General features: G+C 39.7%; 1 long non-coding RNA gene across 3 annotated transcripts; it reads right to left on the reverse strand.

Annotated features, from left to right (window-relative positions):
- Positions 1-1,186: 1,186 nt before the first annotated feature.
- LOC114014473 (uncharacterized) lies at positions 1,187-49,689 on the reverse strand. 3 transcript variants are annotated; one of them, XR_008731547.1, is made up of 8 exons: positions 45,005-49,689; positions 44,519-44,558; positions 22,175-22,262; positions 21,992-22,095; positions 19,573-19,758; positions 6,901-6,957; positions 5,259-5,408; positions 1,187-4,520 (listed from the first exon to the last, which is right to left on the reverse strand). It is a non-coding gene; the product is annotated as an uncharacterized LOC114014473 (long non-coding RNA). The 3 variants fall into 3 exon arrangements; XR_003557963.2 differs by lacking the exon at positions 21,992-22,095; XR_003557964.2 differs by lacking the exons at positions 1,187-4,520; positions 5,259-5,408; positions 6,901-6,957; positions 21,992-22,095 and adding an exon at positions 17,570-17,706 and having other exon boundaries at positions 45,005-49,682.
- Between the last annotated feature and the right edge of the window lie 22,400 nt (positions 49,690-72,089).

The following is a 72,089-nucleotide window of genomic DNA, read 5'->3' on the forward strand; positions in this document are numbered from 1 at the left end:
GTTTAAGAAGTGATGAAAAAGCAAGAAAAAAAGTAATCACTCACCACCAGCAGACCAATACCCATCCAGTCCCTAAGCAACAGCTACCCAGTTTTTACTGCATTATATGCTGTGGGATATCCATTTGGCAAGTTTGGGTCAGCTGTCCTGGCTGTGCCCCCCGCCAGCCTTTTGCTTACCCCCAATCTACTCTCTGAGGGGGAAAAGAGAAGCAAAGAAAGCCTCAATGCTGTCCAAGGACTGCTCAGCAATAGCTAAAACATCAGTGTGTTAGCAGTGTTGTCTTGGTCACGAGTCTAAACCACAGCACTGTATGGGCTGTCATGAAGCAAATTAGCCAAATTTTCCACCCGCAGCCAAACCCAGTACATGCTGAATCAGCTCAGACCACTTTCACAGTCCTCTTGATTCCCATGCCTCTACATCTGTCTTCTTTCACAGAACCAGACGCATAAACACTCAGAACCTTCAAGCTTAGGAACTTCAGCTCATGAACTTGAGATCTTAGTAACCAGAGCTCTACTGCTGCAAAACACTACACAATCATTATTTGATTACAAAATGATTGACAGCAGTTGCAGCCTAAGAATGGCGGCACAAAGCAATCAGTGCAGGCTCCAGACAAAATTCTCACCCCAGTCCAGTTCCTTTAGTGGCATTTGCTTGTTGGCCCTGGGCAAGCTACATCTGGATTAGGCCTACAAGTGTTCTCTGACTTCATAAATAATAAGCTCACTTTCAGCTCTTGCCAAACAAAAGAACCAGGAAGACTGAAGTTAACATTAATTCTGGCATGGATCTGCAGAAGGAACTTGACCTTTCAACTTAGCAAACTTGCCTGCATTCCAGTACCTTTTTATAGATGTAACACAGCCTGAATCCCATCTGATGCTACTCTCCTGTTCAAGCCAATTTGAATTTTTCAAGTAGGATTTCCTGCTACATGCTGCCATATATTTCAAGATATATTGAGGATGTTCTCATCATTCATTGTGCACTGTCATCAGTAAAACCAAATCTTTCTAGGCAAACAATTGTTGTCTATATTATAGTACATATTGATGAAATACATTATTTAGAAAATTAAATGGGCAATGAAACAATAAATAGATCTTTTCCAGAATGAGATATTTTCTATAGGCAAGATTATTCTATCTTTATTTAACTCAGCAACAAATCTCCAAGACAAAAATTTGCAATTTTATTTGATTACTATATCTTATAATACCTCAGTGAAGACTTTTTTCTGCATTACTTATAGGATGTGGCTATAGACATAAGGTATGATGCAAAAAACACCCTCTGTGAGATGATATGCTCCTAGCCAGGTGAAGTTTAGTTGAAGTATATTGCTTTTTTCTGACTACAGAAGCAAGCTTAAACAAGCTTTCCTGAGCATGGCTACATACTAAGCCTTGACCCACTCCCCTGCCCCTCTGGTTGCATTTCCATACCAGGTGGCCAGTTCTCTCCTGTGTTGTACCCTTTTCAAAGTGAATACCAGATGAGATACATCCAGTCATGACAGCGCCCAGCTTGCAGAGGTGTTCATGAGAAGAGCATATAGTTCCTTCTACACTTCTCATCCTGAAGCATGACACAGAGCTGACCATGCAGCCACCCTGCCTAGGGCCCAATTCTCCACTCCATGTGTCATGGTTGTGCAATGGGAATCAATGAAGTCACACAGCCAGAAAATTGGTGAAACAGACTGATCCTCCCTTCCTGAGGGGCTTCAGTTCACTGGTGGGAGAAACAATCCTTTGTCAATGTGGCTCCACTTATGCCAATTAAAAGTATTGCTTTTGACTTCGAGGGAGTCTAGTCATGTTTGTGTACTGTTCGGAACATGCTCTGAAGACTCTTCAAAAGAAAGGCAGAGGTAGAGGTAAAAAACCTGTACACACTAATGATGTAAGGTATTTAAACAAAGTTAGTAATATTCTTTCAATTTTATGACAAAAGGTATTCAAACGTTCTAATGCAAAGCAGCAAGTTTATGATCAATAAAAATTTGTAAATGGCTATAGTTAATCCTCTACACCTGACAGAAATAAGAAGATCCTTCATGGATGTAAATTTAATCTAGGGTTGACAATTTACACAAGGTAAACTAAGTTGTGTGCAAATTTACACACTTTTTTAGAAAACTCCATAATTTTTTAAATTTTAGAAAAATTCACCTGAAACAGAAGATGACGTGCAGTGAACTGCAGTCTACCAGCAGATAGTGGGTCACAGTGAGATGATGGCTAGTGATTTACACAGGAAACTTCACTTACAGTCTCACCGAACAGTCATTATTGATGTCTGCTAAATAAAGGACAGGTTAATAACATGATACACTCTAGGCAAGATGGTAACCTCTCCCTCCAGTCAAAGTTGTTTTCAAGGTTTTCACACTGATGTAATCAAAAAGTTAATAAACTGTGGGCTAATATTTTCATGCAAAATAGGAAATGCCATAATAACATGAATAAAGAAATGGATTATAAATATTGCTTTTTGCCCTCTTGCCTTAAAATAGAGAAGATCAGGCATGTAAATCTAAACTAGGGGCTCAGTTAACTGAGGAACACAGCATAGGAGTAACATTAAAAATACACAGCGTGTTTCACCCTTAAAAAAAGAAAAGTGAATTCCAATATTTTGCAACAAAAATAAAAACGAGAAGAGAGGTGGATGTAGAATGAGATTAAGCTTTGGATTATGAAAGTGTGTAAGAAACTAGACAATAGGTAAGGCACATACTGCTTTTTTATAGCGAATAAAGGAGAGAATTAAGGGGGAAAAAAAGCAGTGTTTTTCATTATGTCATTATTTCAGATTCTGAAATAGTCCTGCTAAAAGAAAGATAGTGGGTTGTTGGGGTTTTTTTTCTTCTAAAAAAAAAAAAAACGTTACAGTAATATTGTAACCCTTTCAAGCATGGAAATGGCTAATAAGTATGTGTGCTAACTCTGCCAAGAAAACTTTCTGTGATTTCCAAGAACAATTTCACTAGCAGTTTTTAAATGAACCTGGGTGCTACAGCATTCTTGTTCTGAAGAGGAATCCTTCTTCATTAGGCTCCACTCTAACTTTACAAAGTATTAGTGTATACTTTTGTACTTTTTCTGTGTATTAAACAAGATTTTAAAGTTTTAAGAGTATAAAGAACACTGTGTGTGTTTTTTTACAGACACCTCATTCAAAAAATGTTATCTAAAAAGATCTCTCCTGGCTGAAATCATCAGACTATCATTTTTCAAAGGTACCTAAGGTTGGGAAGATTACTTCAATAGAAACTGATTGTTCAGATGCTTGCCTGCCTAAGTTTTATCCCCTATGAGCCGTGTCCAGCCTGAAGCAAAGTTAAGCCTAAGATAAAAATTTTGACAAATTAAAATTGCTTTTGAACAGGAGGTGATTTTTTTAAGTGTATATATATTTTGCAAGCACTCAACATATTGCAGAAATGATCAGAAACAAACATTTAGCAGCTATAATCATTAACCACAGCAATTTGTTCACACTTTTCAGGAGGACAGAGCACAAAGTATCTGCTGAGCAATACAAGTAGTTTACAACAAGCATGCTGAAAATACACTAGAGTGCAATACTCGTGGAGAGCAGCCACATCCACTTACGCAAACCAGCATGTACTACTGCTAGATTATATTTTTTTCTTTGTAGGACACTGGTGTGCATGGCAGCACATATTCATTGGGGTACCAAATGCCCTCTGCCTCCCCTGACCTGAACACCAGTGGCACCCAGTCCCCATCCTGGAGGAGAGTTCAGTGCCAGTCTGAGTGCCTAGTGAATTACTGGCTTCATCTAACGAAGCACAGCCGCCTCACATTCTGTTTATAGATGCATCATGGTGATGCATACACCTTGCCAAAGGGAGAATTATACAGTAACACTCTTTACGGTTAAAGAAACTTAGCAGAATATATAGGTCTTACAGCAAGTTGGGCTGCTATTTCCTTGTGATTCTTCCACTAACTGATTTAACTAAAAATAATGGGGTTTTACTAAAAATAAGGTGTTATTAAATCAGATATAGTGTGGCTCTTTAAATACATCTTTATGCATCTCTCTCTATTCAGCTCCAAAAATGAAAGAATAGATTTTGAATAATTTTAAGAAATACAGTTACATAAGAGAGCTTTTCAAGTCTGTCACGCAGGAAGGATTACAAACAGGCTGTGGATGAGCTTGCTCGGTAACCTCTCACCCTTGTGCACCACCCCAGGGAGCCAGTCATCATTATAACTGCTGTCCTCCTTTGAGCATGCAGGCAGATCAGGGCTAGCACACCACAGGGAGTATTCTGTGACCGTTGAACTCAAAATGTTTTGGTCAGACATGAAAGAGGTGAAATGGATGAAAACCAGTCTGATCTCCTCAGCATCCACAGGGAGACCAAGGAGCTGCATACTGTCGATGAACAGGCAATACAGATGCTGTCGTGAAACTGCACAGGTGTCAGCACAATCTCAACTTGATTTTTTTTATGCGTCCATCAACCGTATCTGGAAAAGAAAAAGCAGAGATGCGATGAGCTAATTAAGTCATATTTGCCTTCACATTTTGTCAGAGCAAAGAGGACAGTCCACTTTCACTCTTGATCCTACCCAATTAACTGAGAGGGTGACAGGCTGCGTAGGATTCAGTGTCAGTTTTGACAAGGCCAAAAGGATTCAAATTTCTCTTCATTGGCACTGAGCACAAGTTGGCTCAGTGGTTGTCATTCCTAACAAGTTGTTAGGAATGCTGAAAAAGTACCAAAAACCTGATGAAGCCCATTGTTCCTGCACGGAAATGGACCCTTGTCAAAGCTGGAGCTTTTTCACGAGTGCAGATTCCAACCAAGTTCATGGGAAGAGAATCACCGTGCACTGACTCTTAAACACATTAAAATCTAAACTTTCCAATACAATCCACAGAACTCCTGAAAGCCCTTTCTAACTCCACTGTGGAACAAAAACAGATTTAAAACCTATGGAAGCGTTCAGAGCATGAACTGTTGCAAATCTGCCCAACACTTTAAACTCCGTGCAGTGGTTCCAGCTTTTGGAAAAGTATATTCATCCCAACTTCCTTCCACTACAGTAACTTTTATTTCAAAGATTTTCACAGAACATCCCTCTTTATTTCCCTTTACACAAAGCATTTCTATTCAAAACACTGATTAACACTGTCCTTTTAAACAATAAAGCACCACTCTACCTTGAAGCAGTTGCGCTTTATCTTGTAGACCAGTCACCCACCTCGTTCTTTGAGTTTCTTTGCTCTGAGGCAGTTTCAGGCTGAAGTACTTGGATAAAAGACTGCCCGAGTATAATGATGCTACCGCAATAAATGGTAGGCAGGCATTATCATCACCTGAGCACTAGCACTGCAGCAAGCACCATGCAACACTGTAAGGGGGAGACCAGGGTGCAGGAGACTATTGCATGAACTGAAGTTTTGAATGCTTACTATGGCATTCCTATGTATGTGTTTCCACATGGCAACACATGGCAGTGTTTCCAAGAGTAGACACACTTTATTAATGTGCTGTTACATGCATTTTTTTACTCTCTTTCTCCCCAAGCATCCTCACAATCAGTTATCACTTGCACCATCCTAGGGGCATAGCCTAGTGCTGACTCAGCAGGAATTAGTCTTGATTGCCCCACTGTACATCACCTAGGTTAGTTTTCCCTTAAAAGGCTCCCACTTAGATCCTGCTGTTTTCTAGTTCAGCTTAGATCCTGCTGGTTTATAACTCAAATGCAGCACACAGAAGGGTCTGGTTTTACTTCAGGATGTGTTTTACAGAACCGTACTTAAAACCACCATTCACTTTTATTGAAGTCATTCACGCTGTAAGTTACAGTCTGCCTGAGTGAAAAAGAGCACATCTTTACAGTGCTGAAATACAAAATCTTTTTCAATGCAGTAACAAAAAGAAGTGTTGTTCCACAATAAAGACTTAGTATTTAAATGTTTGGGGGGTTGGAGGGTTGTTTATATTTACATTGAGAGGGAAAAAAAGAGAGTACATCACTTTTCTAAGGTTCAGTACACATGGGGTATTTCGTACAACTTACGTATTACTCCAGCATTCTGCACACAAAAGAATGTTAACCAACAGTACACATGAGGAAGAATCCTTCACTTGGAGAGCGGAGGATTTGCTTTGCTCAAATTCTTTTTACAGGCACTAGGCACTGGTATCTAGTTTCAAGGATTGCCTTCACTAAAGGGAGTTAGAAGCTGTGAAAAAATCCAGTGGGCTATTATCACATTTCATCTTGTGCTCTTCACATTTAGCGTTTTAGCCAACCTGTTCAAGATCTTAGACATGCAGGTCAGCTCAACGTTTACCAAGGCCTGCAAAAGCAAGGTACTGGCTCTGCCTTGCTGGTCATCCAGGCATGGCTGGTCCACAAAGCTGAGTTACAGCTGGCCCTGGGAAACCCACTGCATCTTGCTGTGCTTCTAATGCCATCTAATTCTCTGCCAAGAAAAAGCCAGCTGAGGGAAATCTAAATGCCTTCTGCTATTTCTGGCACAGGGAAGGACTGCAAGGCATTGTTGCACCCATCTGCATTTTCAGTATTGAACAGCGTGTTATTTATTCTGTGTCAAGCATCAGATTTCCCCATGTGAAAGGCAGAAATATGTGCATAGCCACAGAGGCCGTTTTAGATTAAGGAAGGTAAAACAAAATCACAGTAAGAACTCCGAGAGGAATCATTGTAGGTCACATCTCTTACAGTTGTCTACAATGAGCTGATCACAGAGTGGCTGCCTGTCTGCTGACAGCACGATAGTTACCATGGAAAATTTTATAAAAATGAAGACACAAAACAGTTACAGTAACACTGATAAACCATCAGTCCCTTACCTATACATTATACCTACCTATGGCACACTGAAGTACTTGATAAAGGCACTGCCACAGCCAGAAAGATTTTCTACCTGAAATAAAGTATGAATTAATAGAATTCATGAGATGTGATGCAAGCATCAAGGTGCATCTAGCATTGACATTGCTTTTGCTAACTCATATCAATTCATCAAATTCTTGACTGTATTTCAGCTCCCAGTAATTTCTGAGTGACTGGGTGGGTATAAGCTTCTCAGTTTTATAACCTTAACATATTTTGCAAAACTTTTTTTTCCAAAATCCTAAACCTCTATCCGAAGCATTGATACAGGGGCACTTACATTAAATTAGTCTTCCTAGTCTCCAGTTAGTAGATCATACTCTGTGGGTTTCAAATTAAACATGCAATATCTATTCTACATTCCTGTCTAGGAAACTAGAAAGAAATCCTTGGAGACTTTAAATACCCAATATCCTACTTGAATCCAAAGGAGCTGATACTTGACACCTCTACATGTCTAGAGATCATATACGTGCAATGCATGTTTTATGCATATGCATGTGTGCACATACTGAACAAATGTATGCAGTAAATAAGTCAGCTAAATGCACAACCTATATAAAGAAGTATATTTTGTTGCTCCTTTCCACTTATTAAGCCATATTCATGAAACTCCAGAGCCTAAAAAGAGCTAGTCTGGCCCTCATGCAGAGACGGATGAGCCAAAATCCATTCAACCACTTCAACCTTCTGTCACTTCTCCCTTCATTGGCATTGACACATAAACAGGGAGGATGCATCCAAGAAAAAGTGGCTTATTACTAATTGCACCATCTTCATTAATACTGAATTATCAAGAACCAACAATGCAAAAGACATCAAGAGCTCATCAGAATGTGCATATAAGTATTTGGTCCAATATTCAACATGACTATACTAGCAGACTCTGCTTCAACAGCACAAACTGAAGAAAGAGTCGTTTATCAGCTGTTAACCAGGAACAAAAGGGAAATAGCCTTAATTTCCCAAACACTCAGAGCTAGTTACATCACTCCTGTGCCCTTCAGTTATTTAGGCATCACTCCAGAATGAGAAATCCTCACCACGGTACAAAGATATCTGGCTGTAAACAGAATCATCTATGGCACTTACGTTTGTAGAAAGGTCCTAACAACAAAAAGACAGATAAGGAGAAGTTTTTATCAGAGGCATCCAGGACTTAGGGGAAATCTCTCTGTAAGGACCACAGGTACTTCAAACTCAGGAGAAAGAAATCTAGACACGAAATACCAAAACAAATTGGAAGGCACCTTTTTGCTCAAGCTTCATTTGTAACTGTTTATAAATGTCTAAATAGAAATTTGACCTCAGTTAGAGTTACATAGTGAAGTTACATTAAAGAGCCCACAACCCAACATGGATTTAAGCAAAACCAACAGTTGTGGATTGTTTTCACAGGGGCAACAGATCAGGATAAAACAAGGTGGTATTCCAGCGACTGCCATGGCCTACCACCTCTGAGGTGGGTTCCCATGCAGCAACTGGTGTGCACAGAGAGCGCTTCAGAGTCTGCAAAGGATCACTTTTTCTGTGAGGCAGGGCTTGCTTCAGGAAGGGCAAACTGCCAAGCTCCTCACCCATGTACTGATTAAGGGGCTAACACTCTCCATCTCTGAGCAAAGCTTTATGTTTTTAGCAATGCATTTCTGCAAACAGAACAAATTTGTTGAGAACATCCTGAATCTCTTTTGTACTTTCCACCTTTTCCAGCTTCTCCAGGAGACCAGGGAAGTCAGCGCTGGAGCTCTGGCAGAACATACATTATTAGAAGTAGCATGTACAACTGTGACCAGTCACAATGAACCAGATGAGTAAACATCCAATTAAACACACTATTCTTCATCCAAGTTTAATTCTACAACTGTATCAAAACAGAATCAGCTGCTCCTGAAACAGAAATTAAAAGCTTTCCCAGAGTCATGAACAGATTTTTGGCTTTCAGACCTTTTGACCTTTCTTCCACATTTACTGAACAATATATTTTAATGCCACTGAGTGAGAAGCCTCACTGAGCACTTCTTGCATGGAAATGAGATCCCAGATGGTATCCTGCTGTTCTTTGGGTAATACTTTTGTCTGAGCTACCATCAGTAATAATTAGAAATTAATAGGCAAAGGCACATATTGTCCTGAGAAACCTATCACCCTATTTTTAATCTTGTAATTAAAGGTCGAACACTTTCCATCATGAAAAAGCATATGCTTTCTAGGAAATATTCCAGTCATTAATGTATCTTTTCATTCATTTATGGCCAGCAGTATACTAATTAAAGTCAGCATGGAATTGGGAGATGACCTAGTAGATTTCTTTCTTCTTTTCACTTACTTAATCTCTGATGGTGATATTTTGTACTGTTAAGATGTAAATACAGATACATTAATAAAACCATTTCCTAAAATCTCTTTTTACTGGGTCTGCCTGGGATGGAGTTAACCTTCTTCACAGCAGTCTGCAGAGTGCTCTGCTTTACCTTTGTGGCTAAAGCAGTGTTGGTAACAGACCAGTTTTCACTGTTGCTGAGCAGTTCTCACACAGCACCGAGGCTTTCCCTCCAACCTCACACACACGGAGGCCGGCTGGCTGGGGGTGGGCAAGAGGCTTGGGGGGGACGCAGCTGGGATGGCTGACTCCAGCTGACCAAAGGGATATTCCATACCATAAGACACTATGCTCAGAAATAAAAGCTCAGAGAAATGGGCAGAACACAGGGATGTTTGTTATGGCATTTGTCTTCCCAAGAAATCATTACGCATATTTGAGAGGGGAATGAGGGAGAGGTAGGGCAGGTGTTTTGGTGCTGTCTGGGGTCAACCCACCACACTGCTCTTTGTAAGTATTTTCTGTAGTCGACTATCTCCCTTGCTTCCTGTGCATTTCATTCACTGATCTAGCAAGAACAATTCCCTGCATAGCTTCTCCAGTTGAAAACAGGCCACCTCCAATTCCAAGCTGATCTTGGTAACAAAGGTAACTTACCAAAACCTCAGAACAAAACCCAAGCAAATAATCTGAAACAAGGAGTTAATTTGATTTGATACATACATATAGATAAAATGCTTTCCAAATATTGAGCTTTGAGGGTTTATTTTACAACAAATAATAATGAGAAAAATAATTTATTTCTATTGAGGGCACCAATATCACCCTCCAGTTTTGGTGCAAGCTGATCAACTTCTCTTACTGATTATAAACTGATCAATATTTAGAATAGTATAAAGAACTACTGTACAGTTTCAGGAAACTGTTCTTTTATATAGACAAGGCTTTTGCAGTACAACTGCTTAATATTCCAGAAGACCCATGCAGCAATAATTCTGTTTAAACAATTACATAAATGAGGCCCCAGCTCCAACAGACCCCACTACACTGGGAAACAAAGCTTCTCTGGTGATAAGTCTGCTTCTGCCCTACATCCCCATGGCCAGGGACACCACCCTTCTTTACTGATAAGGCACCAAGGTAACTAGGTGAGATCTTGAGTCCCAGTGGCCACCTTACTCTTCTGACCCTGCAAATTTGATAGGCAGAGTGTAAGGAAGGAGTCACCGATTTCCATGCATATACAAGCAAACACAGAGGGAAGAGAACACTCTGCCCATACCTAAGCAGAATGCACCAACTATTGAGTTAACACTAATTGAAGGCAAGTCTTAAAATGCTTTGAAATCCCAGGCCTTCCACCTTTATACCTGCAAGTAACCTGTTATCTCCCAGTTCCACACACCAACCTTAAAACCAGTTAAAAACTAATACCTGTATTTCAATAGCTAAAGATCCTTACAGGAAGAGATAGGCATTATTGCAAAGTGCTCATGGAAAAGAAATAAGTGGGTTTCAAACTATTTAAACAGCAAACATGCAACTATTGTTGAGAAAAACTGATGACATGAGCAATGTTAATTTGAAAGTGATGTTCCTTTGAAGTGAGGTATCAGAAAAGGAGTTGCGGGGAAAAAAATAAAATAAAAAATAATAAAAAAAAAAAGGCAAGATCATTCTCATTTGGTCAGTCTCTGCCATCATGTCTCAGTTTTCCTGCTTTATACCTCAAGTCTCAAGGCCTAAACCAAAATTAACAAAACCTATTTAATGTGTCCCTATCAAAGACTGTAGAACAGCTACAGAAATACTTGTGAATAGCATTGCACTTTATTGTTGACTATTGGTATGTAGCATGCCATGCTAAATCCAACACGTATGAACAATAAAGTGAATTCAATTTCCATGCAAAAAAGCTATTAATTATGCTGACTACAAACTGGGGTGGGGGGGGGGGTGGGGGGGTGTAGCAAGGAATGAGAATCAATTAAAAGCATGGTTACTTGATTATATGCACAGGTTTAACTGCAGACACAAACAAAAGTACTCTTCAAAGTCAGGAGTACAAAAGGCTTCCATGAATACTTTGGACCCTTTCTTTTAGTGGCCAGTAACAATGAAAAGCAACACTAACTGCCTGGGTACATATACAATATAAAGTAACAACTATGGACATTAATATTTCAAGAGCAAAGAAAAAGTTTCCAGTATCTCTTTACAAGCAAAGAACGCAGAAAATTAAAGTGACAAAGATCTTCACATAACTGGACTGTATTGCATTTGACGGCAACAACTTCCACCTTTACTATATCGTCACCACTTCTCAGAAGCAAAGAGAACAGTGGCACCCTAACACGCTATATATGGGACACAGACAAATAACATACACTTGTCTTTTACATCCATTTATTGCTGCAGTAATGTGAGGGAGGACACCACAAAAAATAATGCTGCAAGATCTCCAGGAAAAAATGAATAATGGCATAAGAAAGGTCATTCACAGCATATCATTTATATAACAGCATATAATAAAAAACAGAGGTATTCCTAGAGCCTCCAAACACCACCAGTTCAGGCATTGCAGAAGTGCATAGCTAGACTGGTTCAGCTGGTAAATGGTGGAAAGGGAATATTAGCACCTATATGGCCTCTTCCCAATCAAAGAGCTTCTCCATCCTAAAAAAAAAATTGGAAAAATAGTCCCTCTTTTCCAGCATATCTACTCCTGCTTAGATAGAGAAAAGAGTTTCAAACAGAAATGTCTGCAGTCTAAATGGCATCTCTTGCCTTCAGTCTTAGTCTTACAAGGGCAACCTCAGCAGAGAGGTGAAGACAACAAACCAGGAGAATGCAGACAAAAAAACCCCAAACTGTGCTTTTATCAAGTATCACCCATGCTTTTCCTATTTCTTTCAAATGTAGAATACTTGAAAGCTCACACTAATAAAAGAGTAAATATTTGATTAAAGGTAAGGGGCTGAGGGGACAAATACAGCCTCACCTTACTCCTAACATCTGCCTCCCAAACAGTAACAGAAACTCCTTACTAAAGAAGCAGTCATTGTTTTGCAGACAGAGACAAAGACATTGAAAAGGTTATTTTTGAGGCTGGTGCCTCTTGGAAGAACAAAGCCATTATCTGACAAGAAAACTCACCATTTCATTTTTATTTTGTAATGCTTTGTATCTAATACTGCAATAGCTTCCATCCCATTGAAACCTGAATAAAACCACATTAAGCAAACCAGCTGTGGAAATATTTTCACACTGGCTTCAGGTCAGCAGAAACATTTAGAAAGTGAAAAGTCATGCAGAATAGTATAAATGGAAAAGTATCCAGTTATTAATATCTCAGTGGTTTTAGTTTGGGGGTGTTCCTAGACAAGCAACTGAGAAGAACTGACAAATGCCTTGGTCAAACCAACAGGACTTCTAGTCTAAGCTGGTTCTGGTCTTAAAGCCCTGATTACAGCCTTGCTCCTTAGCAACCTTGGGTCTAATACTTTGCACACTGTGTCTTTATTGGCTCAGATTTGCTAGCAGTTTGCTGCTTTGTTCTCGTTTTAAAAGACTCTGAGGCTGGAATGAGAGCTAATTACAACGTTTCCAGTGAAACAGGTCAAAGTTTTCACCAGGAAGATATCCAAGATGCAGTGGGATCAGTTTCCAGCTAAAGTAGCTGAAATTAAAATCTTGGCCTTTCTGAACTGAAAATGCACAACTTCTGTGCAATTTTGTTGTGCAGTATCATCAAAACAGTCCAGTTTTGTTCTAAGGTGGAAAAAAAGCCAAAGCCTGAAACCTCCAAACACCAATGAGACACAGAACTATTTTCTCTGGTCACCTTATAAAATACTCCAGATACTCAGCACCCTGTAGTGTATGAAATTGAGCTGCTTGTTATCATGATTCGTGGGGAGTAAAATGAAGGAACCTACTAAATTATTACCTTGCCACTTATTTTTCACTACAAGTATAGAAATTGAAAGTTGCTTTCAATAGCTCTTAAATTCTAAAACCTTAGATAACATTTTGAAGTAGAACCTCCAGGCCTACATTACATGATCTCATCTGAAAGTATGACACCAGCATGTTCCAAAGATGTAGAAGTAGATGGGCTCACACTGGCACACAGATGCTCTTATGCCAGAGGCATCACCAGATTCATGTGCTGTGACAAAACAAGGATGAAAGGAAGTATTAATTTCTTCCTGCTTTACCAATATATCCTCCTTTATAATTTGCATAAAACTCATTATGGGCTTTTTGAAATAAAAGGTTTTGAATCTGTTTTTTTGGGCTTTGCCATGTATCTATTTCACCAGACTAAGCCTAGCTCCACATTAGTTCAGTCACCACTTAAACATCATTACCTAATGATCTACAAGAGTATCAGCTATATGCAATAAATGCACAACCATTAGAAATATTATGTAATTCTAAACAAAAATCAAATGCCAGCAATAAGTCCCCATAGTACTGAAACTGTATGTGTAAGAAAAGAATGACACATTCCTTTAAAATTACTGTCTTCATTTATTAAATCCTCCAGACCTATTTCACAGACCTTGTCTATCTCTAATCACCTCCTTTTATGTTCCTCAATGTATCATTGTCAGATAGTCAAAGCTTCGTCCACAGCTTACAGTAGGGACACTTGAGTGCCTTTGTACCTAACGTACCAAACCATGTTCCCATCAGAGATTCCCAAATCCTATGGAGGCACTTACATTTGAAAACCAAACTCAGAGTCTCGAGATCAAAATAAGCAATGAGCACATATGACAGTGTCTTTGCCACATTCAGTGATTTTATCACGTTCTGTGATTTTAAAAAAAGGACTATGTACACTGACACTGCAGGTATTTTACAACACATGACAAGCAGTAAATGGTCTACAGAGCTGCGCTTGGAAAAACCCCACAGATTTCACAACTTTTTTTAACTGATGCTGCTTCTGGAATTTCTTTATTTTAGGCTGAATCTGTACATATAGCTAATACCATATACACGGATGGGAACGGGTTATGACATCGAACCACTTTATTCAGATAATAGGGTGCAACAGCCACACAGTCCGGCAGGTTGCTTGCCTACACTACGCAGCCTTGCACAGAACAGCCACAAAGAATTTGCTCAAACCTTGCAATGTACTTGAAACTTGCAATACAAGGGCCAAAGACACAACCGCAATTTGACACAGCAAGAAGAAGAAAAATCCTTAGCATTGCCAATATCTAAGCCCCACGGGACTGCAAAGGACTCATTACTTGGGCTCCCCAGGTGCTCCCAAGCAGCTAACCATGCTGTACATTACAACACAAACCAAACTTCCCCATGGACTCTGCCAGACTTGGCAAATAGAACAGGTAAGGAAAAAGGACCTTCCCTTCTGATCCCCAGATCTGGTACAACAGGTTAACACACCAACACACACGAGTCAGCCTCCCAAGCAAACCCATCTCTACTAAGAAGCCTGAAGCTTCACAAAAAGATTAACACTATCTTCGCTACCATCGCTATGCCTGAAGGCAAGGGACCCTCACTCTGGCTGGATACAGCATTAGGACCCATACCATGACACCTTTATTCCATGATGAACACGTAGACACATCGGAGTTAAGGTGGGATTTCACACTGCTTCTGACCTCTCATTTCCCTTGCTTGCCTCACCTTCTCAGAATATTGTCACTGCTGGCAAGACCCTCTTGTTTTGCAGTTTCTACTACACATACTTCATTAAATGTTTGTATATCCTCAGACCTTTATTCTCCTTTTTGCACTTACTGATTTCAATCCCACTCCATTATTATTGTCTTTCCACAACCGAGTTATTGGTGGGAAGTATTTTAAACTCGTGTGTGTGAAAGACAGCCACAGACAAAGAAAACTGCATTGCTTTAAAGGTTTCTTTTAACAGTTCAAATATAGTCACAAATTAATTTTCTGCAAAATAAAATACGAAAACCTCCACTATAAATTAAGTTTCTGTGAAAAGTTGTCTTATTCCACTGAAAATCCCATATTCAAAAGTTAAAAATAAAGAGTCAAGAAAAATAGTATAAGTGGGTATAAAACTTCCCCCGCTCCTTCGTATTCACAAAGTTTAAACTTTTCTCTGTAGGTTTAAATCTCTTCCCACCTCCTCTTTTCTTCTTCAGCCAGAAAACCAACAGCACTGAGGTCCCAGTGATGAGGCATGACTCACCCACAAGTGCTGAGTCACAATCACACCGAATACACTCTTACATCTTGATGGAGCATCAAATTCAATAGCTTTGCTTAGTCATTTGAGCTTACCATAATTCCTATGATTCACTCAATTCCAAAACTTTGATTTCTGATTTCTTATTTTTGCTTACAATATATATTCAGTTGTATAACTCTTATACAACTCTCTAGGCTGAATTTTTGCAAGACACCACTAATCCTAAGTCAGAACCCAAACTTCAGACACAAGGCATGTCATTTGCCAAACCCAAGAGGCCAATATGCCACAGTGCGCATCGGTCTGATTTGGAACTGCTGATCTCCCACTCCTTGAACATCTACAGAGAATGCCAGCTGACACTGAAGGTACAGGCATTAGGACTTCATCCCACCCTGACTCATGCCAGCAACAACCTACCATTGCCTCAAAAGCCTGACCTTTCTCTAGGAGGGCTGCTCAGCCTGACAAGGTCAGGCACAAGAAGCAAGTGTTCAGCAGTTTATGCAGAGCATGAGGTATTTGACCATGGTAAAAAAAAGTAAATGCTGGAGCAACAGTTTTCCAATTCCTTAGCCATTTCAGCTTGTTACCTTTTGTCCTATCTGGAGAAAGGTAAAGGGAAATTACCCAACTGTTTATCTGTTCATCCAGTTATTTACATACAGAAGAAGATATATTTGGCCAGAACTCAACTAAGCTAATTAGTAAATGTATTTCTTTCCACAGGAATTTACAGCAATGTTTTATCAAATTACTCTTAACATTTCAGCTACAGTCCTCAGAACTTCTCTAAAAGGTTGCAGGCAGTATGGAGGCATGAAGGAAACTCATCACTGACAGAGGGAAAGACAGACAGAGCAAATAAGTTTCTGATGACTACCACAATGCAAGACCTACAGGAGGTAATTACCACCATATTGTTATTTATTCTTCTGTCTTCAGGCACAGTTTTCGTGTTTCCTCACTGTCCATTTCTGCAGCAGCTGCACTTACAATTTTTATGCTGGCTTAGTGGTTAATAAGTCTGTTGTGTTGAAGGCACCCAGTCAGCTGAGTACATCTGAAAAAATTTCCCTTACAAAAAGATACTGCGAGGAAGGCAGGGGTCAGCTCTATGGATTTCTAGGCATAAAACAAACTGCACATACTCAGATATAGTTCACATAAATCCTACAATAATGGCTGAATGTCTTCACCCTTGATAAGGGATAACTACAGCTTCGAAGCTGCTTTGGCCAGCTAATCTGTCCTTAGCAATATTCAATAAAAGCATGAAAAAACAAAAGGCCAACTGAAAAAGTAAATATTTGGCCTTTGGTCATGAGAAATTCAGCTGCAAGCCATACATTCTCCATAGGCTGCAGTCCCTTCCAGGCATTCACACAATGATTTTTTTTTTTTTTTTAATCCTAGCCAATTTTAGTTATAAGCCATTTCCTATAGAGCTTTGTCCTTCTCTGTTACACATATGTAGTGTAAGTAAATTAAAGACATATCCTGATCCCAGTGAAAAGCCTAAAGCACTCTGCAAGAATTGCTTTTCCTACAGGCTTGAGATTCAGCAAGCGATCCTGACACTACTGTTCTAGACATCCAAGACCTACTCCTAAAACATGAAACAAAACCAGCCACGAGGCAACTAATTCTACTTCTTCATTCCTGCCTCCACCCAGGCTCAGTTACTGAATGTGCATATCACTGTGAGCATGAAGTAAAATGCTTCGAGAGAACAAAGAGATCTACCTTCAAACATTTCTTATATTAGTGTCCTAACACTCACCTTGTTCAGGTGACTGATCTGATGCAGGTAGAAGATTAACTTAAGTCCAAGCCTAACACTATGGTGGAGGGAATACTGCACTGCAGCGGGCATAGTAAAAGCCACTTTGGCACCTGAACCTCCTTTTTAACCCAGAAATTCCAGTTTACTCAAGAGCTGAAAAAGCTCAGCACAACACACAGCTATCACAAAGCTTTAGACAGAGAGGAGTCCATTTTTTACATACTGATTTTGTTTCTGGTAAGAATAACACTTCACCAGGAAAGTAACAACCACCTTTATCCAAAACTACCACCTCCTTTGAATAAAAAGACAAAACACCAGCCCGCCCAAAAGATAGACACTTGTATTTTTAATTATCAGTGCCAAAAACTGTGGGGCAACTGCCGTCTTCCTTCTCTTCAGAGCTTTTATGTGACAAATGTCGGAAGGCTGCTACTGATATCAAAACTGATCAGCAGGACCACAGCTGGAGAGGAAAAAAACAGGTAGATCAGGACACAAGTAGCAAATACTATACCTACAGCATATTTTTATAAGGCTTCTGCTTATTTATTCAAACTGTAAAAAGACACCTTTTAAAATACTCAAATCCTGTTTTTAACAGGGCTGTGTGCTCATGCAGCTCAGTGACCTTGGTACACAGTAAAAGCCAATACAGTTACTGAAGACTGATTTCAATAACTTTCTGGAAAGGGTCCAAAGCAGCTTTTCATTCTGCAGTGTCTGCATCAAAGACAACATCCTAATAGAAAAAAAGAGGACAAACTGTAGCTGCTCTTGAACCTGGTGTAAGAGATGTGTGGTTTTCTGCTATTACCACAAACTTCATTACAACATATTTTCTATGGGCAGCATCAAATGACAACACCCTACCTACTACTAATCACAGCTACACACCAGGGCTAGCAATGAACTACCACATTTCTATTCCTGAATCAAATACTGCAATGCTTGCTTAAATACAACTTTTATTTCTATCACTGGACCCATCAAAACAAAACAACAACAACAACAACAAAAAAAAACCAAAACAAACAACCCAACCAACACTGATAATCTCTGCAGTAGCCAAGTGTACCGTGATATTAGTCTATACATACAAATGAGGATCTCCTTATTCAGAATACAAATCTCTGCAATCCTTAAGTGCTCCATCAGGAGTCTTGGACTGCACCTCTCTGCACACGATTTAAGCTGCTTTCTACAGGATGGCAAGCAAATACATTCACAGGGACAGAACATTACTGAAACAAATATCAGGACATGAACAAAAACAATCTTTAACCAATAATTGAACAGAGCCGGTTCAGTCTCTCTTCAGTGATAGCACTGCTCATGATTTCTTTTCACATCTCATTGGAAACTATTTAAACAATGGTTTAATCTTTATATCTTTTCATATCTTTATTCACACAGATCTTTCTGTGAAATATTTATTCATGGCCAAGTGGACTATATTGTTTACTCGTGACTGGTCAAGTAGCACTTTTTTGTTCATTGGATGTGCAGTTGCAATGAAGCTTGAAGTAAGGAAGCCTGCCAAAACTCTAGAGAATAAAGCTTGGAAAGATCAAGGTTCACCAGCCTGTTAGCAGATGGAGGCGGGGGTGGGGGGGTGGAAATACCAAACAAAAAAACCCCACACATATTCTTTTAAGTTTTTAGCTCTGGTTTCAGAGCAAACTCCTTCAGGAAGATACCTAAGTGCACCCTCAGGTCCCTTAAATGACCCTGCAAGATTTAAGAACAGGTCTAATAGAAGTGACGAATCAAGAGCTTATGATGCTGCTCGCAGGCCCCTCATCAGATGTGTCCATCTGAGGAGAAAAGCCACCTACATAGTCACAGGTAAGGTCTAAATTCTACACTGAACTCTCTTAAAAACTGCCAGAACTGGAAGTACTCATCATTAATCCCAAGACTTTTTGTACTGCATTTATTTTTAAAAAAAGCAAAAGCAAACAGCAAAAACAAAACCCCCAAAAAACCCAAAAACAAACAAACAAGTTCAAGCAGTAACTTTTTTTCTGAAACAAAGCACAAGTTTAAAGGCTGTATAAAGGCACCCATTTCTATCTGCATGGCCTCTTTATGAGTTATCAAGTTCAGACTTTTTGTCATTGCGTTTCCTTTTCAAGCTCTCATAGGGCACAGAGAAAAAAAGACATTTCTCAAGCAGAGACAGAACAACGTCTGTGTCAACTGACTGGCAGAATTCTGACAGGTGTCTCATACAGATTAGCACATACATCAAAATTAGGAGCGGGGGGGGGGGGGGGAAGTCAAGATGTTCTTATTCAAGCACACTGCAGCCAAAACTAACATTCATTACCTGTCAGTGTATCACCTCCATTAAGTTTCCTGTCAAGAGAGACTTTGCTGCACATAGTTTGGCCTTCTTTAAGTTATGTGGGGAGTAAGTGCCACAGTCGAGGGACATCATGGAAAAACAGTTAGACAAGATGTCTCGACTCTCTTATTCCTGAAGCTGTATCTTGACTATCTCCTTTCTCTTGACCTGTTAGTATGAGAAAGAGAAGAGTAATCTGCGAAGTAGGTAAACTTTGCTGCAAAAATCAGGTCTTCTCAGAAAAGTTAGTGTAACTGCATTGCTGATTAGACAAGTGCTTTATCAATTCCAAGTCCATAGCTTCTCTTCTCACCCATTCCCCACCCCCCAGTGCTTTTCAAATAATAATGAATACTACTTAACTATAAATTGCTACAAATCTTGCTCAACCACTGAAGCAGACAAAGTATGTAAGTCTTAAAGATACACTTAATGGCATGCTGTAAGCACAAAGTAGTCAAGGCAAATACCTTCTTCATCATGCTATTATGCAAGTATAATATCAGGTATATCCTTCATCATGTTTGCTTATGCATGCTCATCTCTCCCAACACAAGCATCTTTGAGATCAGCATTTAGCTCCTCAGACATTACTACATCTTCCATCAAGGACTGCATTGTTTCAGCTTCCAATAACATCAAAACAACATCCTGCCATCCTTCTTTAGGATCAAAAATAAGGCAGTAGCGCTCCTATTTTTTGCTACAATTGTCAAACCTTACTTTGATTCTGTGCTTGTTCCTTTTTACGCTCCAGATAACTCATTAAAACTTAACACGTTCTAAACCCCATTATAAACCTAATAGTCCAACTTTTCTTCTTTTCCTGCCTTCAGTACAGATTAAAATATTATGCAGTTAAACTCCTGAATACACTCTAGGCACCACCTAACTCATTTTTACAACAGTGCCAATGAATACTCCAAGTGCAACGAGACTCAGAATCCTTCTAATCCAGCAAATAAAAAGGTGATTTTCCTCAAACAGCTCTAGACGGGAGGCAAAGGACCCCAAAACTTGTGTCTCTACCATCATGAAATTATTTATTTTCAGCATCAGCTTAAGATGCTCAAGAAATATCTAGTGGGGATTGTAGATTAAAAATATTAAAATTGCTTATAAATAATTAAAATTGTTTGCTGAGAGGGAAAGAAAGAAAATCAAGTCCTCTATTACTAAGAAAAAAAAAACCCACAAAACCAAAAAAAACAGCAAAAGTGAGTATCTTTTGTAATGGAAAAAAGTCCCAGATATATCTGAGCAGTACTCCAGTACTTTTTCCAGTGCCAAAGACTCAACAACAACAAAAAAAAAAAAAAAAAATCCCACTAAAAAAAAATACAACAAAAACAGAAACTCACTATTTTACAGGCCTTGAGGTAGTTTGTTTGCATGAAACATCCACCACATGCACATCTTTGTGCATCTTAAAGAACTAGATATTTAAATAAATCATAAAAACATAGAATGGTTTGGGTTGGAAGAGACCTTAAAGATCACCTAGTTCTAGTGGGACACCTTCCACTAGACCCACTTTGCTCAAAGACCCATCCAGCCTGGCCCTGAACACTTCCAGGGATGGGGCATCCACAGCTTCTCTGGGCAACCTGTTCCAGTGTCTCACCAACCTCACAGTAAAGAATTTCTTCCTCATAGCTCATCTAAATCTACCCTCTTTCAGTTTGAAGCCATTGCCCCTTGTCCTATCACTACATGCCCTTGTAAATACTACCTCTCCAGCCTTCTTGCAAGGCCCCCTTTAGGTACAGGGAGGCAGCTATAAGATCTCCCCAGAGCCTTCACTTCTCCAGGCTGAAGAACCCCAACTCTCTCAGGCTGTCTTCACAGCAGAGGTGCTCCAGCCCTCTGATCATCTTTGTGGCCCTCCTCTGGACTCTCTCCTGTAACAGGTCCAGGTCCTTCCTATGTTGGGGCCCCCAGAGCTGAATGCAGTGCTCCAGGTGGGGTCTCACGAGAGCAGAGTAAAGGGGCAGAATCACCCTCCTTGACCTGCTTGTCACATACATTGTTGGGCCATTTTGATCTTCTTGTCCACCAACACCCTCAAGTCTTTCTCCTCAGGGCTGCTCTCAATACCAAATTATGTGATAAATTCTAAGCATAGTCAATTATGCTCTCAGTAATGAAATATAATGAAAATAATGAAAATAAATCTGATAAAACTGTTTATGGTCTAATCTCAAGTTTTCCTAACATCCTAGAAGGAGCCATTGCTGTATATGTCACCGCATTACTGTTCACAGTGCAAACAAGAACCCTTCCAGCCACCACCTAGAGCTGTGGTGGACACCATTTATAAGTAAGCAGGACAAAAGCTGCTGTACAGTTTAAAAGTGCTAACATGTCACAAAACATATTTGCACGATCTTATTTTCAGAACCATCACAATATGCAGAGCCTTTACCGCTGGAAAACTTCAGTTGAGCAGTATCGTACCACCATGACAATGGGTCCAACCATCTATTCTCACAGCTGCTTTGCAACCTGGAAGAAGAGGATTAATGTTGACAATTCTGCTGACAAGGAGACACTGCTGGCAGGAAGAAATGTGCCATCATGTTACCTTCCAGCTGGGCTCCACAGACAGTGATGCTCCTGTACTTTGTCACGTGTACAACGTGCCATTAACTTCTTTGATCCAACTGCTCAACCTGAATAAAAAATTGATGGAGGATTTCAGCTTTTCTGTTATCCAGTTTGTTATTGAAGCATCTTTTGTGCTATCACTGTTTCTTTCCTCCTAGATATAACTGTTAGTTTGATAAATCTGTGCTGTAATTACTAACAAGTGGCTTAGTTACAAAAGCTCCTACCTTATTGTAGTCAGATGGGGGCAGAAAATGGCATCTTTATATAGATATCACTGTAAACACACCAGTACCGCATATAAGAAAAATATATTTAAGACCTTTTTAGATAAAGATATACATTGCCCTTACATTATTTTCACCTCCATCTTTCCCACTGAATTCTTATTTTTTTCTGCAAATCATCCCTCAGCCAGTTACAGCACACAGCAAAAGTCTTTCATCTTCCATGGACAAGGTAACATAGCAGGAGCAAGGAAGTTTAGGGCAGAAGTAACTGTTGTCAAAAACAAGCTTTCATTTTTTTCAAAGGGAAAACTTGTCAGCCACGTTGGGTAAACAAAAACTTGTCACTGTCTCATCATGCCCATAACAGAATCAAAGTGCCAGAAATGTTTCCAGAGATCATCTATTCTGTCCCAAAGCCAGATTATTTATACCTAAAGCTGTATGTATGGCTAATTCAACCTACTTATTATGAGTAATCATTTCACACAATTCAGAATTTAGTCATACCATGTAAGTAATACCAAGAGGAGGCAGGAAAGCCCCAACAGAAACAGGGGCTTGATATTGTAATTCTGGGACAAGACTGATGCTTGCATTTCTGAAGGCTGAACAAGAGAGCTTCTAGAGATGAGAGGTATTTTTCATTCCAAAATAGCCCCCAATTTTTTCCCCCTCCAGTGCTGGTTTGTTTTGTGGGTTTTTTTTTTTTTTTCTCTACCTAGTCCTTGAAAAACAGAATTTGCCTTTATGAGATGATTAAGAGGTGCGGTCTGACCACTAAGGACACTTCAGTCACTCCAGTCTCCTCTTAGCTTTTATCTAGAGTGGGAGGAGCAGCTTGGGATGGTAATAAGGCAACCAGGGTAGCTATCTGGGTATAAAAATATTAAAAGTTCTGTTAAAACACAGACATCTATGCACAAACCTTGCTTTATTTTTGTAGAAATGAAAATTCTCAAGGAAAACCAGAAAATCTATTTACACTAGACCCCAAAGTCTTTTCATTTTTCATTTATAATAAACAGTCTACTATATATATAATGCAAAGATTTTTGTAACATATACAGGGCTGAAAGCTAAAAGTTTTCTCTCATAAAGCTGGTAGGGAAAGGCACCAAGTAAAAGAGGCAGAAGGAAAAGGTTTCCTCTCCTTACAAGATTTTCCTTAATTTTTTCTCATCCCAGTTAAAAACTCTACAGCCAGCAAAGCCACCTGGATTCAGATCAGTTCTAACACTGCTACATGCAACCATGTAAGAGGCTTGGTTCACATGAGCTTAGAGTACACATTAAGCCACCACAGCTTTCTTCAGTAGCATATAGCTATCACACCGTTCATCGCAGCATAAATGGAAAGCGGGACTGGTTTTGGAGAAGAATCAAACCATTGGGAACATTCCTACAGAGATGGGGTCCTGCACATGAACCCAATTTTGTCAGCACCGTGAAAGAGGCATTCTCTTGACTGCTGAAGAGGATGGATCCCTCCTCATTTTGTGTTACAGAAGAACCACCTGCTGAAACTCAGCCTATGCCAGTCCAGCCTGTCTGTTCAACACTCACTGCAGAAATATGGAGAGGTAAAATCAGGGGATCCATGCAGGTCATCCCTGAAGAACAGAGGGTAAGATAAAGACTTTTGTATGTCTTTAAGCCATAAAGCAAGTCAGAATTCACTTTAATCCTTTACTTATCACTACTGTCATACAGGTCATTATGTTCTTTGAGAGATTTTGCTGTCCACACATCCCCAGACAGAGCAAATCCTCAACAAATGGCACTTGTTATCCGAGGTCCCGACAGCATCTAAGCTTGGAATAGAACACAGCAAGTGCAAACAGGTTTGTCTGCATTTGCTTTCCCAAGACTATACGTACCTCTCACTAGGATCAGCAGGGTCCTTCATTCACTTTAAGTACTATCTGTGGAAATCCACTCAGAGCTCTGGGACCCGAGTGGCCTTAAACCTTGGTTCCTCCTTCGGGCTCCGGCCACCATTCAGCAAGTCCCCTGAGGTATCCAGTGAACATCCCCACAGAGGTGACCCCATTCTCAGAGAACTCTGAGGAGCCAGCTGGGTCCGCAGGACGACAGTCCAACCTTTCCTCTAGAAAGGTGACATTGAGTATGCTTCCCCAGTAAGACAAACCCCAACGGCTTTCCTGGGAAATGATGTTCCTGAAGACGCTACTTCACACAACAGTGAATGAATTTGCACAAGGTGTCATGCAGGGGGTCCAGAAGTTTAGTTTGCAGATGAATGCACTGCTATAAAAGCATAACCAGGTCTCCTGTAAACACACATTGAATTAACTTTCCCATTGCCAGGCAGCTCAGTCTAATAGCTCCTAAAGAAATAGGAATTAATTCCACCTTTTGGTTTAGCTTGTCTTTGAAGCTACAAACTAGCCAAGCTACTTTACACGTTTGTGGAAACAACACATTGCTCCTGTAACTGAGCACTTTTAAAGTTCATTTGAAATTAGTCTGAGTCTTTGCAAAACTGCACAGTACCAGTACCAGAGCTTCCTTTCTTTTTCTCTCATGCCTCTCTTCTCTCAGAAATGTTGGGAGGTTTTTTTTAAAATGTTACTTCTAAAACATAAAAAACATTTTGTAAGCCAAAACCAATATCTTTTCCTCTCCTCACCCCCAGTGAATTTAGCCTCTATCAGATAAAGAAGGCTCTCTGAAGAATCCTATCTTCTAGCCTGAGCAATTAATCATCTTAGTAACAGCAGACTGTGGAAAAAGTCAAAGAATGCACTTCATAAAAGCAAATCCTATATTTTACTGTTTCTCTCCTTAGGAAAAAAAAAAAAGCTTAAAAAACAAAAAAACAAAAAAGAAACACCAAACTGGAACTCTGAAACAATGCATCTTCAAAGCCTTTCCCAACTGGCAAAACACACTGGATGATCAATAAATGTGTTTGGTAAATAGAAGGATTAACTGCTAATGGCAAGTCACAGTTTGTGCACAAATTCCTTTAAAAGCCACGTTGAGTAAAGACATTTTTTTGACCCAATACAGTTGCATAGATACCACTATTTCTTGAACTGATACTGAATACTGAAAAGCATTTTTTTGAAAGTAAAAATAATCAAGAACTCCAACCAGCAACCAAAAACCCCCTCACCCTATGACATTACAGTTGCACTATGCAAGCTAACTGAAATAAGCTGTTTGCTAAAAGGCTGTTCAGAGAAAACCATCATCAGTACTTAACAGCTGACAACGGACCATTGAGTAGGCAAAGCATCTATGTTCTGCAGAGTGAAAACTACTTACCTGGGACAGATCTATTAGGCTGTGCAGCTTCATTGATAGGAATAGAATTATAGACATGACAATACCACTGAGGATTTTAGATCATAAAGGAATGAGACAAAGATTACTGTAGTAACTGATGGACTGTTAAGGCCTGGCAAGTCTATTATTTTTTTCCACTCCTGATTTCTTAGCATTGTCATTCCACTGCTAATTATCTAATTAAAGGAGCTGTGTGATATTAACAGCACATCTACTTCTTGTGGAGAGCTGAGAAGACTGAAGATTAAGAATGTATGGTCTCTTGCCACCTTTGGAATAATGACAGAAGCAACATTAGCAAAAGAAGTAACATGTTTTTGTTTAAAAGTCCCAAGTTCTCCAACAACATCAAGTTCCTAACCTGCTGACAAAAAGAGCACCCGTGAATTACCTGCAGCCTCAGAACATCAAGCAAATGCCACCTACAGTGAAAGGCAAAGTTTACAATCCCAGAGTAAGATGAGAGGAGCTAACATTTCATGGGGAAACAGGCAATTCATCTGTCATTTTAGATATTGCATGCCATGATTCAGAGTGTCAGCATACAGATGCAAGCTTTACTTAGCAGCTTGTAAACTACTGTCAGGGAAGTCTTGGGACATCTTAATTTGCTGATAGGCTTGGGGTGCAGGCAGTGCTTTCAACAGGCAGCAGAGGCCAAGAAACCTAGCAGCAAGATTAGTTCGCAAATAGAAAATGACAGCAGAACTTGGTGCACTGCTTCGACTTTAAACACAGCATTTATTAACTGGAGAGCTGTGTACGAAAATGCCATGCAGAGGAAGTGTGAAAAGTTTTCTGGTTTGAACTTCTAGCAGTGTAAGTGGATCAAAAAGTGGGATGACTCTTCTAAAGTAGCTCAACTTTCTAAAAAATAAGACAGGGATCAGCAGTTTTATAAGTACTATACTCCTATCCACTTTGTGACAAAATTATGAATACCAGTTTACTTCTCAAACTTGGCCTAATTCACCATATTCTACTAGTGATATTGAATGGCTTAATTTTTGGATGTTCAGTTAGCAGCATCTTAAAAGAACAGATTGCTTTTGAAAGGCAAAGCAGTAACTGAGCATTTCTAGAGAGCAGAGTGCAATAGAGGTGCCTTGGTGCACAAAACTTACACGTGCACCTGGTCTAATTGCTTTTGAAAGTACTGGCCTCAGTGTTGAGCAAAATAAGCAACCGATCAGGACAATTGCACATGTTCTTTTAGCCAAACTTAAAAAAATTCCCCTCATTTTACCTCCTACTATTCCCAATTTCTTCTCATCTGGTCTGCAGCCCTTCCAAAATATATAGTCAACACTACCCACAGAGAATTCAAACAAACAAAACCACAGTAGTGGGACAGCTATCGATCTCATCTCTATAATTTTTAGATTGTGCTCAAGAACCGAAAAATAGATTTTACTTTGATTGCTCCATGGCCAATAGCACGCTTCACAAGCTAAAGAACTGATGCAGGTCATGATAAAACATTTCTTTGAATTTCTGAAATACTGTGACTTTTTTTAAATTGTGTTATCACAAAGTCATTAATCTAAGTACATACCTGTTTGAATAAACGATCAATTCATACCCAGGAACTACACTGTCAGTTTTATACAGACTCAGAGGTATACATTCTTCCTTTACTTCTTTCAACTTAAAACTTTAAAAAGAATCCTTCCAACTTCAATTTAATAATGTTCATTACCATTAATGACAAGCTCAGATTCGGGAATACTGAAAGAGTTTTAGCTCTTCATAGTGCCCCCTAATATTTTTGAAATACATTGCAGAAACTGATCCTTCACACCAAGCATTTCCAAGCATAGCCTCTAGAAGCTGCATTTAAAATTTGTAGCTTATCAATTTGGCCATGCTGAAGAATGTTTTTATAACAATTTTTCCTAGTATCTCCAAGGAACATAAAATTTGTCAGAAAACATTCAAATTAACCATAGTCTATTAAATCTTTACAATACGGGAACCTCCAATTTAAGAGACAACCAAGCTGCAGCATATTGCTGTCTCAAAAAGGTCCAGCTGCAGGCGACCTTAGAAAGCTCAAAAATGTTTTGTCCAAGCATGAAAGACGAGGTCTGTCATAGTATTAGTCTGCACTACATAGGGTAGAGAAGATTTTGCCTAACAGCATATTCAACTATTGAGCAGAATAACTGCAAAATTACTTCCAAACTCACCGCTTTGAGTACTGTAGCTGTTATAGTTTCCTCTAAAATCTATATTGAAATTACTAGGTTGCAACATTTGCTGTAACAGAAGAAAATACTAAATCAAACCAACTAGTTAATGTGCCTCATAAGCCAAAGACCTTGTTAGAAGTCACAAATCCCAAAATTTGTTCATGCGTGCTAAGGTCTCCACAGCATATTTTTACTAACTGCACCATCTACTGACAGAATCTTAGAACTGCTTTCAGACGATTCCCTCTGCACACAAATTTTATTATTTCAGGGATTCTCAATCATCTAACAACCCCTGAAATTTCACAGGCAATTTCTGTGAAGCTTATAAAAGGCAAAAATAAATGCAAATTCACTTTAAGACTTACATTAACTTTTAGTGTGCTTTCATCTCAACTGGATAAAGGGTACCTAAATCAAAGAAAACTGAAATCACTCTTAGTTCAAATATTAAAACAGTAGCACTTCTTATCCCTAGCCACACGTCAACTTCCCCAAAAAAAGAAAGCAGAACAAATAAAAAAAAAAAAAAAGGATCCATTAGACACCTAAATATCTCCACAGATATCTCTATAGATGTGGTTAGTGTACTATGTCGGGTGGACACATGGCACAGACCCCCCCCCCAAAGAAAAAAAAAGGAGCAGAGTAACTAAACACTGAAAGAGAACTGTATGAAAAAACACATCTAGATGGTGTGCATGGTAACTGGGATAGCCAAGAAAAGTATTAGCATTCTTGGTTTTACTTTTTCATGTATTAAAAGCTTACGACTCATGCCAAAGCAGGCAAACTGAAAATAAGCAAGTCATCCGTGTACCATCTAGCCTATAAACATCAACCAGTATATATATTACATCACTAACACCAGTATCATAGCAGTAACATCACTGGTAGGCTTTCCCCAAACAAAATGTTATTTATTTCCCATTACTTTGCAACTTTTTTTAAAAGTTCTGTAAAGCAGACTGGATCTGTCTTAAATTACAGCAACAGGAACAGCAAAAAATATACAGTTCATCTTCAGAAACAGTCACTGAACACAGTAAGCCTCTTCTTCCATTTTTATCAGGTCATTTACACCCACTTCTGTCCTTGGCTATATTTTACTGAGCTCAAAGTCTTGCCCTACTCTTGCCTACAGTGCCCCTGCCATTCTTCACTAGAAAGAAAACAGAACGCTGGACCAGTTCTCTGCCTGTTCCTCTCTGACACATCTCAAGATGTGATCACTTCTACTTGGAAGGGACGTTTATCCAAAAGGGACTCCTTTGAAAACATAAGGTAAAGCTTCTCAAAATAAAAACAACTCAGCATACAATTTAAGATACATTATTAGAAAGCCCTCAAGTGTCTCTTGCACGTATGTAAGGGTTTGTTTTCTAATTTCAAGAAAGCAAAAGTAGTGGTTCAACTGAATAATGTCATGAGATGTTAATTCTTCTGGTATTAGAAGAACCATAAAGATTTGTTGATTCAGTGAAACGGATGGTTATATTCAACATCTTGGGTAGTCTTCACTAACTCCCTAACAAGAAGCAACTTTGGCCAGTATAAATTCATACAAAATGGCTCTATCAAGTACATAAAGCCACTTTCCCGTATCTAAAGTGAGGGACCTAGAAACACTTCTGAGCTTCCACTAAAAATCCATACCATAACTGCCTAAGTCTGGAACAGAACAAGACCTGGGGGGTTCATTGAGCTTCATTTTTCTTAACACAAGAAGCAGGAATAAGAGCTACCACATGCTCTGGCCAACCCCTTGATCTGGAGGAGTCTGGACCAGAGATGACAGAGCAGACCGCAGCGACAAGGGTGTCGTGCAGCTACACTGTAGCATGGGGATGTGCAGGGAGGAGAACAGAGAACTTAAATCACCCACCCAGAAAAATTACTCAGCCATTCGCCGACATAAAAGCAATGCTGGCTTCTGAAGGTCAGTGTGCTGCATCACATCCTTGCTAGGTACTGTGAATACTTTCCTCACTCTCCCACAAAGTGTCCATACCAGCAGTTGATCACAGGGACCATACCTTTGCTCATGTTAAAGGGCCAAAACATAACCATCATATGCAGAAGTAAAGAGAAGCTAGTCCAGGCTATCCATAAGAGCTCAAATTAAAAAATGGTTGCATCTTCCTCTGAAGTTTTGGCCACTGTTTAAGCAAAATATAAGGTTTGATAAATTACTGGCCCTATTCAGAAAGGCAACATCTATGTTCCTCAAGATCTACATTACCAAGGGACTGTTTTTACCTCAGAACAAGGGACTAAAAAGTCTTCCTACACACACCAGTTGCCACTAAATTACCATGAGATCTACTCCAGCCCACAGAATCTATTTGTATCCTCACTGCAGTTTTGGCAGTACATCAATTATTTTGATAATCCTTACAACTGTAAGAATACGTATAAACCTTGATCCAAAGATGAAATATCGCTTTCATATTTCATTAGCTTAAAATATTATTAGATAAGCAAACCTGTCAGCCATATTAGAACACTTTGCTGTTCTATTATGTTCTAGGAGAACCATCTCCTCCCTTTTACCCGTCTTTCTGGTAGTTTGCAACAATACACCAGAGAATAGAAAATGTTCAAAACCCGCAGCAGACTCACCACATCAGCCATGCTAACTATTTACTCCAAATGACTTTTATTCAAATTCAGCAGCTTGCAAACACTCACTGTCCATTTGTTAGTTGAAAGTAAAGTGATGACCTTTTGTTCAAGACAGTTTCAAAATGCAGATAATTACAGACATAAGCATGGGTATAGCCTGTAGCCTCCCATCACTTCAGAAGAACACCCTGCTGACCCGCAGAGAGGCAGGAATCATTGTCAAAAAGATGCTGTCTTATGAATTTAGAAGGCTGCAGAGAAGGAAAAGAAGTGCCACATACCTCTCCATTTTTAATTCTTGCTGTTAGAGATTATTTCTGATGCTCCTTTGGTTTGAAAGACTCAGTGGCTGAACAGTATTTGTGCTATGTACCGATTTTTTTATGTGTTTCTGTGCCTCCCTCCGATCTGTACAGCTCAGTAATTTGTCCCCCACAAAATGTAATGCTGTCTTTAAGGATTCTTGAAATTATGTGACCAAGCACACATCCATTAGATGACTCCAGGTGCCCCAGCAGCGCAGCTCAAAATTTGGCTTTGTAACTTCTGCCCACCTTTCCCAGACTTTCCAAAGTTATTCATACTAGGAGCAAAGAGGCTGCTCCACCCTGGTCACAGCCTTGCAGCTCTTACTACCCTGCAAAGGCTCTTCTTAAGGAGTAGCAAACCTTCAGAGCTAAGAGACACTCAGCTCTTCAGCAGTACTGACTTGGGAACTATTATCTTAAAGGCTCCAGTACCAGTCTCTTTCTGGTGTCAGCTCTACAGCTGCACCAACAGCAACTGGTCTTTCTTTCACCTGGGGTCTTCAACTGCCTTCCTGCATCTCCAGCCTTTCATACTGCCAGAGCTCTTCACGCCCCTACAAAGCACACCTGCCTAGAGCATATCAAAGCTAACTTGAATGTGAAAAATTCAGATGATCAACCAGAAGCCAAGGATTACGGAAAGTGGAAATTTTCTCTGTCTGGCATATGCAAACGTTCAAATATTCTCATTTGGAAAGCAGGGGATTATAGTACCTGCAAAACGACATTACAAAAATAATTCACCTCTTTGCTTCTCAAGCAATTGCACAGAATTTTGAAAACAAACAAATGCAAATTAAAAAGGTTTTCATCCTTCTTTCTATTGGTACTACACCTTGAATACTGTAGAAAAGTTAATCATATTACTGATACTGCAGTAAGATTGTTAAACAAAATATACCACCCAGCAAACATTGTGCAGCTAGCAAATAATCAAAGATTATCTAAGAATAAAAGATAAATAGAATAAAAGATAGAATGGGAGAAGAGAAGGAAAAAATATTTATGGCAATTCCTGTGATGTAGGAGTATCTCACTACAATGTTAAAATAAAATAGCTTTTTCACAATGCAGTTATGCCACAGGTTAGGACTGATTTCACTAGAAATTCAGAGGCTTGCCTTGCTAGGCTTGAGCAGAAAGAAAGAGCTTTTATCTCAATGGTCCCTGACACAATATTGTTATACAAAGATAACACCCTCTAACTTTTTAAATTAGTTCCACATGCAACTCTGTACATGTTTGGAAATTAAGAACTGGAAGAATGTGTTTTTTCCTGGTCTTGAAAGAAGATAACATTTTGTAAAGTTCATTGCCAAGTACAAGAGACATTTAACATGTGCATGGTCTCATCTAAACTCCACTGGTCTCAGGAAGCAGATAGTCAATCTGCCTCCACTTAAAAATCCAGAAATATGGAAAGTTATAGACAAAAATAAATAGTAGGCCTGTCTGGACTTAAGTTACACTAATACATTAGCAGCCACTTGTTATTCATAGAATGGTTTGGATTGGAAAGGACCTTAAAGATCACCTAGTTCCAACCACCTGCCATGGGCAGGGACACCTTCCACTAGACCCACTTTGCTCAAAGACCCATCCAGCCTGGCCCTGAATACTTCCAGGGATGGGGCATCCACAGCTTCTCTGGGCAACCTGTTCCAGTGTCTCACCAACCTCACAGTAAAGAATTTCTTCCTCATAGCTCATCTAAATCTACCCTCTTTCAGTTTGAAGCCATTGCCCCTTGTCCTATCACTACATGCCCTTGTAAATACTACCTCTCCAGCCTTCTTGCAAGGCCCCCTTTAGGTACAGGGAGGCAGCTATAAGATCTCCCCAGAGCCTTCTCTTCTCCAGGCTGAAGAACCCCAACTCTCTCAGGCTGTCTTCACAGCAGAGGTGCTCCAGCCCTCTGATCATCTTTGTGGCCCTCCTCTGGACTCTCTCCTGTAACAGGTCCAGGCCCTTCCTATGTTGGGGCCCCCAGAGCTGAATGCAGTGCTCCAGGTGGGGTCTCACGAGAGCAGAGTAGAGGGGCAGAATCACCTCTCCCAGCCTGCTGGCCACACTTCTTTTGATGCAGCCCAGGATACAGTTGGCTTTCTGGGCTGCAAGCGCATATTGCCAGGTCATGTTGAGCTTCTTGTCCACTAACACCCCCAAGTCTTTCTCCTCAGGCTTAGAAAGCTCTTGTTAGCTCAGCAGCCAGAGCAAGGACTGAACATAGCTGTCAGGGAGCAGTGGCTGCTCCACAAGGGAAGCCAGGCTACGGCCATGAGCTAGGCAGGACATCATCCCACCAAACAGAAGCAGCCCCACAGAATCTGAGCAGAGCCAGGGTGGGGACAGTGCTAGGGGCTGGGGACCATCACACAACGTGAGGCAGGGTCAGCTCCAGGGGCACTCTGGAATGATGCTCAAACTGCAAGTCAGGACTGCTGGAGACTGGGCTGCCTGTCTGGCCTGAGCTCTGGCTATTGCTCCTTGCCATGGATGGAGGTTCCAGGATGGAGGCTGGGCAGGGCAGTTAAGGCCATCAACCAATTAAGGCTCCTAGTGCTCTCTGGGCCATGATAATAGGTACTCACTGCATTGGCATGATGCCATGACCACAACCAAAGCTTATAGCTTTTGTTGGTTTGTTTTCTGAGGTTCTACTTTCCCTTTCTCAGTACAAGTGCCTTAGTTAGCCTTGTCTCTTTACTCAGATATACGTGCCAGCTGTTGTTTACTCAAACTCTTTTCAATTCTCCTACAAGAAAGGAACATCTGTCACACAACTATCTGTTTGCCTCTTCTGGAATGAATAGCTTGTGCTCATCACTGGAATATGTGGAAAAATAAGGACACCTTATTTCAACCTCAGTTGCAGGTCTCTCTTTTCTTCCTTAGCTATCAAAATAATCAAGGCATAACAATTAGTGATGGTCTGTTGTGATTAGTCACCAGTTTCTTCTCTATCCTATGATCTTACTGATACCTTCTGCTCTGACCAAGCTGCAAAGCTATAGGACAGCAGCCAGACAGCTATTTTTGTAGAGCTAGCTGCCTTCGCAAATTCTGGAAAGACATCCCCAAAACTGCCTTGACCCTCACCAACATCAAGCAGAGTGATGCAATCTCCATTCTACAGTACAGGAAGAGCATAAGGAAGGTATCTTTTTTCTTAAAATTCACATTTACACATATATAGAGCAAGAAATATTGTATGTTCCAGAATACTTAACATCAATTTGTATTTAAATAATACCATCTATACTGAATCCAGAAACACAAAGGACAAGTGAAAGACACTTCAAAGGGAAACACTTCTTCTAGCGGGCTTATAAAAAATTCCTTGACATTAGTCATTTTTACTGTTGGTTGTTTTTTTTAAATACTTCACCTATCTGTCATAATAGCAGTATCAAAAAATACTTTGTGGAAGCAAAGTGATGTACTTCTAGTCTATTAGGCACAACTATTTTCTATTTGTTAAAATGGGATTTATAGTTGATGAAGGTGAGCAGAGGTATTTGCAGCTGCTTCAGATACTTCCCAGCTCAACTAAGGAGTTTCCAAATGAGAGGACCCAGGAGGCAAGCACTGTGCAATCGAACAAACTCGTGAATGCATGTACTTTGTATACAATGCCAGCACAGTCTGACAAATACATCAAAACATTTTAAACATATCAAGAGGGGGAATAAAGGAGTTCTTTGGGTTTTGAATTGATATTTGACTTCCTGATGTCCAAGAAATTTGAACAAAAGCCTGTTTAAACAACACCTACCCAATATTTATCTCATGACAAGTGGAGGATCACATGGTATAAGGATCTAAAAGCAAAAGTTAGCTGCAAATTCAAGGGCATAAAGAGCAACTTCTGCACCCACCAATTTAGTTTTCTGAATTCAAACTCACGGCTATCATTTAGATCAAGCACGTTCTAACAAGTATATGGAAACGAGACTGCCCAGAACTGTTATTTCACAATACTAAAAAGCATTTTAAGAACTCTTATTTCATGGTGCAGAATAATTATTTGGTGTGTATCAAAATGAGCTGATGTTCAGGGAGATTAACACAGCCCTGCCAACTGTATGATTCCCATACACTTCTTTGTCCTATTCAGCATCTGTACTTTATTTTGACCCCAACCCTAACTGCAACAGCCATGTAAGTCTGGAATAAATCCAGTAAAGTTAATGAACATGATACAGATTTTTACTAGTTTGAAAGTAGTTTGGGCCTTCAGTAGTCAAATGGACCACAGGCTGTGAAACAAGCATACTGAGAATTAGAAAGTCCATTTGTTTAAGGACAAGGATGAAAATAAACATGAACAGCTGCCTCCATCACTCGCCAGTCCATCTAACCAAGGCAAAGTTCCAACTGGAAAGAGTTGCACAAACAGAGCATATGAAAGCACTAAAGGCTGCAGAGACAGCTTTACTTTAGATGTTTCCTAAACTGTAGGGCCTACTTCACAAAACTGGAGCCTGTTCACAAAATAAAATCCTTAACTTTATAGTTATTTAAGCTAGTACTTAAGTTTTGAAAACTTCACACCTGACTGTCTTTCCTCTCCCTACTGAAGTAAAACAACAGAAATTAACTTAAACAACACATACCAATGGGGGTTGGGGTGTGGAACTCTACTCGATTGCCATTTGTATTCAGCTTCAATTTTGTTTGAATACATATCTCTGTGTGTGTTTGTATTATCCTGTATAGGTGTAAGGATCCATTTATTGTGAGCACTTCAAAGAAGACTCAATGTTATTTACCACCTACAGATATCCTAGTAGCCAGCTAGTTTTTTAAAAAAGTGGATAGTAAAATTATAAAAAAACTTCTATACAAGTTTTGAAGTCAGCAATCTAATTTAACATTGCTCCTATCATATGCAGAGCTGTCCATATATTTCTACCATACTCTTCAATTAGTAAACACACTAGCAGAGAAGCACTTTCCAGTGGGACTATTCTAAAAACAGCTCCTTCAATTTTTAGTTCGTACAGAAATTTCAAACAGCCATAACTGATACATGTTTTCAGTGATAACCAGCTCAACCTTGAGCTCAAATATCTCCAAAGAAAAAGAGTCTCCTGTGCCCTGTTAAGTGATTTTACAGCAGAAACAGAATTAAAAACGTGAACTGCAAGCACTGACACTTCTAACATGTAGTCTCATGTCCTCATGCTCCCATCCCTAAGCCTGCTTGCTCTCTGCCATCTTAGCCTATTTTAAATCCAGAGGAATAAAGCAGTAACTCGTTTTACTTATGATCCACAAATGTTGCAACACAAGTGATCCCTATCCAGCCTGTAAAACGAGGCTGGAGCAGCGGTTAGTAGTAATTTTAAGTCTCTCAAGAATTCACATTACAGGCTGAGAAGCTTATTTAGCACAGTGGTTTTCCTTTGAGGTTGAAGTATTCTGTCTGCAAGAAGTAACTGTCCTGTCTCTGCCATAATGGTGGATGCTCGCCCCAGACTTAAAGCCAGTGTTTCTACAGAGAAAGCCCCTGTGATGTCTGATGCCTCCACCCAGACGGAATGGGTAAAGGAGACTTTGGTACAGGCAGTAGTGGCCACAAGTGCCCAGACTCTTCTCCTGGATAAAAGTACCCACTTATGGTACATACTGGTTGATGATCCGTTACAACAGGTTACAGAATTGCAGGAAACTTAAAAGGCTGCATAGTATTAGAGGGTCTTGAGACAGAGGTAGATAGGTGGTTTCTGACTCATGCTCCTGTAGCGGACACCACAGAGAACGATGCACCCTGGACCCTAGTGACAAAAGTGGGACTCTGCTTTACAAACAGAAACAGATATGAAGCTTTCACAGCTCTAGACATCCACAAACAAGGACTGCGTGGAGAAACTGTACCTAAGCAGCACACCATGGTTACTGCAGACAGAAATGTTGGGTGCTTGTAGTGGGTGACTCCCTGTTAAGAGGCACTGAGGTGTCTACCTGCCAGCCTGACAGGGAAGCACATGAGGTATGCTGCCTTCCTGGAGCAAAGATCAAAGATATTTCTGAGAGGGTGCCACAATTTGTCAAGTGCATGGACTACAATCCTCTGCTACTCTTTCACATGGGCACAAATGGCACCACAAGCCAGAATCTGGGCAGAATCAAGGAAGCCTAAAATGCCCTGGGAGCACAAGTGAAAAAATTTGGTGCCCTAGTTATTTTTCTTCCATGTTACCAGTAAGAGGAAAGGGTGCAGACAGAAATAGATGTATAATGCACATCAACTTCTCACTTCACAGCTGGTGCTGTTGTGAGGGATTTGGCTTCTATGACAATGGGACATTCTTTGATTATAGCCTGTTAGGGAGGGGTGGGACCCATCTGTCTGGAAGAGGCAAGGGAATCTTTGGCTGAAGCAGTCACCAGTGCAGCAAGTGCTTAATAGCACACTTTTCCTGCATAGTGAATGCAAAGGGTCTCTTAAACAGCTGCCAGATTCACCCCACGTTCACTCAGCAGGATGTGAACCTTGCTGTTTAAATGGGTTTGAGTGAGTCAGAAAGGAATCTGTCCAGTTCTGCTTCAAGAAATAGCACCAGGCTCATTCCCAAATTTCAGCAAGAGATGGGCCAGGCATCTCCCAAGTCTTAGCCAACAAATTATCTGCATCAAGAAGCCATACTAATTGGTATTTACCATATTCAATTCATTCCATCTGTGGGGAGATACAGAACAAACCAAGAAGAGATAGGTCCACTGAGTAGCACCATCCTCTCTGACACTGGGAGAGCCCTGCTATCTCTAATACTCACATGTAGCTATGAAAGTGAGCAAAGTAAGGCATGTGCTTACTGTACTAGCTGCCCTCTAAAGCTCTAATTTAACCTTAGCTGTCTAGAACATGGCTACATTCAAGTCTTCTCAGTTCTTTGCTCTAAATTAGATACAGTTCCTTTCTTTCCCCATAGAAGTATCACAAATGCAGTGGTTTAACACTTCAAAAGTCTCCCATATGGCTTTGAGCAAGTCAGATAAGGTCAAGTTTCAGCGCATCTGTGTATAATTCAAAGCTTGTGAGTATATTTAGATATTTAGTCAAGAACTTCTGACATTTGAAAACTGGACCTACCAGAAGAAACAATGAAAAAGAACTCAGTGAACATGACACTGTAAAAAAAAATATATATATATCAAAAACAGATTACTACAAGTCAGGATTAATAGATGAAATAATCTACAAATGTTAATAAAAGACTAAGCTCTCCCCTGAAGCATGTCCTCTTCAAGACATCAAGAGGTGCGACTGCATACTAGGGGGAAGAAAGTTCTGCAAGAGATCTTACCATTCCAGGGCTGATAAAATTTTCTGTAATGGAAATAGACGTATTGGAAACATTTATCAAGTGTAGGACACCTAATCAAAGATGTGTTGTCAGATCTCTGCTCTCTGAGCAGTCAGAATAAACCAAAAGTAGCAACCGAAATGTTCTCCTGAACTCAGTTAATTCCAGTTATGTTGTTCTCTTTCTTTCATGAGAGGCTAACACTGCATAAAACTTCTATTATCTTTTTTTTAAGAAAAATCTTAAGAAAGGACTAGCTGGCAAAAATAAATACCTTCCTTGCTGCAAATTAATACATAAAATTTATTGAAATCCAGGCTAAAGGTGTACAGAAGTCTCAATTTATGCTCGTAAAAGGACTGAAAATACACAAGAGTAGATAAGGCATAAACTTAGGCGCAAAAGCAGGTAGTTTTACATTCAAATAAACAAAACCACTGTAATATAGTAAGGTCAGATACAAGTCAATAAAAAAGTAGATTTTTGAGCTTTACAAAGAAAAATAATAATCAAAGATGTTCTCGGCATACAAATAAGATACTCTTTCCTAAACAGCCGAATATCTTTATTATGCACTAGACAAAAGGGGGTAATGTTAAGTCACTCTAACTATGCATTTACTCATGGGAGAGACTGGATGACACAACATATGACAGCATGCCCCAGTGTGCTGTAGGTCAACCCTCTTGCTTCCTCTGTAACGTTCTTTCACTATTATGCATCAAAAACACACCTGACAAAAAACCTCACTGAAGAGGAGGGCTGATTCCATTAAATATATATATCCTGAATGAGAAAGCTGAGCTGTAGAGACAATCTGTAGTTGAGCTGAGCTGTATTCAAGAATAATTCTGTTGCAGTCAAGTGACAGGTTATTCTTCCTTAAAGTAAGAATTAAGTGACAAATGTATTCAGCAAAACAGATTCTAGGGTCATAAAATGGATGACAGATGCAACCGACACTTGGGAAACCCCAAGGTCAAAGGCTGTACACCACCTAACTGTTCTTTAAAGTAAATGTCATATTCTTCCAATGGCCTCCAGTCGATTCATCAACATAGCTAATATGAAGCACACCTCCCTTGCTTGCCAGGAAATAAAGAGCACATTTATCCCATAGGTACGTCAGGTGGAATCACAGGTATTCCAGACAAAAAAGGTGACAGCATACCAGCTCTGCCAGAAAAGCAGTTTCTTGTAGGAGACGCATCAGTCTTACAATTGAGATACAGCAAAAACAAATTCCCCTGCCCAAAAGCATAAAAACCAGCCTTCCCAACCTTTCTTTTTTTTTTTTTTTTTTAAACCACAGATCCACTTTCAGAAAACAACCTCATTTTTGCTTTAGTGTTTTGAAGTGAAGTTCAAGGTAAGGCAGCGCAGTATATCTTGGTCCGGTATAAGTCTGAACACAACATGGCATTCACAGGTTTGTCAAAATTCAGCACTGCTCAGGAGCATTTCAATTTAGCACCTACTACTGATTTTGAAAGACTGGTGGGATTGCATGATCCTACTCACTGCTCAAAGAAACACACCTTGGAATCACAACATTTGTCCAAGACTGTATGACCTCTCCTGCTTTAGCCTGCTTTCAAGGTACTTCTGTATCTAGACAGTGATAGGTGGCACCATTCCTTTGTGTAAAGGTTATTTTGCCCAAAACACCCACCACTGAACACTGGGAGGGTTGCTACACCACATTCTGAACTCCACCAGAATGCTAGGACTAGAAATCAGAATTTCAATTGTAAAAGTGTCAACACTGCTTTCAATAGCAAACCATCTGAGCTCTTCACAGGCCTTTCAGCTTTCTTTTTTCAATGCCCTTCAAACAGCAGGGGTAGAGAGGAAAGACCAATTTAATAAGAAATCTCTCAGAGAAAGATGCTGAATGAATCTCAGTCTCCAAGACTCACGCCACCACTCTAGCCACTGAGGCATCTTCCCTCTCTATATTCCTCTCTGCTGAAAACTTTAGCCCTAGAAGAAAGTCTTTCATTAGCAGTTAATTTACTTGCCTTAGATCACGCTGTTTCAAAGTGTTATCTTCAAAAGGAAAACATCATGACACCACTCATTTAAAAAAAAAGGGGGGGGGGGGGGGGGAGAAAAAAAGATATTTGCTTCTGCACTTCTCACTCTGAAACTGTCTGCCTCATTGGGATACTGCCATAGGGGCAGGCTATGATATAACATTGAAGCCAAGGCTGAATATCACTTACCTCCTTGGCAATGACAACTGAAATGCAAAAAAGGCCAACTGTGTATTGACATTTTGTGTCCAATTCACACATTTATACAACTCATTTGCTGGACTTCATTTGTATTCTTTCAAAATGAGAATGAAAAAGGGTTGTTTCATTTAGGGAAAATGGAATTAAAACAAAAATTATTTTGACTGACTGAAGAAAAAAAAGATGGAAAAGGAGCTGATTCTCAAAATGTCAAGACTATTTCTCTGCTTTTAAACTTCTTGGGTTATGATTTTCACATATGATTTTGATAAGTCAAACCTCATATCAACATTCCTGTCAGTCATGCATTTCATGGAAGTAAGTAGTTATTAATATCATGCTTACTACCATTGCTCATGAAAACTGATTAAAAGTCATTTGGTGTCATGGCAGTCCTTAAAGTCGGGTTTTGTCCTATACTGGCACTGGAGAGATTTTTGTAAACTTGCATGAGTGCTGAAATCCTGCCCTGGTCTATGAGAAACTCAAGTTCAAACAACATCTCTTTGCCAGAGGCAGAAAAATCTACACTAAAACCCCATGACTCAACCTGAGGAAGAGCCTGAGCCTGTGTATCACAAATCACAATATCCAACCACCAGACTTCTGTTTCCATCTCTATTTATCGAGATGTCTACTCTTCATGTCTTCCCAATAGTAACTACTATAATTCTACTCAGATCAAGCCTAACTTCAAGATCTCAAGGTAAATATAATTTCTTAGCATCTGTTTTACACAACACTCCTTTAACAGAACTGTGCATAAAAGTAACCGTATATAAGCACGTGGGAGTATGCTAGACACAGAAGGAAAATCCCAAAACATGACACTAAATGTCATGAGCAGGGACCTAAACTGAGAACTAGAACATCAAATCCTGATGCAAACAAAACAAATACTGCTGAAGAGCCTTTCTGAGAGCATAGCACTTAATTTCTGTCTAATCAGCAGCCACCCATAACTGTGAAACCCCATGTTCTTTCATCAGGCCCTAACTACAGTCAGCCCACAAAGCACACAAAAATTTTTCAGCATGATTCTCCCTGGTATCAGCCTGCTGAGGATAATGGTCATATAGTTCTGACACATCACTATAGTTCCAATTGCATAGTATTTTTCCAATCTGTTAACACAGTGGTCTTTGGGAAACAGAAGCACTACCTAAAATTCAAGATGTAGTGAAAACTCTTTGTTGGAAACAAATTGTATTTTAAATGTGTTTCGGTTTTTAAAATACAGGATATCTACTTTGGAGGTGAAGTTTTGAAAGGGATAAACTCATACAGAAAGAAGAAAATTTTATGTAAGCTTTCAATCTTTCCTACAGTTAATCCAACACTTAAACATTTCCCCCACCAACTCCTACAGTTTCCTAAACTTGGTTTCCTGTGCTTTAGGAAACTATGGTTTCCCACCGTAGGAAAACTATGAGAATTTCTTCTAATGCAACACTGATTTGTGCCAAGAAGCAACTTAGTATGGAGTTGCAATAAAATCTATTAAGTAGTTAAGGAACAAAGTATCTTTATTTCCTCTAATCAGTGTATGTCTGCATTTGTTAGAATATCAACTTTTATTGAAGATGGACTATGCTGTCTGTTTCTTAATGAAGACACTGCATATCAGATAAACATTTTAAAGAAACCTCAAGGCATACTCTCTTTTCCAACACAGTTAAAAGCATTTTTCTATTGCCTTCAGTGAAAACAATGAGGTTTACACCTCTGATGTTTTTAGCTATTTTAGCCATTCTTTATTTCTTCTGAACATCTGCAAACTGTTATACTGAAAAGCAAAATACATTCAGATGTTCATACTGCTCACAGCTGAACTCATGACCATCAACACCATCTCACTGGTTTCAAAAGAAAGTGGTGACTGACAGAAATAAAAAGAATGAAGAATGAAAGAAATGGATGCAGGTTGAGAAGCACTGCAAACCTTGCACTTTGATGGAAGTGGCTTATTGAAAACTGAGAACACAGCTGAGCACCAGCCACCTGCATATTAAACTGGTATTAGTCAAGATGAACTTGGTATCAAGGAGAGAAGTAAGGTTTGTTTATCCTCCATCTCCAATTAAACAGTAACTGAAGCATATGCATGAAAAAATAGCATCTTTTTAATTGTATTAGCATCTTATTTATTATATCTTAGTAAATGAAAGAACAAACGTGAGAGCTAAATCTCAGCCCAAGGCAGGCTCTTCACAGCTGGTCATAGGGAATTGTCACCAATAGCTCCCTCATTAATGATGAGGGAATGAACGAGCAAAGACTTAGAAGAAAAATCCCAAGCATCTGAGAACCACATTAATGGTATCTGAAGCAGGAGGAAAAGAAAAATCTGTTTATATTTCTTATTGCAGAAAAGGACCAGCAGACCAGCTGAACACAAGGCCATGCATGACAAGGGCTAACAGTGACCCACCTAACAGTGGGTTAGTAGTGAGCGACTACTTTCCTCTGTGCAGCACCTAAAACACTCGCCTGGAACAGTGTCAACTTTGGGGCTTCTCATTGTAAGACAGACACTGACAAACTGGAGGTGGTTAGTGGAGGGACAGTACCACGGCTGGGGAATGGAGCACAGGCATGTACAAGGAGAGGCTGAGGGAAATGGGTGTCTTTAGCCTGAAGACAAGGCGGCTAATGGGAGCAAATTACTGTCTTCTACCTCACGGTGATTACAAAGGAGATGGAGCCACAATTTTCTGAGATGACCACAGTGAAAGGACAAGAGCAACAGTCGCTAGCTGAAAAATCTCAAATTACTGGTAGATGTAAAAGGGAAAAAAGGTTCACGGATAAGCACTGGAACAGATTGCCCGGAGAGGTCTGGAGTTCTACCTTCTTGAAGCTACTTAAAATTCAGCAGGACAAGGCCATAATTACCCTGGCTTAACTTTGAAGCTAGTTCAGTCTGTCTTTCAGCTAGGGCTAGATGATCTTCATTGGTTCCTTCCAACCTGATAAGGTTGTATAATTCCAGGATTTCCAGCCTTCGTTTTTAAATATGGTTGCCCAGTATTATACTCTAGACAAAACTAGCCAAGTTACTCTTTCATGTTGTCAGGTGCTAAGAATGATTCTACACAAGTCAAGCATCCAGCAGGTATGAAGGACATTAAGGTACTTCCCACCCAAGGACTCACACTCTGGTGTGCTCATGAACTAGAGTGATATAGATGATAGTAATGATAACTGTCACACAAAAAAGGAAGAAACAGAGCGATGTCTCATGCCAGGCAAAAAAAGCTTTACGTAAACAGTTATTGGAAAACACATTCAGTCATTGTAGCCACAGCTTTGTAGCCGAATTAAAAAGAATATTTTTGTTTGTTTGTTTCAGATTTGTTATCTACAGCCAGACTGTGTCCTCCAGTGTCAGCCGTGCATTAGTAGTACACATTGCCATCATGACTTATCACACAGAAACAGACTGCACCATCAACTTGGCCATCCTGTATTTTTCAATTACCTGCACATTCCAAAGTCTTTTAACAGAGAAGTTGATCTTCCCCGTGCCCCTTGATTTCTGTGACATAACTTCAAACAGTAACTTTTGTTGGAAAGCCAATTAGAGAATATGGTGGTTCCTATTTCGGCAAAACAAGAATTTAATTATTTCAAGAGCCAAGAAAATGGAGGACATAGAAGAACTTGGGGGAACTGCCTTTTGCAGCAAAGATCTTCCATACCTTCTAAATTCAGTCTATCTGTTCTACCCTGCCTTGTACGATATAAATACTTCACATCCCCAAGGAACATCATCTGATTCTTTCAAACAAAAGCCTCCCTTTTCATTAATTAAAACCAAAGAAGCCAAACTAAACTTACTGTCTAGTGACAGGGGTACCATATCTTAAAAATCGCTATTGGGATACTGTGTCATCAACTAATTAAAGCAATACTCAGGCAAGTGGAAATCATGCCCCGAGGGAGTAACAAAATTGCCTGAAAGACTCATTTATCTAAGATAGTAATAAATATATGTATTAACGGATTTAGTCATCAGGATTAAACATAATCCAGTGTTTCTATGGAGTATTAAAAAAAGAACCCACCAACTTAAGTTTGTGTTTGCACCCAGCTAACATTCACCCTGTTTAACGTGGCACTGGCTCATACTTCCTCTTCACTCCTATGAAGAAAAACACATTTACTGTTAGAAAATTATTTATGAAAATATAACTGCCTCTCTTCCTGCCCACTAGATCAATTTACTTCTTGTGAAAACCTACGCTTTTCAATGTTATTTCTTGTCTCATTAGGAGGTAATGCATACCCAGCAGTCACAGCAACTTCTCCCCCAAGAACCCCTGGGGTTGCCTCACAGATTTCTTCCTGTCCTTCACCTGATTAAGGAAATGTTCTGACAGAACTCTACCGGGAGAAAAACAAAACACCAGCCCTCGGTACACAAATCATCTGGAAATAATGAACTAGCAGACCAGTTCTGCAGTCTCAAGATCAAGTGACCTCTAAAAGGGAAGCCAGAGCCCCAGTCTGTGCTCTCCAGATGTCCTTGTTTCGGTTGTTACACACCACCCCCACTCCCTGCCCCTTGCTGCATGTCCAACAGCTCACCAAAAATCAGCTGACATTCATCTTGCTCTGCGCCCACAATCACAGCAACATGCTAAAGGTCCAAATGAAGAAGAAAATATTGTCCCTCAACTCTATGCAATAATTCATTATTTATTCATCTAGAGAGATGAAGACTGTTCAACACCCTCTGCAGCTGACAGGAAGCATGCCTTCTCCTGTGTGAGGTAAACAAAAAATGGTATTACAAACCATATTTTTCCAAATATTTTTGACATACAAATCCAAATCTGTCCAGGTACAACAGGTATAAGACCGAACTTTTGTAGAAATAACCTGCTATGCACAGGACCTACTGTTGAGCTCCCAGAGGAACCAGAGGGAGGCAAGATCTTCACCTTAGGGCAGATGCTGCCACGGAGAGCTATAAAACAAAAGTAAATTTACGGAGTTCAGGTCACAGAAAGTCAAGATGCAGAGAAAAGCAACTGGCTCAGAATGGTTTGGGTTGAATACTGGGGAGATGGGAAAGGAAAGGATTGTCTTGTTCTTATTTAAGTATCAAAAAGCCATGTAATTTGGATGCCTGATCTCTTTTTCATATATAGCTGCAGAACCAATAATATTACAGACCAATCTGACCATTTCACAGTAGCCAAAGACTCCTCAAGAGAAAGTTTACTGCAGTAGGACCAATGTTCCTTGTCCAGTCAGGATTAAGAGAGTTCATCATTCAGGTTTGCAATGTTTCTCCACAGAGAGGAAAAACACCCCCAAAACCCAACTGCCAGAGCACTGCTTCCCACACCCAGAGGCTGTCAGTCTTGGGAAGGCTCATCCAAGAGCATCTCATCAGGCTCCAGACAGACTCGAGAATGTCTCTGTCAGTGCTTCCACTACCAACTCACATTAGCCAAAGGGATAAGCAGCACCATATGATTCCCCAAGGCAGAAGGAAAATGAAATCAATACTTACTTTTGTGAAAGTGTCATCATCTTCATGGAAAATCAGCTGCTGGTGGCCATCCGGTGCTCACTGCTGTCGTTCAGCAAACACTTCATTACCCAGTAACAGGGCAGTGAACAGACAGAGGCATTCTTCCTAATGACTTCTAATCCTCATTTCCAAACACACACATATATACCAAATGCTGCACTTCCAGGTTTCTCTACAATTCATTAACGTTCATCCTCTTAATCAAGCAAAGCATTCTTCAATCAAACAACAAACACTGAAATAGAGAGCTTGCCCAGTTTGCCTTAGAAGAGACATGCATATCTCTCTTTTTTTGGTTTGATTGATTGATTTTTGGATTTGAGGGGGGGCTGTGTAAGATCTAAGAAGTAATTAGTTGTTATTCCCAATACTTTTCCCTTAGCAGCAAGGCAAGGCAAGTGTTATTTCCTATATAGCTGTATTATGGCTGCGCTCAGGGGTACTCTTTGGTATACTACAGAATCTTGTTTATTGTTCTCACTTCCTCTGCAGGCTCTTCCCTGCCACATCTGCTTAAAGAGAGAGGAACTGAAGTCATATCCTCACTAATCAGACACCATGCAATACCAGCTGTTACAGTCATAAGCAAAATTCATCCTATTTTCATAGGAATCAAACAGCTGCAAAAAAATGAATATCTAAGCCTTCTCCTATCATAATTTGGTAACAAATATGTCGTGTGTACATAAATATAATTGTTAAAAGGTTGCATATCATGAAGTACAAGGGTGCTTGGATATCTTTCCTCATACAGGAGCCATTTTCAAAAGAACCCTCAACCATATGCTGCAATTTGGAATAGGAACTTCACAGAAGTGCCGATGCAAAAGGGCCAAGCACAGCTTCATCAGATTCATGGATTTAATTAAATACTTGTGGCTAATTGTAAGTTTTTCTACCCATATGTATTTTTATACTGGAAGAATTCTACTTTTCAGATGCATAATATTCTTTGTTGTGTCCTTTGGATGCAATGCTTCAAATGTGATTTTGCCTATTTTATAGAATCTACTTTTCTATTTCAAAAAATCCCCTTTAATGTGGTTTTTAAATGGTGATTAAAATTAAAAAAAGATGAGTACAAAGGAGTACCACATGTAGCCACATATCCTCACATTCAGAATTACCAAGTAAATGCAGTGATTATTCTGATATTGTAATTCAGCTTAGCAAGGATGCTACAGCAAGTAAGTCTAGACAAGTTTTTCTTCTACATAATTTGATATTTTGAATTAAATAATTATTTGGTGTTCCTTTACATCTTCTGTAGTCACATACAGTAGACAGAACTACACCAGTTTTAGTTCTTACAGCTTTTTTTCACAACTGTTGACTGAACCAAGTGATGGTGATACCATGCAAAACAGCACAGTACTGACATCTTCTGCCACAGTTTTATTGAAGACCATGAACCACACAGTCTGACCATTTAGTCAGTGGGCCAAACTCAGTATTGCAGGCACTGATCAAATCTAGTCCAAAAATATGTATGCCTTCATCTTACTCCACAAAGGGACACAGACACAATGTAAAGCAAATAGAAATTTACTATGACCTCCCAAGCATTGTATCACACCATGGTTATCCAGCATATTTAAAGCAGTCACATTGCAGAGTCTGTGTTCAGCGTCATCATCTATAGAATCCCCTACATTTGATATGATATAATTTCCCAAGACAGACTTGCTAGTGTCTCCACACCAATGAACAATGAGATCTCAGAATAAAACATTCAGGGGATCTTTCCTTTTGGGGAAAGAGTAGTACATATTCAATAGCTGTCACTTATTTTTTGCAGAGGTTCCACGCTTCTATACATGATAACAAAAACTTTTTTGTGCTTAACATTAATAACATGCACAGGTATCTGTCTGGATTAGGCCAAAAGCATGGTTGGGCCAGTGACCCTGCTACATGGTTTAACCACACACAAAAACAAAGGCCTCTGGGAAAGATGCAGGCTTCCCAAGTTCTTGTCATCAGAGACTTCATCAAGTTTTTGATTTTACAAAAGATACACTAACTTCAGTGATATTATTCAGTCAATGAATATGATCAATTTGACTTTGCACCTTTAACATCCTACTAGCACGTTCAATTGTCTAAGACAACTTTACTCCTATAAAAACCCACAACAATGGTGTTGGTGTCCAGTTCAGCACAAACCCATCAACTTCCTCTCCAGAGGTACTTTTACATCAGTGACAAGCAATGAGTGTTTTATACCCTAGGCCGCTCATTTTGTGCTCTGGGGTAATACTTATGAGCTACTTGTAAAAGGTCCATAAAAGATAACCAAGAAAAACAATCTCACTTCTACTGGAATTTTATGTACAAACCAATAGAATAGAATTTTTAAATAAATGCAGGAACAGTACACTGCTCAAACAGACAATAGGTGGTGAAATGCTCTGCACAACACCTTGATCTAAGGTGCTATACACTGAAATGTATAGTTTCACTACTGAAGGAAGACATCTCCAGACATGGAAGACCACATTCAAATTTGCATAATTGTCCATTTGTAATAAGTCCATGTTCTGCAACTTGTACGTTTTGAACACCTTCCTGCAGCTGTAGCCTCATCAGAATCAAATATGACCTTCTAAATATGCTCTAACTCTACTAATATTATTCAGAAACAACTCCATTTAAATCAGCAGAGCTGCCTGCAGACCAGCATGCTGCTGAGCTGAATAAAACAAACAGATCTTTGCATATCTAATTGTTTAGAACCTCATATCTTAAAATGAAAACAGTATAGAGGCTCATGTATGAATTATTCCTCCCAACAGGAAAAACAATGTTGTGATTCAAACATGTTTAATTCAGTTTAAATATAACACCAAAAACACACACAGTTGGGGTTTTTTCCCCCTAAGAGCACTATGATTTCAAGGAATGTATAATTGCAGAAGATAAACATGAAGCAGTTAGAAAGATGCAGGACCGATGGGCTGAATGCCAAAAAGCTTGAGCCACTGACTTCAAGCAATCTATAAATTCTTGTGGAATTTTTAAAATTGTAAACTACTTAGAAGGTTTCCTCTTCCCTCCATCCCTTTATATTACACAATGAAAAGAATAACATGGAGCTTGACCTAATAAATGAAAAAACAATTCTAAAGAATGATGGATCAAAAGACAGCCCAAACCTCTCATTCATCTTACAGTTAACAAAATCACACAACCCCATCTTCCATATGAAGCAGGCAGGAAAGAAGTTGATTCCCACACTTCCCAGAAGTTAAGGAGGGAGAGAAGAAATCCAGAAGTGCACCTGCAGATCTTGCAAAAGCATTTGCAATGCAAGGATTTACTGATGTTATGCATTCTACCAAAGCTCACACTCTCACGTATTCAGCCAGGTCACAAATCGAACAAAAACTGAGAAACCTGCTGGTGAAGAAAAGGAAAATACAGTTTGAATATGAAATAAATTGCTATATAAATATTGTTAATAAAGGGTGAGATCTGAATGGAACAATTAAGTTAGTCGCTCTTAGACTTTACATAAGCAAAACTGAAAGGTCAGATAAGACACAGGCAGCAAGCTCTCCCACGTAAAGCAGACGCAACCCGGCACGGTGCAATGGCAGTGAGTGCTGCCAAGGGACCAGTAGTAAGTCTGCAAATTGTTTTTAATCACTGCTAAATCAGTTTTTGGGGATTTTGGAACTATTTTACCCACACACATACACACAGACACCCCTCCCCCGCCCCCCCCCAAGTTCACTGATGCAGAACAGCTTCTGCAGGCTGAGCAGCCAAGATTCAAAGGAAAAGAAACAATGACCTGAAGATTTTCTTATTTTGTTTCCAAATGACACACTCAGGGTGTGGAGAGGGGTAAAAAAACCAATATCCTGAAAAGCAATAAAAACAACTAATCTGCCAACCTGATTAAAAGCATCAATTTTGGTTTTTAAAGCTTTGCAAAAGGCTATAACTTATAAAGTAAGAAAACTGATAAAAGCCAAATACATAGCAATATTTTGTAAGGTAATGCTAAATAAAATTACTGCTTCCAAGATACATACAGTATTGCAACTCCTGTGCCAGGAAGCAGCTGTTTCAGAGACTTAAACATCACTACTTGGCCAAGAAGAGTAGAGATATGGGAGGCTTCCCCAGTATATACCTTCCACTTTTTTTTAAAAAAAAAGGCAAGGTTGTTTCTACTTAGACATACGTGCATGCAGTGGTTTCAGTTTCTGTTTGCTCTATTCTATTTTTATACTTATCTCTCCCATCTCTCAGAAACCTCTACCCAAACATCAGCATGAAGCGAGGAACTGTATAGTCAGCCATTGTAGCCCAGGTGGTAAAGCAGAGAGAAAAACAGTTTTCCTGCTATTTGCTGTGGCTGCTCCTCTCTCCCTAGCTAAAAGCTGTTCCAAGTAGACCCATATAATCCACGACCTGCCCTCACAAAGAAAAAAATCAACATCTTTTCTCCAAATATCCCGTACAACAGGGAAATAAAGAAACATCCTTGAAAACCTCTGAAAGCACTGGTGTACAGAGCAAGACTATCTCTAAAACTACGGAGAAATAGCTAAAATTTTGGCACTTAAGAATTTGATTTCACTGCATAGGAGCGTTCTGGCTAACGATCAAACTTCAAGGTCATCGGTGTATTGGGTCATCCTCTTGGTGGTTCCTAATTCATAAACAAGCAGAATTACACAGGAAGCTTTTAATCAAGTGCATTATGTGGGATGGTGAACGTCATTTAATCCAGTACTGTACCCTTCTAAAGTGCAAGACTGAAAATAAAAAAAAAGTGCTATTTTCCTAGTTCTGTTACATCTTAAATAGGTTGTAATTACTGATTGCAAAGATGTATATTTTATGATTTTTTTTTTCTCAAAACTATTCTGAATAATCAGTAGACATTGTCAACTGCCAAATGCTCTTTGAAGGCATAACCAAGGACAGGGAAAATGATCCTGACTCACTGCATGATTGCATCTGTATCTTCCAGACATCCAAAGCAGACAATTCTGTCATGCAATGTGATAAGCAGCATCCTGTAAAATAAAATTATTTAAAAAAAAATAATCTCCCAAACAAACCCCACAATATTAGCTAATTGGACACATGCTTTATGCTTTCATCCATCAGATGTGGAGATAGTCAGTTCAGAAATAGTCAAGACTTGCAGTTAACCTGTCAATTCCTTTTGTAGTGTGAAAGGCCATCACTAACCTTAAGCAACATCATCACAAAAGTATAAAGTTTACAAGATTACAGTGCATTCGTCTAAGATTAGCTAAAATAAATAAGCATATTAATAATTCTAGTTCCACAGTTTACCATTGCCCTTTATTTTCACTTTTGTTTTCATCACATATCTCTTCTCCAGCTCTCATGAATTTATATAAACTGTTTCATTTAGGAAACACTACACCTAAGCCTGCTCTTTTCCCAGCACCAAGCAAAACGGAAAGGAGCACAGTCACTCTATTAGTATCTGCCAATTTCCTCCAGGCTGCTTCAGGTAAAACAGATTAAAAGTAAACACTTGCACAAAGATTTCTCAGCAAGCAGTTCTTAAAGAACATCAGTTAAAATGATTGCTTGGTGGATGGGATAGCAGTTTTAAAACCAAGAAATACAGATTTGAGACATCACCCAGTTACGAAATACTTATCCTTGTTACACCTCAGTGAAGCTACACATCACCAAAAATGCTCCTAGCTATTCATCAGTCAGATTCTTGCACTTCAAAAGCAACTCTCTGATCATCAAAGACTTCTCACCTCCTGTCAGGCAAACCTTAGAACATCCAGCACAGCAGCTTTCTTCCTTTTGCAGAAGGAGTTAGGGACTTTCAAATGCAGGATTAGCAGAAACTTCTCTCTGGTCACTACCCCTTCCCAGCCACTTTTTCCCAAAAAACTGTAACCAAAACAACCAGTCAGCTATTGGACAGAATTTTCATTTTCATGCAAAGATTTTTTCAGTTATTCCTCCCACCAAGTCAGCTCTACTGTAACTTTTTTCATTCTGTAACTTTTTTCATTCTGAAGTCCGCACTTGGCTTCAATTGAAAATGACTCTACATAAAAATGCTGCAATGCAAAAACATGGATTCAAAAAACAAATGCTTTCAAGTTGTGCTGAGATTGTTCAAGTTTAAAAAAATTATTCACCAGAGCAGATCTTTCCAGACCACTCAACCTCAGAGGCTTCAGTGCTATCCCATTGCAAGAAGCCCTAAATGACCTCTGGAAACCCCTGACCATTCCATGTACACCAACCCAATTTTTAAGAAATGCTCAAATAAAAGTATAAAAATAAGGAGGGTGAGTGGGTTAAACTCATGCAACGTCACAGGAAAGACTCTGTGAAAACAAAGCACTCATAGAAATACCTGCTTGCTTTCCATCTCTCTCTCCAGACCAAGTTTTCAGACAGCAGTCTACATACATAGTGCTAGACAACACTGCACTACAGCGAGTCAATGTCGCCACTGAGTGCATACTAGAAATTCACTTTTGAACAGGGTAGCCCAGTCATGCCCACTTTCTATGCTTTGGTTCAATTCCTGAAGTGGTCATAGCGTACATGAGCTGGATTCCTTGCAGGAGAGTCAAACCAGAGGTGCAACAACTGCTTACGGATGCTCAGTCCACAGGGTAAGACTACAGTAGTCTCAGATAAACTCAGTACACGTGCAGCATGGGTAGTAGATCCTCCGCATGAAATGTTTAGCCTTCAAGATCTGCTGAAAATGAGCTCCACTACTTCCCAACATATACACAGGCAGTAAGGGTTCCCCCAGAGGCAAGTTATGTGTGTGTGTGTGTGTGTGCTCAACCACCAACATAAATGAAATTTTTGAAATGGTCTCACTGGAAAATTTCATTCTTCCTAGTTCTATAAATCAATAAGGTCAGAACCAACTGCCCTGGATAGTTATTATTACAAAGAATAGCTATATATGTTTTATTTTCAGTAGTAGAGATCTGCATCATTCCTCTTGCCTCTCTGCCAGAGGCAAAAAAAAGGTTAACCACCCAGTCCTGCTCTAAAAGCCAAGCTGAATCCTTCATGAGCTCTGCATCCCTCACCAACGATCAGCAGCTCTATAGCTTGTGCCTGTTGTTTCAAGCCACTGGAAAATCCAGTGCGGCAAAGGGGAACATAGTTAACTGACAGCAGCAGAAATAGAAGGGTATCTAGAGAGAAAGTGCTGAAAGTGCAATTTGCACTTTGCCCATCCTATATTAATGATTAATTTTATGTCAACTGCAGTAATTGCTGCTCAGCAATTCACATTTTTGTCACAGCTGGAGGAGAACTAATTCAGAATTAAATATTTACATGAAACAGTCAAAACCCACTTCAGATTGCAATTGCATACCCACCAGTTACTAATTCAACTTAATTTTAGTTAGAACATGTACCTTGAACTAAACTTAGATCTTTGAACCATTCCATACTTACATATATTCTCAAAATAGGACAACATTGCATTTTTAAAATTACGTTTATAATAAAAATCCTCTTTGCCTCATGTCTAGAAGTCCTACTATTTGAATCAAATATCCATCTTAAATTTCTAAAACAGGGAAAAAGCCAACCTTGTCCTTCAAAAAACACACCCATGTTTTACAAGGCCTTCATTGAACCAAAATGCCTCTAGTTCCAAACTCTATAGCTTCCTAAACACATCTTGCTTCCTTAAAAACAGGTAACTGGGTTTGTAATTTTAAAAAATGCCTTATTTTATGCCCACTTTGTGGTAACTTGAAACACACAAGCGCAATTGTTAAAACTGTAACTCAGTACAGAACCATCGAGACTCAAACAAGCTCAAGGTTAGTATTGCACCCCTAATACAGCATTTTATTTAAAAGACTTTAGTACTTTCCTGATGCAGCAGCTTTCCTATATTCAAAAGGAGAGCAACATGCCTGCGGTAACGTACTGTGATTTGTCCCCTGATCTCTCAATGTGGCATTAGCAGCTTAATAGCCTTTGGGAAAGCCAAACACAGTGATTGAGGGCAAGTTCCTTCCCGCAGAGAAAACTTTTTCAGCATTCAGAAAACTTTCAGTAAAGCCCTGGTACAGGAACCAGAAGCGCGGTGTCTCACAGCTTCTCAAAGTCAGCCTTTGAACACAATAGTACAGAACACTGAGCTATTTTTATAACAGCTAAATTATTGCAAAACATGAAAAAAGTACCAGCATAAAAAAAACAAAACAACAAAAAGTTCATTAAGAGGGACCAGAAATTTAAGACAAAGTGATCTAGAAAAGCACTACAGGAAAGTTTTATCCCTGCCTTGTGGCTGAGATCCCTGTTCTCTTCCATGCCACTCACACAGACTCAGCGGGAGGCTGCCCCTTTAGCTTCCTGCTTAAAAACAAAGTATAAAAGAAGTCCTATGGGAGTAGCTGAGCAAATATAGCACAATGCTGCTTTAAGATAATACATCTGTCCTGTCTTTTGCATGCATTTTATTATCCAACCATATAGGTCAGGAAAAAAGATGCCACACACTCCAGCCCAGCTGCAGACGGAGCATCCCTGAAGCATCTACCCAGAGACAGGCAACCTGCAGGCAGCCCTGGGGCGCATGCTCTGCCTCCTTGTCTATCCGAAAGCATCGCACTTCACCAGATGAGGGCCAGGTGGATGGAGCAGCTGTGTAGCACACAGCTACTCTGAAGGGCAACCTTTCACTCAGAAGAAGATTCTGAAGTTTCTAAACTATTCTAAACTTTGCCAGCCAAGTGAAACTTGTGGCAACTGTGCTGCCTCCTGGTGTGCAGCTGCACAGCAAGAACCAGGCCAATGGCAAGCATCACATCAGCATTAACAGAAACTTAGAGGTAGCAACGGAAATATTTTTTCAGCCATTGCCGGCTAGGGATTTAGTTTGCATTGGAAAGGAAAAAATTAATCAGTCAGTAGCGTCGAACAGAGCTAATCAACAGGCATATAATTCTGCAATGCAAGGTGTGCTACTTGCCAACAACATATCAATACCTAAATAACTCAGTCACATATCAGTACAACTAACCCAGCTATTCTCACTTCATACATGAATATTCCAGATGACTTAAAACACAGCACTAGATTTACCTTGTCTGGCCACAGTCTGAGCAGTGCTCACACTCTCAGGGCTCCATCTGCAAATCGGAAAAGCAAAGTGTTTGGTGACTTATGCCAAAGCCATCAGGCTATTCCCATGTAAGAAATATTGCATTTTACCATCCAAAGTTGGTTATCTAGAGGTCTCTATAGGCCCCAATATGACAGATTTCATTTTCCTCACTTTCTTTAGCAGGCAAGCTGCTATAGCCTTAGAAACTGAAGATGATCTTTGCTCTGTCTAACTGTGCAGGTAAAAAAAAAAAAACAATTGATCAAGGACCAAAAGTTGGTCCACATTTTGTGACAATTGCAGAAGTTATTCAAGAACGCGTTTAACCTGTCAGAAGTCCTAACAAAATGAAGACACCCATATGCCCACCCAGTTCAGCAAGGTACATACACATAATTATGTTCAGACTGAAAACATCTTCAGCCCGCTAATTAAAATACCAAGATGGCTGAACAATCAAAATAAGATGGCAAACTCCTGCAAAAGACTGATTAGATATTGATTCAAACATTTAAACTAAATATGCATCAAGCTTTACATAGAAAAAAACCCAACCAAAATCTATTACGCAAAACAGTCTTAGGCAATTGCCCATTCAAATCAGAACAGCATACATGTTTAAACACATGAAGCCAAAATATGCTCAAAGAGTTTCAAATTGTTTTGGGGAATAAAGTTTTTATAGCACTTTGATTGCAGAAAGGTTGGGTTTACTTTTCATTGAGTCTTCTAACATTCTCATTACATCACCAGCTCTTTTTGTCCTCCAAAGCCTGTAAGTTACATTTAACACATACAAGGCTGAAACATTAAAGCGAGAATTATTGAAGATCTGACAAAACTTTTTGGTTGCCAGGGGTTCTGTGCAGGGTGAAAGGAGGCCAAAACAGCTCTTCAGCATTTTGCCCAGCATGTTCACTGGAGCTTCAGCTCTTAAGCCTCCTCTGTGCTCCAGTTTTTAATTCCTTAGCCATGTGTTGCAGGTTAATGGAGAGACCATCTCACAGGTAAATCAGTGACCTTACTGCGTGTGACATTTCCTACGTTCCAGTACAGTAAAAAGCTGACTATCATAAGCTGGTAACCAGGGCCCTTTTTCCTAAACTAAGTAAAGTATATATGTAAATAAACTGCCTATGCATGGACAGGCAGCTTTCATACCAAAATGAAAAATACAAACCCAGTCTAAACCCCAAATGGATTTATAAAAGAAATGATGTGTGAACCACTGTGTGAATCCTTTAAATTAAAACAGTACTCACCTATATGCAACTCTAGACAGAGTACAGCAACAGTTACCATGTATAAGATGTGACTTAAAGACAACCACAGGGGATGAAAAAAAACCACAGAACAAATTCTTCCAACAAATGGGGAAAAGCATACAGTCAAGTGCAAGCTATATAATAAGAGGGCTGAAGTATTCTGTAAGACTGCCTCAGATTTTTTTGCAGTATAAAATACTTAACTCTATTGTCAAGCAGGCAATTAGCAAGTAAATCTCTGGAAGAAGTGATCAAGGAAAAGTAACACAGGCCAAGAAAACATCCCAAGGCCAATTCAGACTAGCAAGGATTTCAAGGCATAGGTGTCTGCTCATGATGGCTGCATCCAACTCAAAGTGGATTTGGGGGAGGCAAGTAACCACACAACACGATAGCCAAGGGCTAATTTAAGCAACACATCCACCTAAACACAGAGGTGGTCAAGGTCTGTCTGACTCAAGGCATGTTTGGAAGAATAACTTAAGTATTCAGTACGCAAATATGACTATGAATTGTTTTACTCCATAAATACTGGACAGCCCACGGCCCACTGAGCTCTCCTGCACAGCAGCAGGCTGCATGCCAGGATCTCCCCTCCAGTAGGGATGCCTTTCAAGGTTACTGCTCAGCGCTGAGGGATCCCTTGCTGCAACAAATTCTTGGTAAGTGATTAATAACATGCTAAACTTTGAAACCTTAGTGAAGTAATACAAAGGATTGATTGGGCACATATAATCCTTTAGCTATAAACCACTGACCGAGTCTGAGACTATGTCTGGACCCAGCCACCTCTAAACTCTCCTCTGAGAAGGAGTTGAGAACTCAAGGGGGTCCTTTCTGAACCTCATGACTCGAACAGGAGGGTCTCCCTGACAGTTCTGTCTGACCCTGTGCTCTATGTAGTAAATAATCAAGTGTACCTTGCCATCGAGCCTTGTTAAACCACTGTCACATTTACTATCAAACTTCGTTAAATTGCTGTTTTATATCACTAAACATATTGCCACTTCTCTCCTATGAGTGAAGTGCATCACTCCATCTGTGACACTGCAACAACTGATGTTGTGCTGTAGGGAAATACATTAGACTATGCAGAAAATTATTCAACAGCAAAACAACACACCATCTTTTGGAGATGAATTGAATCAGCATTTTGTTACACTAACTTTCCCACAAAGAAACAGATGAACCTTGATTGCAACCCCTGGCTCACTGGCTGGTGTAACTCAAAACATCCCAGGTGCATCAGCACATGCACAGCAGCAGTAAATTTTATTTGTTATTTATAAGCTAGGTAGAATCTGTTTCTGAAGTCTGTATTTCTCTGAAAGGAGAAAATTAATTTGGATTTATACTTGAGAAAAGCAAAAAGTACTGTGGAAACACTGGATATGGTTAGAGCAGCCTGCAATTACCATCCTATAATCTCTTATTTTGAATGCCTTACGTAGCTTCTATAAATTGGGCTGAAACATCATAAAGCTCTTAAACTGCAGCTTTAGGCAGAGGCCTCAAGAGAGGCTGACAGGGTCTGTCTGTATTGAAGTTTTGTTCTGGTTAGAACTGTCACATCTCTAATATTAAAATGGAATTATTTAAATAATTTACAACATGGTAAATCTGTGAAGTACGTGATCAAGGTACTGTTTCCAGAACAGGAATATAGGTGTCACTTACTGAAAAATCAAAATATTTTATTTTGAAAGGTAACGTCTCTGCATATGCTTTATTTCAGCTATTATTTGAGCCAAATGAATTTCTAGATTCTATGGTTTGTTACAGTTAACAAACAAGAAAGACCAGCTTTAGTAACCAAATTTTAATTGCAGTGAGCCCTATGCTGAACCAGCTTCCATGGACTTCTACTAGCCTATAGACACTTATAGTCCTCCTTCTAAAACAGAAAACTGGAATACTTCTAAAGAATTAACAGAGGCCAGCACATCCACTGGATTTGTGAATGGAAATGATGTGGCTTCAGAAAGACCAGCATTATGTTCCATGGAAATTCTGTACATGAATAAGAAAGTAAACAGCAAGCATGAAGCATTTGTGACATTATCCCTCAAAGCCTATGAGAGGACACTGCACATGAAGATAGGAGCGGCTAGGTACACTGCAGTCTTTCCTTGCTCTCCTTTAGATTGCCAAGGTAGAACTGTGATAAATCGCTGCTACTCCAATTTTTGCAGTCAAATATACCAAAGCCAGAGCAGCCTGTCCCACTGCTGGGCTGCCCTCATGGGGAAAAATTTGTTCTTCACATGCAGTCTGAACCTCTCATTTCAACTTTTGCAAGTTGCCTTTTGCCTCCTGATCACACATGGCTGGTCCTTCGCCTTGGTAATACCCCTGCAAGCATGCAGGGCTGCTCCTAGGTGCCCCCCAAGCTGTCCCTGCTCCAGGCTGAACCAGCCCTGGTCCCTCAGCAGCTTCCCACAGGACAACGGCTCCCGCCCTGCCATCCTGGGGGGCCTCTCCTGAATGTCTTTCTTGCATTGGAGAGGGGGGCTGTCCAAAGCTGCATGTACTAGTCTAGATATGGCCTAAGTGACAAGTAAAGGGGATAACTCCCCTTGTTCTGTAGTTAATGCAGCTTAACTGTAGGTCTTGTGACCACAAGCACAGCTCTCTCTCCCTATTGTTTCTTTTTCCCCTCAAGCTGCATGCATTCATGTATATACATTTTATACAGGTGTCTTTTCCCGTTTTATTATTCCTGATGTTTCTCTTTTACCTGTCACTGCATCCTCACCTACAGTATCCTTACTTTCCATGTTGTACCTTATTTAAGCTCTCCTCATCAGGCTGGCCAGCCTGTTAGCAAAGATGCTCTCACCCCATTTAGTCAGGTAGACCCTCCTCTCTCTGGAAATCCTTGATCTTCAAAGAAGGTCCTGCAGCTGTAAAAGCCAGCTTTCTGTCTACAACACCAGTTCTAGCTGGGTGTCTACACAGACGCATCAATCTATTTTCCCCCTTTCCTAGTGCTACACAGATTTCCCCAGCCCCACCCCAAGTTCCAGGGCTCTGCTGAAGGCTCACACTCTATCGGGGAGCTGCTGGGACAGAGACCCTGCCCTGCAGGGCAGCACCACACAGTGGCAGCCACTGAGCAGACCTGCACCATCTTCAGCAGTTTGGCCAGTCTCTAACTGCTTAAAAATTTACACAGTTTCCTTAACGCAGAGTTTTCCTCCAAAAACGACCAATACCTGTCTCCTCATAGAAACAGCCCCTGGAATAGACAGGGTCCATCCTGATCCAACACAGCAATCCTCAAGTGTCATTTTGGTTATAGAAAAGCTAGTAAATAAATTAGGACGGTCCTGACCCTTTATAATGTTGCCTTTTCAAGAAACTGTCACTATCCAGTTTGTATTCTGCACCTGGCCATAACACAGGCCTCTATCATTTTATAGCTTTTCAGTCTAATAATAACTAATAAAAATGGAAGCCCAAAAAACTTGCAGGAGTCTCAGAACAGCACAATGAGCAGAGACATATGAACAGGGCAGAGGCATACAACAGTTGCATTTGTCTTAGCCACTGAGAGTAACTAGTACATAAAATTATTCAAGAGTACCAAGCAAAAAATAGACTTCTTTGGGAGTGAAAAATTTCAGTTTATGTGGTAACAGTCAGTGCTGAGAGTTATAACAGCCCCCAAGAGACAGCAAATATATAAATGCACTTTTAATCACTGCAAAATGCTGACACTTGGTTCTGTCCCAAATCCTAGTGAAAGGCCTTTTTAATATATTGAATCCAACAGTCACTTTCTGGTATATGTATTTTAGACACAAACTGTTATTATACATCAATGCTAATGCAATGACTGTTAGCTACCAAAATATTTCAAGCTGAACTTGAATAAGCACTTCTCCACAGAAAAGTGTTCTGAGACATTAAAAGCACTCTGACTTCAATTTCTCTCACAACAATCCTGATGTTCTCTGCTCCCTGACTTTGCTCAGCTCACTTGTAGACATTTTGGCTACTCTTGCTCCTGCACCTTCCACAAGCCCTACCAAAGACCATTCAAAATAACAGCACTGGGCATAAAATAAAAACTGTTTGCATTTTGGAGTTGTCAATGCAAACAGAACCAAGCTCCGGCCATACTCCGAAGGAGTTTATTTGCCAGGTAAATCCTTTGGTTGATAAAACTTGTTGAAGAGTCTCTCCGTGACGCAAAGTAGAAGCTCTCTCTGAGAGGTGCCCTCTGTATTCCTGGGAAGCTGGAAAGTCAGGCTGGGGTCCAGTAAGTGTCATCACAGGGACCTACACGCTTGAATTCCTCCTTGAGTTTTCCTGCTCGAGAATGCCAAGGTAGTTTATATGGCTTTGATGTGAAATCAGAACCTAGAGGGGCCTTCAAGGCTAGATTGAATTAATCAAAATTATTTGTGAATCAGAGAACTTTGCTTTATGTGGCTTAAGATGAGACAGGGGCCTTCTGCAGGTAAGGGAGCAGATTATTAAAAGGCATTGGAAAAGTCCTGCCAGCAGGTCAAGGGAGGCAATCCTTCCTCTCAGCACTGGCAAGGCCACACCTAGATGTTGGGTCCAGTTCTGGGCTCCCCAGTACAAGAGAGACGCGGACATATTGGAGAGAGTCCAGCAAAGGGCCACGGAGATGCAGGAACAGAAGCATCTCTCCTATGAGGAAAGGCTGAGGGAGCTCGGACTGTTCAGCCTAGACAAGAGAAGGCTCTGAGGGAACCTCATGTGCAAAAGTACCTGAAGGGAGAGTACAAGGAGGATGGAGCCAAGCTCTTCTCAGTGGTGCCCAGTGACAGCACAAAAGGCAATGGGCATAAACTGAAGCACAGGTGGCTCCATCTGAAGATGAGGAAGCACTACTTTGCTGTGAGGGTGACCAAGCACTGGCAGAGGTCACCCAGAGAAATTGTGGAGTGTCCACCCTTGAAGACATTCGAAAGCTGTCTGGACACGGTTCTAGGCAACTGGCTCTAGGTGGCCCTGCTTGCACAGGAGAGACCTGGGCCAGATGACCTCCAGAGCATCTCCAGAGTGCTTTCTAGCCTCTACCATTCTGTCACTCTGCACTTGTATGATGTTAACATTTACAATTCTAGTCCAGTAGGTACAATGAAGAAGAGTCTAGGGGGTGAAAGGAGAACACACACACACTCATACACAAAAAACCCCAACAAAAAACATACCCACTTTGCACTATATATAAAGGAAGAGCAGGGTCAGTGTTTGCAAGCTAATTTTGCCATTTTGTCTAAAACATTGCATTACTTAAAACAACAGAAGCAAAACTAAGCTTTTTTTATCTCATGGTCTGCATAAGCTCTACATTCCCACCCTACCACCCCACTTTAAAAAGAGAAAAAAACATTGGCTTTTACCTCTCCAACAAGATGGCGTAACTGATCTCTCCTGTGCTGCACAATAATATTAGTTACCGATGGCACAGGAAAAATAAGAAATCTTTTACAAAGTCTCAGGGTGAAGTCTTGGGTATTTTGTATGACAATAGTATTTCAAAAAATGTAAACATGTAGTAGGAATAATGTAGGAATTCTCCCTTAAAAGTATTACTTAATTCTGTTCTTAAATCCTCAATTCTGTCTGCTCTCTAAGAGCAGAAAACAAGCTAGGAGTGGAAACCAATCTGAACAATCATGGGTGAATGCCACATACAGTCCAAACAAATCCATTTACCACTGATGAGCAATTATTAATGAGAGATTAATAATTGATTCTTCCTAGAAAGTGAAAATTTAGTATGTCCAGAAATCACATTAGATCTTTCCTTAGTCATAAATTCATATTTATACTTAATTCCACTGACAAATACTTATACAATCAAAGGAAAAGATCAATCCATTTTGTTAGGCATGAAAAGCATTTATTTAATTTTATGCTGAATGCAAGGGCAAATGTGAACATTTTGAAACAGTGGAGTTTAAAATAGTTACTCTGAATAAAGAATAGTAGCAAGCTGTGAAGACATAATTAAATCAGAGTAACAGTATGCTATTTTACTAATCTGGAAATTAGTTTCACTCCCAAACAACACCATCACTCATTTAAAACACTTCCATTACTTAGCATTTTCCTCATACCTTTTTCCTTCCTGATCCCAGTATTTTCCTACTTTAAGTCAAATTCTTTTTTGTGTGATCTTAAGAAACAAAAGAATACAAGACCAAAAAAAAAGAAAATCAAGAACACCATGAAAACCTACAAACTGTTTAGTGAGGTACCTGAAGGCTTTTAATTGAAGGATCAACAGACAAGGATGTAATTTTCTAGCTGCTAACTATCTTTTTACATTATTATTATAATTAGTCACATAGGATTTAAGAAGGCTGATACTTGATTAAAAAAAAACATTGCAAGATTTAAGGTATTTATAAAAAAATGCCAAACAAATAAAAACAATAAAATATTTGATTTTTAAATTCATTCGCTTAAGTTGGATTTGTAGCTGCAGAGAGCAGTGTACCAATACAAATCAACTTTACCTAGTTCACCTAGGTACTTGTGGAAAGGCAGTCAAGTAAGAAAATCACAGACATATCTTCAGTCTGTACCTTTAGAGTTATGAAAACTCGATCTTACAGAAACCTGAATTTCTAAAGCATTTCCACAATTTACTAGAAGAAGGTTTTCCAATACAATCAATATTTAAAAAAAAAAAAAACCAACAAAATACAAACAAGAAAAGTGGGTTTGTGTCAATACCTTTAGAACCAAGCAAGATAAGGGCACTAACTTGATCTTTGCATGCTACAGTCAAAGAAAACAAGCTCAATCTGATGGCAATAAAAATGTCAAGAGTTATCAGCTAGATTTTCAATTCATTTGTGCTAACTTGGAATCTCAGTCATATATTTGCGCAACCACTTTGTACAGGTATTCCTTTACCTGCCATGGTGCTATGTGAGAGCAATAAACACCTCTAACTTGCAACTCTTAATTATAGATTATAAACTATAAATCACTAGCTTGTTGCAGCACCAGAAGCCTCAAGATGTGATCCATCACGTCTACATCCCAAGAAATAAATGAATCCCTCTGTTCGTTTAGCAGATGGCATAGATTACATTTATTTACGACCATGATAATATTGCAAGAAACAATTAGGGACATGCTCGTCTTGAATATTGCTTTTGTCCATTCTTCTGCCATTGCTTATACCGTTTTGCACTGATACCATTTGACACCCATCCTATGCAAGTATAAAACAATGTAAAGTGCAAGGCAGTCGAGAAGCAAGTAATGTGTCTAAAAACAGAGTGAATCCATGGGATATTTGCTCACATGAAGAACAGTACTATTCATAAACTTCCATGAACTAAAAAAAACTTCACAATATAATCCAGGCACATAAGATTCACTGGAAATCATCAACTACTTATATATATGTGTGCAACTACTTAAATATATGTGTGTGTGTGTATCTGTATATATGTACAAATGCATTTTGTCCACATTGCTAACTATTGTAATCCAGGCAGAAGGGGTTATTTAGATCCTCACTCTCAGATGTTACAAACAATATTACAAACAAGCCTGAAGTACATTTGGAAATTTAACAGCCTCAAATGAACAGTGACCATCACTCTTCAGTGCCAGTAAGAAGACAATCAGAATTTGACAGGAAAAAAAAATAATATTGAAAGTTTAAACTGATTTCACAGTTTAAATCCTGGGGTACTAAGTAAGAGTTTCCCCACAATTAATATATTTCACTGTTCTCTAGGCTCGCTGATGCTGTTTTACAACATAATTGTAACAGAAATCGAATGCAGGCAGGAACTTTTCAATAGTAAGAAAAACTGGCTGGGCTGTGGGGACACTCTGCCAGGAAGAAGAGCAGGTGAACATATTAGCCATTTGTGTCGCATAGGCTACTAAATCCACAGCAGGACAAAATGACTCTTCAAAAAACCTCCCTGACCATCATCACTGTGATCACCAACACGAAGCTATATGCTGTTACTGATCATACAAAAGTAAACCTTTATAGTCCAGCTCAGCAGAAAAAGTCCAAATTCTAGACTAAGTCTACGCATATTAAAAAGGCAACAAAAAATAATGTGTTTCCTATGAGAATGATGTTTAATACAAAGAGTGTTTGGGGGATGTTTTTTCTCTCCTTTTTCAGAAGGTTTTAACTGCCAGTTATGTGCACTGTCATTCCCAATAATACAGAGTTGAGGGTTCATGATAGGCCAAAAGCCCTGCAAGCAGAAGTATGGATGTATTCTGGCACGTTAGCATTTTGACCAAAAAAAATCCTGCTACTTCACACAAAAAAATCCCACACAACCCCACAATTGTGACTTATCCAAACAAAGCTGTCACAGCACAAGAACACTGAGAAAAGCAATGAACAGTAACACAACAGCAGCTAAAAACCAACCAACCAACCAACACCCCTTCCAGTCTGTAACATCATGCATATTTTCAGAAGAAACACTATGTTGCTGTTGGTAGTAGAGGGTCTTCACTGAAAAGCATTAAGTAAGGTTATGCAATTTAGGAAATTAATCCTCCATAAGGTTCCAGGAAGGGGTTGTGGTTTCTCATACATTTTGTGAAGAAATAAACTCCTGATTTAAGTGAGTTTATAGTCACACGCTAATAAAATTATAAGGTGTAAATTAAGCCTTACTGCAATAGATCAGATATTTCTAATACAAGGCTCAGGTCACTGACGTCTTAAATCAAAGGCTGAAGAAAAAAAACAAACCCAATTACAACAGTAGTAGCACTTACCTTCCCTCCCCATCTCTCAAAGAACCAGCATCTACTGGGTAGCGCAAAGGGTATGTATTCACAGCACTGCTCTGGCTACACCCATTTGCAACAGACCTGCCAGCTAAGGCTTGCCCCATCCTGTATGAGGGCAGCAGCCCACCCACTCCCTTCATTACACACACCCTGCCAGTTTTAAGATTAGTGCTACAGAAGACACAAACATCTCTGTTGATCCTTCCAGTAATGCAAAGAAGATTTGGATGGATACAAGGCCTAATGCAATCTGCAAAAGTCATCAACAGCTTATCCACTGCATTAAACTCTGTGTAAACAGTCCAGGTACTAAAAGCTGTTTTAAGTTTCCTCAAATTTTCTCTGCACAATTGATCCATAATCACCCAGTGCTCACTGAAGCTTAGTATCCTACTTTTTTTCCATTTATTGCAAATTGCCTGTTCAGTTCCCTTACCTGTGTTTCAGCCAACACTGTGCTCAGTGGAAAAGGCTGTTTGCAGTGCCTAGCTATTCTCAAAACAGCAGTGCAACCATACGCAGTCTGCTGGTTCCATGTTTGATTCCTTTGAGAGGTACCCTTGTTGCTTTCTTTCAACCTGTGGGGGATATATAAATGGATAGTTTAAACTGAGCCCATGCCACAGGTTCCCAAGCATCTGTACGGGTCAGGTTTTCAAGCTCTCCTGCTATTTGTAACAGGATTTCTGAAATCGCTACAATTAATCCTCATGTACAAGTGCCAACATCAAAAGAATCATCACCAAGTATCATCAGCAAACTTGGAAATAATTGACAAATCAGCTGATAAATTTGCTAAAGAAACCACAAATGAGAAGGCCAAAGGGACAACTACCTTCTCCTCCAAACAGTGGTAAGGCTAAAGGCAGAAGTAGGCTGTTGTAGAGAAATATACAACTGCCACTGCCACGAATGTTTGTGCTTTGTTAATTAGTTTCCAGGATTAATTGGTTAATTCAGCTTCTAGGACTACCAAATACTTTTTCTTTAGAAGGCAAGAAAAATAGTAGGTGCAAGTTAGCAATCTAAGTTCTGATAAAAAGCATATCCAGGTTAAAAAAAAAAAAAAAAACCACACCACACAAACAGCAAAGTAGCAATCCGTTTTATTTATATTTACTCAACAGTTAATTTGCAAGGAAAACGGCTGTGTGATCCTCTTAGTGGCAATCAAGGAAAGAAACAGTTGAGGTCAATATCAGATCTTTCTGAACTAAAACGCTTGTTTGAAACATTTAAACCAACTGTGTTCTAAAGAGAAAAAATAGTCCAAAAATACTTCGGTAAACAACAACAAGAGTTTTAATAAATATTTTAATACCCATTCCATTGACATTTCTTCCCCCAAATCAATAAGCAAGTAAGCAGCTGTGTAGCCTTTGGGAAAGGGGTTTTACTTTTTTCAAACAAAAAAGATCTAGTAACCGTTAATTCCTCTCAAATAAAACGTGTCAGCACACAGGGGTGATGCTGTTTTCTTTATGGAAGGGCCTGAACAAAGACTAGCTAGAGTTCACTACAATGAATGTTGTTCTTTGAGCTATTTGAACTCAAACTACTTTAAGTTAACACACAAATGTTACTTAAATAAACACAGCATCCTAGCATGCCACTGATAAAGAGAAATTCACCAAAGCCTAGTCTAAAAAAATTGATTCAGAGGGTTTTTTGGTCAGTTAGAAAGTGCATTGGTGCCTTGTATCTTCCCTACCAATTGCAGTGATCTGAAGGATAATGAATTCGAGTGAAAGACAGTTCATTTATTTCTTGACCGGCAAAACCCACGGTTGCCTTGAGCTCACACAAAATAGTTTTTAAAGGAAACCCCATTAACCTGGTACACGTATTAGTTGTTCTTACATTGTTTCTAGCAGAACAGCAAAATGAAATTCTGAGTTTAATTAAATTTAAAAATACAACACTGTCTTTAAAACAATGTACCGATATTTCTCATGCTTCTTTCCTCTCTCTCTCACAGCTTGATTCTTAAGGCTCGGGAAACCCGGTGCTCAGAGAAGACAGGAAAATTGTAAATTATTGCTAACTTCCAAGTGAGGTTATCTACAACTGCTTTCAAAACTTAAAAAGTACTTAGCATATTATCTCTTTTTCTACTTTAAGCTTTTTACAATAAAGATTTCCATTTTGTTGTTTAACCCTAATGATAAGGCCTGCCTATGGTGCTACGCAAAGCCAGACTGCGGCTGTCCCTCTCACCCCACCACAACACCTCCCTCGTTCCACTGAGCAGAAGGATATAGGCTACCATCCAAACATCCAGCAAAGAGCACCCATGTAACTGAAGAAAATGAGTAGCACCCTTAACTTTAACAGGCAACCTGTGTGCTTAGACATGGGTATGCACATGTTGAAAAAATCAGATCACTAGTTTACTACTATCATTTAAAAGTTTATAAGCATCCTCACAAGGGAAAGAAAAAAAAAAACCAAACAACCCAACCCACTGCATCAGTGAACATATTTGTGGCACTTATTACTTAGAAAAAATGGTAGACTTCAGGACCAAAGAAATTCATGTACCTGTTCATCTTCCTAAATTAAAGCATTTTTGTCATTCTTTTTCCTCCAGAAACAGACATAAGTTCAGTAACTCAACACAGGATTCTCCTTGCAAATGTACGCAATAAGGTATACCAGTTATTTCAACCTTGCTGTACTTGCAGATGCAGACAATTAACTACTACAATAAAAAACAACAGAACACGAGCAAGAATACTCTACCGTGCTGCACACACTGCATAATTTATTGTTTCACTGTTCATTCACCGGAAAGATGTTTTTGAGCATGTTTATTGTTATCTCTTTCTTTTCATCCATTCATTGGTGTATGTACTGATATCAGAGGACTTACAAGAGAGGCTTTAAATATCAGAGGAAATCAGTTCAGTGCCTTTTTCCTCAGGGACACCCTGAAACCAGAGGTGGTGGGAAGCACTGCTTGAGCAATTACTCTCAGGTTGTGCTGCAGCAAAAGACTCAAAGAAATCTGCAACAGAAGGCACGGTTACAGCAGTCTTCTGCTTCACAGACACTTCTCTGACAACAAGATGATCTATGAAATGAATAGAAACCAAATTCAGCTGCATAAGTACTACAGTAAAAATGGTTAGCAAGTGGGAGAATATTCTGTCAAATAATCATTACAGGCTTGCTCTAGCCTTTTGCTCTCCCCAGAGCTCACTCTTTCAGCCACTGTTGGGCAGGGAAGAGAAAAGAAAAAGACTTCTTAAAGACAGCCTGCTGAAAAAGACTTGGACTGTACTCAAACAATTCCCCCCACGACCACCACCCTAATATCTTTAAATTTCACTTTAATTATTTTCATTTTCTTCGTACCAGAAATTATGTCTTTTTCTGTAATAAATACTGTGCAGGAATAAAAATTCTGCCTTTTGCTGCCACCTTCTAAGACATTAGACTCATGCCTTAAATACCATGGCACAAGTTTATTAAAAGAGAGAATGCTAAGTTACCTCAAAGAGTTTGCTACTGCAATTTAACAGGTATCACAGAAAAGCTGAATAAACAAGTTACCCTAGCACAGGGTACACAGGTACTACAAAATACAACATTCACATCTTGTTCATGCATCACAATTGCAAGATCAGAAATTCTAGATACTGGATAAAGGATTTTTGCCTTAAACTATTTAAAAAACACAAATCTCACACATGACTCTTTAGTTCAAGTTTACACATCAACTTGTGTAAAGTTGATGGAAAAAACCCGAACAGGAATGGAATAAAATCAAGCAGCAGCAATGCAGTTTATGCAGGTCTGAGAAACCAGCAGAAAATAATTATTTATAGACTCTAAGATCAGGTCAGATGCAGACTAAAATGCAGCCCAAAGTAAGGTTTTGCAGCCAAGATCTGCACTTCCAAAGCCAGGTTTTATTGGTGAGAGCCACTGACAGAGTCTCACCTACAACTTTATAAATGGCATTTCTGCAGTCCTTTTCAACTTCTGAAGGAAGTCCTACCACACCGTCAAACAACCTTCAGAGCTATCTGTCTGTCCGCCTACATATCCCTTTCACTCTGGTGGTTCTCTTGCATTGGAACAGTGCTTGAGGACCCTAAACGCAGCAGAAATGCTGCCATCACAGTGAGTACAAGGGCTACAGGAAGTAATGATTCAGGATACACAAGACCATTAATTGATTATTTTACATTTAGCTCCAGTAGGCAATCGTAGCTACATGCTGAGCCATGGCACTTTCCAAGCAAACACTTTCTTAACTGAATGCTCCTGTACTTCCAAAACAGCCGTGCCTTTTTTTTAATAGTGTTTTAAAAGAAAAAAAACATCCTGCAGAAAATTGTTTCTTCTTTCACAAACTACTTCCAACTGTGAGAATTTGACAGGAATTACAAACTCACTAGTACAGCTACAGCACACAAACCATCCCATATACATTCTTTCCATTCCAACTTACTGCCTACTCTCCTATTTCCTAATACTTAAATAGATTCGCAAGACAAATATTTTGTGCTATGAAAAAACTTCACCCTTTTTTGTAAGTCTAAGTCCAGTCTGCTCTTTGCAGTTCAGTAGAGGTTCATTTCAGAAGGCCAGGATTTTTTCTAAGTTCTTTTAACTTATAAAAAGTGTTATACTACATTCCTATGATTAAAACCTTAGTAGATCAATATAGACAAAAAGTTTTTTTACCAACCCACACACACACATCCTGCAGGCTATTATTTTGACTTCCATTCTTTAAATTCAGCTTTGATAATTTCGAAAATATCTCCCTAAGAGATTCCACAACTGACCTCTCATGAGAGCTCGTGACAAATTTGCATTTTGAGACTTTGGAATAAACAAAGGATATAAATAGTACATTTCCATCACCTCTACATCTCCAGCATCCTGGCAAGCCCAAGTTAATTGTCACTCAGAACACTTTCACTTGTAATTTATTTTAGTCTGGAAAAAAAAAGAAAACCAAGCAAAGCCAAGAGAAACTCAACTGGTCAAGTTCACAGAAGAAAAACACGTGCATGTCTAAGCAGCCAGCATATCGCTGAGCATGTAGAATATTTCTAAGCTTTAGAAGTTTCAAATAAACTCTTCTAAAACATGTCCTCACCTGATACAGAAAACAACATAATAGAATCATTTAGGTTGGAAAAGACCTTTGACATCACCAAGTCTAGCTGTTAACCCAGGACTCCCGAGTCCATCCTCATGTCCCTAAGCTCCACATACACATGTTTTTTAAACATGTCCAGGGACAGCGATTCCACCACCTCCTTGGGCAGCTTGCTCCAATGCTTCACCACCATTCCAGTGAAATCTTTCCTAATATCCAGTCTAAACCTCCCGTGGTGTAACTTGAGGCCCTTTCCTCTTGTGCTGTCACTTGTTATCTTGGAGAAGAGACTCACCCCCACCCTTCTACAACCTCCATTCAGGTAGCTGTAGAGAGCAATATGGTCCCCACCCTGAGTCACTTCCTCTTCAGGCTGAACAACCCCAGTTCCCTCAGATGCTTCTCAGAAGACTTGTGCTCCAGACCCTTCACCAGCTTCGCTGCCCTTCTCTGGACACGCTCCGGCACCTCAATGTCCCTCCTGCAGTGAGGGGCCCAGAACTGAACACAGGATTCGAGGTGGGGCCTCACCAGTGCCCAGTACAGGAGGACAATCACTTCCCTTGTCCTGCTGGCCACACTGTTTCAGATACCAGCCAGGATGCTGTTGGCCTTCTTGGCCCCCTGGGCACACTGCTGGCTCATGTTCAGCTGGCTGTCCACCCCCACCCCCAGGTCCTTTCCCCCCAGGCAGCTTTCCAGGCACTCTGCCTCAAGCCTGTAGTGCTGTGTGGGGTTATTGTGACCCAAGGGCAGGACCTGACACTTCTTAGTAGAAGACCTCTTAGAAGACTGCCTGGCAAAAAGTATCCTCATGTATTTGGCCTTAGATTTAAAAATCTTACCTAGGCATCTGCTATAACAGTCTCAGGCAGAAAAAAGGACGGATGAAACTCTGGTCTCACCTGCAACACTGTTTCACTTACAAATAGATGTATCAGATGTTTTTCAGGTAAGACCTTAGAGCTGACTATTCACAAGCACAGATAGGCCTTTAAACAGAAAAAAAAAAAGAGAAGTGGCTCTAAAACACGCAGGGCTGGAAAGGAGTAAAATACACAACTTCTTAACCCAAAAAAAAACCCAGAACAGCTATACGTGACTGGGATATGTTCCAGTTTTGTCAAATTTTGTCCAGTTATTTATAAACATTTTAATTTTGAAGCAGCAAGAGCACAGAAAAATTTGAGGAAGAGAGGACATTGTGGAGGGAGGACACAGATGAGGAAAAAACTAACTCCAAATGTTCAGCAAAACCAGTGGCTGTGAAAGGTCTGAAACCAGAAAAAAAACAGTCCTCATGAAGTCATGGGAAATCAACACCCTTTCAGGGCTGGAATAACAACAGAGAAGGGAATTGGGAAAAACGATGGGAGAACCACCAAACAAGGGACAGAAAATTTGACACCAAACTAAAAGGAACAAAAAACACAATAAAGCCTTCCTTTAGCTCTCACATTTCTTAACTGAAATTGTAACAGTCCTGATGCAAATCCCTGTTAGCATCCAAGAAAGTAACCAAGGAAGATGGGACAAGCTGTTATACCAAGAGATATGAGACTGGGAAACATTACTATCAGGAGGGAGATGTACAGAAGGATGAAAAAAGAGAGGGAAATCAAGCAGGGAGAAGAGCAGCACAACACAAGGACCACATAGCATTTTTCTTCATTCTGTAGGTTCACAATAAACACATGTCACTTTTCACAAACCATGAACTTCAAGTCCAGCTTAAGGCTTTCAAACACATCCAGAAGTGGCTGCAAAGAGAAGAATACAACATAGACAAGCAGCTATTTGAAGCACTCATTCAATGAATGGAGCAGATCATTGCTATAATTTAA

This window comes from Falco cherrug, chromosome 3, assembly GCF_023634085.1.
Source record: "Falco cherrug isolate bFalChe1 chromosome 3, bFalChe1.pri, whole genome shotgun sequence".
NCBI classification, from domain to species: domain Eukaryota; kingdom Metazoa; phylum Chordata; class Aves; order Falconiformes; family Falconidae; genus Falco; species Falco cherrug.